The following is a 72,089-nucleotide window of genomic DNA, read 5'->3' as shown; positions in this document are numbered from 1 at the left end:
ATATACTGTAAATAAACTGTCAAAAACTACAGTAATTATATTTAATATACTGTACATAAAATATCAAAAATTACACCAAATGTATATTATATACTGTAAATAAAATATCAAAAAGGATAGTAGATATATATTACACACAGTATGTAAAATATGACAAACTACACCAATTATATATTATATAATTTACATAATATATCAAAAGTACACCAAATATATATTATATAGTGTACATAAAATAACAAAAAGTACAGCAAATATATTTCATGTATTGTACATATAGGATTAACTAAAAGTGCACCAAATACATTTTATATAGTGTAAAAAAAAATCAAAAAGTACACTAAATATATATTACACACTGTACTTAAAATATGAAAAAGTACACCAAATATGTGTTATATATACTGTAAATAAACTGTCAAAAACTACAGTAATTATATTTAATATACTGTAGATAAAATATCAAAAATTACACCAAATGTATATTATATACTGTAAATAAAATATCAAAAAGGATAGTAGATATATATTACACACACTATGTAAAATATGACAAACTACACCAATTATATATTATATAATTTACATAATACATCAAAAGTACACCAAATATATATTATATAGTGTACATAAAATAACAAAAATTACAGCAAATATATTTCATGTATTGTACATATAATATTAACTAAAAGTGCACCAAATACATTTTATATAGTGTAAAAAAAAATCAAAAAGTACACTAAATATATATTACACACTGTACTTAAAATATCAAAAAGTACACCAAATATGTGTTATATATACTGTAAATAAACTATCAAAAACTACAGTAATTATATTTAATATACTGTACATAAAATATCAAAAATTACACCAAATGTATATTATATACTGTAAATAAAATATCAAAAAGGATAGTAGATGTATATTACACACACTATGTAAAATATGGAAAACTACACCAATTATATATTATATAATTTACATAATATATCAAAAGTACACCAAATATATATTATATAGTGTACATAAAATAACAAAATGTACAGCAAATATATTTCATGTATTGTACATATAAGATTAACTAAAAGTGCACCAAATACATTTTATATAGTGTAAAAAAAAATCAAAAAGTACACTAAATATATATTACACACTGTACTTAAAGTATCAAAAAGTACACCAAATATGTGTTATATATACTGTAAATAAACTATCAAAAACTACAGTAATTATATTTCATATACTGTACATAAAATATCAAAAATTACACCAAATGTAAATTATATACTGTAAACAAAATATCAAAAAGGATAGTAGATATATATTACACACACTATGTAAAATATGAAAAACTACACCAATTATATATTACATAATTTACATAATATAGCAAAAGTACACCAAATATATATTATATACTGTACATAAAATAACAAAAAGTACAGCAAATATATTTCATGTATTGTACATATAAGATTAACTAAAAGTGCACCAAATACATTTTATATAGTGTAAAAAAATATCAAAATGTACACTAAATATATATTACACACTGTACTTAAAATATCAAAAAGTACACCAAATATGTGTTATATATACTGTAAATAAACTGTCAAAAACTACAGTAATTATATTTAATATACTGTACATAAAATATCAAAAATTACACCAAATGTATATTATATACTGTAAATAAAATATCAAAAAGGATAGTAGATATGTATTACACACACTATGTAAAATATGACAAACTACACCAATTATATATTATATAATTTACATAATCTATCAAAAGTACACCAAATATATATTATATAGTGTACATAAAATAACAAAAAGTACAGCAAATATATTTCATGTATTGTACATATAAGATTAACTAAAAGTGCACCAAATACATTTTATATAGTGTAAAAAAAATCAAAAAGTACACTAAATATATATTACACACTGTACTTAAAATATGAAAAAGTACACCAAATATGTGTTATATATACTGTAAATAAACTGTCAAAAACTACAGTAATTATATTTAATATACTGTACATAAAATATCAAAAATTACACCAAATGTATATTATATACTGTAAATAAAATATCAAAAAGATAATACATACATATTACACACTCTATGTAAAATATCAAAAACTACACCAATTATATATTATATAATTTACATAATATATCAAAAGTACACCAAATATATATTATATACTGTACAAAAAATGTCAAAAAGTACAGCAAATACATTTCATATATTGTACATATAAGATTAAATAAAAGTGCACCAAATACATTTTATATAGTGTAAAAAAAAATCAAAAAGTACACTAAATATATATTACACACTGTACTTAAAATATCAAAAAGTACACCAAATATGTGTTATATATACTGTAAATAAACTGTCAAAAACTACAGTAATTATATTTAATATACTGTACATAAAATATCAAAAATTACTCCAAATGTATATTATATACTGTAAATAAAATATCAAAAAGGATAGTAGATATATATAACACAAACTATGTAAAATATGACAAACTACACCAATTATATATTATATAATTTACATAATATATCAAAAGTACACCAAATATATATTATATAGTGTACATAAAATAACAAAAAGTACAGCAAATATATTTCATGTATTGTACATATAAGATTAACTAAAAGTGCACCAAATACATTTTATACAGTGTAAAAAAAAATCAAAAAGTACACTAAATATATATTACACACTGTACTTAAAATATCAAAAAGTACACCAAATATGTGTTATATATACTGTAAATAAACTATCAAAAACTACAGTAATTATATTTAATATACTGTACATAAAATATCAAAAATTACACCAAATGTATATTATATACTGTAAATAAAATATCAAAAAGGATAGTAGATATATATTATACACACTATGTAAAATATGAAAAACTACACCAATTATATATTATATAATTTACATAATATAGCAGAAGTACACCAAATATATATTATATACTGTACATAAAATAACAAAAAGTACAGCAAATATATTTCATGTATTGTACATATAATATTAACTAAAAGTGCACCAAATACATTTTATATACTGTAAAAAAAAATCAAAAATACACTAAATATATATTACACACTGTACTTAAAATATCAAAAAGTACACCAAATATGTGTTATATATACTGTAAATAAACTATCAAATACTACAGTAATTATATTTAATATACTGTACATAAAATATCAAAAATTACACCAAATGTATATTATATACTGTAAATAAAATATCAAAAAGGATAGTAGATATATATTATACACACTATGTAAAATATGAAAAACTACACCAATTATATATTATATAATTTACATAATATAGCAGAAGTACACCAAATATATATTATATACTGTACATAAAATAACAAAAAGTACAGCAAATATATTTCATGTATTGTACATATAATATTAACTAAAAGTGCACCAAATACATTTTATATACTGTAAAAAAAAATCAAAAATACACTAAATATATATTACACACTGTACTTAAAATATCAAAAAGTACACCAAATATGTGTTATATATACTGTAAATAAACTATCAAATACTACAGTAATTATATTTAATATACTGTACATAAAATATCAAAAATTACACCAAATGTATATTATATACTGTAAATAAAATATCAAAAAGGATAGTAGATATATATTACACACACTATGTAAAATATGAAAAACTACACCAATTATATATTATATAATTTACATAATATAGCAAAAGTACACCAAATATATATTATATACTGTACATAAAATAACAAAAAGTACAGCAAATATATTTCATGTATTGTACATATAATATTAACTAAAAGTGCACCAAATACATTTTATATACTGTAAAAAAAAATCAAAAAGTACACTAAATATATATTACACACTGTACTTAAAATATCAAAAAGTACACCAAATATGTGTTATATATACTGTAAATAAACTGTCAAAAACTACAGTAATTATATTTAATATACTGTACATAAAATATCAAAAATTACACCAAATGTATATTATATACTGTAAATAAAATATCAAAAAGGATAGTAGATATATATTACACACACTATGTAAAATATGACAAACTACACCAATTATATATTATATAATTTACATAATATATCAAAAGTACACCAAATATATATTATATAGTGTACATAAAATAACAAAAAGTACAGCAAATATATTTCATGTATTGTACATATAAGATTAACTAAAAGTGCACCAAATACATTTTATATAGTGTAAAAAAAATCAAAAAGTACACTAAATATATATTACACACTGTACTTAAAATATCAAAAAGTACACCAAATATGTGTTATATATACTGTAAATAAACTGTCAAAAACTACAGTAATTATATTTAATATACTGTACATAAAATATCAAAAATTACACCAAATGTATATTATATACTGTAAATAAAATATCAAAAAGGATAGTACATACATATTACACACTCTATGTAAAATATCAAAAACTACACCAATTATATATTATATAATTTACATAATATATCGAAAGTACACCAAATATATATTATATACTGTACAAAAAATGTCAAAAAGTACAGCAAATACATTTCATATATTGTACATATAATATTAACTAAAAGTACACCAAATACATTTTATATACTGTAAATAAAATCAAAAAGTACAGTAAATATATATTACACACTGTACTTAAAATATCAAAAAGTACACCAAATATGTGTTATATATACTGTAAATAAACTATCAAAAACTACAGTAATTATATTTAATATACTGTACATAAAATATCAAAAATTACACCAAATGTATATTATATACTGTAAATAAAATATCAAAAAGATAATACATACATATTACACACTCTATGTAAAATATCAAAAACTACACCAATTATATATTATATAATTTACATAATATATCAAAAGTACACCAAATATATATTATATACTGTACAAAAAATGTCAAAAAGTACAGCAAATACATTTCATATATTGTACATATAATATTAACTAAAAGTACACCAAATACAGTTTATATACTGTAAATAAAATCAAAAAGTACAATAAATATATATTACACACTGTACTTAAAATATCAAAAAGTACACCAAATATGTGTTATATATACTGTAAATAAACTGTCAAAAACTACAGTAATTATATTTAATATACTGTACATAAAATATCAAAAATTACACCAAATGTATATTATATATTGTAAATAAAATATCAAAAAGGATAGTAGATATATATTACACACACTATGTAAAATATGACAAACTACACCAATTATATATTATATAATTTACATAATATATCAAAAGTATACCATATATATTATATAGTGTACATAAAATAACAAAAAGTACAGCAAATATATTTCATGTATTGTACATATAAGATTAACTAAAAGTGCACCAAATACATTTTATATAGTGTAAAAAAAAATCAAAAAGTACACTAAATATATATTACACACTGTACTTAAAATATCAAAAAGTACACCAAATATGTGTTATATATACTGTAAATAAACTATCAAAAACTACAGTAATTATATTTAATATACTGTACATAAAATATCAAAAATTACACCAAATGTATATTATATACTGTAAATAAAATATCAAAAAGGATAGTAGATATATATTACACACACTATGTAAAATATGAAAAACTACACCAATTATATATTATATAATTTACATAATATAGCAAAAGTACACCAAATATATATTATATACTGTACATAAAATAACAAAAAGTACAGCAAATATATTTCATGTATTGTACATATAATATTAACTAAAAGTGCACCAAATACATTTTATATACTGTAAAAAAAAATCAAAAAGTACACTAAATATATATTACACACTGTACTTAAAATATCAAAAAGTACACCAAATATGTGTTATATATACTGTAAATAAACTATCAAAAACTACAGTAATTATATTTAATATACTGTACATTAAATATCAAAAATTACACCAAATGTATATTATATACTGTAAATAAAATATCAAAAAGGATAGTAGATATATATTATACACACTATGTAAAATATGAAAAACTACACCAATTATATATTATATAATTTACATAATATGTCAAAAGTACACCAAATATATATTATATAGTGTACATAAAATAACAAAAAGTACAGCAAATATATTTCATGTATTGTACATATAAGATTAACTAAAAGTGCACCAAATACATTTTATATACTGTAAAAAAAAATCATAAGTACAGTAAATATATATTACACACTGTACTTAAAATATCAAAAAGTACACCAAATATGTGTTATATATACTGTAAATAAACTATCAAAAACTACAGTAATTATATTTAATATACTGTACATAAAATATCAAAAATTACACCAAATGTATATTATATACTGTAAATAAAATATCAAAAAGATAGTACATGTATATTACACACTCTATGTAAAATATCAAAAACTACACCAATTATATATTATATAATTTACATAATATATCAAAAGTACACCAAATATATATTATATACTATACATAAGATATCAAAAAGTACAGCAAATATATTTCATATATTGTACATATAATATTTACTAAAAGTACACCAAATACATTTTATATACTGTAAATAAAATCAAAAAGTACAGTAAATATATATTACACACTGTACTTAAAATATCAAAAAGTACACCAAATATGTGTTATATATACTGTAAATAAACTGTCAAAAACTACAGTAATTATATTTAATATACTGTACATAAAATATCAAAAATTACACCAAATGTATATTATATACTGTAAATAAAATATCAAAAAGGATAGTAGATATATATTACACACACTATGTAAAATATGACAAACTGCACCAATTATATATTATATAATTTACATAATATATCAAAAGTACACCAAATATATATTATATACTGTACATAAAATAACAAAAAGTACAGCAAATATATTTCATGTATTGTACATATAAGATTAACTAAAAGTGCACCAAATACATTTTATATAGTGTAAAAAAAATCAAAAAGTACACTAAATATATATTACACACTGTACTTAAAATATCAAAAAGTACACCAAATATGTGTTATATATACTGTAAATAAACTGTCAAAAACTACAGTAATTATATTTAATATACTGTACATAAAATATCAAAAATTACACCAAATGTATATTATATACTGTAAATAAAATATCAAAAAGGATAGTACATACATATTACACACTCTATGTAAAATATCAAAAACTACACCAATTATATATTATATAATTTACATAATATATCGAAAGTACACCAAATATATATTATATACTGTACAAAAAATGTCAAAAAGTACAGCAAATACATTTCATATATTGTACATATAATATTAACTAAAAGTACACCAAATACATTTTATATACTGTAAATAAAATCAAAAAGTACAGTAAATATATATTACACACTGTACTTAAAATATCAAAAAGTACACCAAATATGTGTTATATATACTGTAAATAAACTATCAAAACCTACAGTAATTATATTTAATATACTGTACATAAAATATCAAAAATTACACCAAATGTATATTATATACTGTAAATAAAATATCAAAAAGATAATACATACATATTACACACTCTATGTAAAATATCAAAAACTACACCAATTATATATTATATAATTTACATAATATATCAAAAGTACACCAAATATATATTATATACTGTACAAAAAATGTCAAAAAGTACAGCAAATACATTTCATATATTGTACATATAATATTAACTAAAAGTACACCAAATACAGTTTATATACTGTAAATAAAATCAAAAAGTACAATAAATATATATTACACACTGTACTTAAAATATCAAAAAGTACACCAAATATGTGTTATATATACTGTAAATAAACTGTCAAAAACTACAGTAATTATATTTAATATACTGTACATAAAATATCAAAAATTACACCAAATGTATATTATATATTGTAAATAAAATATCAAAAAGGATAGTAGATATATATTACACACACTATGTAAAATATGACAAACTACACCAATTATATATTATATAATTTACATAATATATCAAAAGTATACCATATATATTATATAGTGTACATAAAATAACAAAAAGTACAGCAAATATATTTCATGTATTGTACATATAAGATTAACTAAAAGTGCACCAAATACATTTTATATAGTGTAAAAAAAAATCAAAAAGTACACTAAATATATATTACACACTGTACTTAAAATATCAAAAAGTACACCAAATATGTGTTATATATACTGTAAATAAACTATCAAAAACTACAGTAATTATATTTAATATACTGTACATAAAATATCAAAAATTACACCAAATGTATATTATATACTGTAAATAAAATATCAAAAAGGATAGTAGATATATATTACACACACTATGTAAAATATGAAAAACTACACCAATTATATATTATATAATTTACATAATATAGCAAAAGTACACCAAATATATATTATATACTGTACATAAAATAACAAAAAGTACAGCAAATATATTTCATGTATTGTACATATAATATTAACTAAAAGTGCACCAAATACATTTTATATACTGTAAAAAAAAATCAAAAAGTACACTAAATATATATTACACACTGTACTTAAAATATCAAAAAGTACACCAAATATGTGTTATATATACTGTAAATAAACTATCAAAAACTACAGTAATTATATTTAATATACTGTACATTAAATATCAAAAATTACACCAAATGTATATTATATACTGTAAATAAAATATCAAAAAGGATAGTAGATATATATTATACACACTATGTAAAATATGAAAAACTACACCAATTATATATTATATAATTTACATAATATGTCAAAAGTACACCAAATATATATTATATAGTGTACATAAAATAACAAAAAGTACAGCAAATATATTTCATGTATTGTACATATAATATTAACTAAAAGTGCACCAAATACATTTTATATACTGTAAAAAAAAATCAAAAAGTACACTAAATATATATTACACACTGTACTTAAAATATCAAAAAGTACACCAAATATGTGTTATATATACTGTAAATAAACTATCAAAAACTACAGTAATTATATTTAATATACTGTACATAAAATATCAAAAATTACACCAAATGTATATTATATACTGTAAATAAAATATCAAAAAGATAGTACATGTATATTACACACTCTATGTAAAATATCAAAAACTACACCAATTATATATTATATAATTTACATAATATATCAAAAGTACACCAAATATATATTATATACTATACATAAGATATCAAAAAGTACAGCAAATATATTTCATATATTGTACATATAATATTTACTAAAAGTACACCAAATACATTTTATATACTGTAAATAAAATCAAAAAGTACAGTAAATATATATTACACACTGTACTTAAAATATCAAAAAGTACACCAAATATGTGTTATATATACTGTAAATAAACTGTCAAAAACTACAGTAATTATATTTAATATACTGTACATAAAATATCAAAAATTACACCAAATGTATATTATATACTGTAAATAAAATATCAAAAAGGATAGTAGATATATATTACACACAGTATGTAAAATATGACAAACTACACCAATTATATATTATATAATTTACATAATATATCAAAAGTACACCAAATATATATTATATAGTGTACATAAAATAACAAAAAGTACAGCAAATATATTTCATGTATTGTACATATAAGATTAACTAAAAGTGCACCAAATACATTTTATATAGTGTAAAAAAAAATCAAAAAGTACACTAAATATATATTACACACTGTACTTAAAATATCAAAAAGTACACCAAATATGTGTTATATATACTGTAAATAAACTGTCAAAAACTACAGTAATTATATTTAATATACTGTAGATAAAATATCAAAAATTACACCAAATGTATATTATATACTGTAAATAAAATATCAAAAAGGATAGTAGATATATATTACACACACTATGTAAAATATGACAAACTACACCAATTATATATTATATAATTTACATAATACATCAAAAGTACACCAAATATATATTATATAGTGTACATAAAATAACAAAAATTACAGCAAATATATTTCATGTATTGTACATATAATATTAACTAAAAGTGCACCAAATACATTTTATATAGTGTAAAAAAAAATCAAAAAGTACACTAAATATATATTACACACTGTACTTAAAATATCAAAAAGTACACCAAATATGTGTTATATATACTGTAAATAAACTATCAAAAACTACAGTAATTATATTTAATATACTGTACATAAAATATCAAAAATTACACCAAATGTATATTATATACTGTAAATAAGATATCAAAAAGGATAGTAGATGTATATTACACACACTATGTAAAATATGGAAAACTACACCAATTATATATTATATAATTTACATAATATATCAAAAGTACACCAAATATATATTATATAGTGTACATAAAATAACAAAATGTACAGCAAATATATTTCATGTATTGTACATATAAGATTAACTAAAAGTGCACCAAATACATTTTATATAGTGTAAAAAAAAATCAAAAATACACTAAATATATATTACACACTGTACTTAAAGTATCAAAAAGTACACCAAATATGTGTTATATATACTGTAAATAAACTATCAAAAACTACAGTAATTATATTTAATATACTGTACATAAAATATCAAAAATTACACCAAATGTAAATTATATACTGTAAACAAAATATCAAAAAGGATAGTAGATATATATTACACACACTATGTAAAATATGAAAAACTACACCAATTATATATTACATAATTTACATAATATAGCAAAAGTACACCAAATATATATTGTATACTGTACATAAAATAACAAAAAGTACAGCAAATATATTTCATGTATTGTACATATAAGATTAACTAAAAGTGCACCAAATACATTTTATATAGTGTAAAAAAATATCAAAATGTACACTAAATATATATTACACACTGTACTTAAATATCAAAAAGTACACCAAATATGTGTTATATATACTGTAAATAAACTGTCAAAAACTACAGTAATTATATTTAATATACTGTACATAAAATATCAAAAATTACACCAAATGTATATTATATACTGTAAATAAAATATCAAAAAGGATAGTAGATATGTATTACACACACTATGTAAAATATGACAAACTACACCAATTATATATTATATAATTTACATAATCTATCAAAAGTACACCAAATATATATTATATAGTGTACATAAAATAACAAAAAGTACAGCAAATATATTTCATGTATTGTACATATAAGATTAACTAAAAGTGCACCAAATACATTTTATATAGTGTAAAAAAAAATCAAAAAGTACACTAAATATATATTACACACTGTACTTAAAATATGAAAAAGTACACCAAATATGTGTTATATATACTGTAAATAAACTGTCAAAAACTACAGTAATTATATTTAATATACTGTACATAAAATATCAAAAATTACACCAAATGTATATTATATACTGTAAATAAAATATCAAAAAGATAATACATACATATTACACACTCTATGTAAAATATCAAAAACTACACCAATTATATATTATATAATTTACATAATATATCAAAAGTACACCAAATATATATTATATACTGTACAAAAAATGTCAAAAAGTACAGCAAATACATTTCATATATTGTACATATAAGATTAAATAAAAGTGCACCAAATACATTTTATATAGTGTAAAAAAAAATCAAAAAGTACACTAAATATATATTACACACTGTACTTAAAATATCAAAAAGTACACCAAATATGTGTTATATATACTGTAAATAAACTGTCAAAAACTACAGTAATTATATTTAATATACTGTACATTAAATATCAAAAATTACACCAAATGTATATTATATACTGTAAATAAAATATCAAAAAGGATAGTAGATATATATTACACACACTATGTAAAATATGAAAAACTACACCAATTATATATTATATAATTTACATAATATAGCAAAAGTACACCAAATATATATTATATACTGTACATAAAATAACAAAAAGTACAGCAAATATATTTCATGTATTGTACATATAATATTAACTAAAAGTGCACCAAATACATTTTATATACTGTAAAAAAAAATCAAAAAGTACACTAAATATATATTACACACTGTACTTAAAATATCAAAAAGTACACCAAATATGTGTTATATATACTGTAAATAAACTATCAAAAACTACAGTAATTATATTTAATATACTGTACATTAAATATCAAAAATTACACCAAATGTATATTATATACTGTAAATAAAATATCAAAAAGGATAGTAGATATATATTATACACACTATGTAAAATATGAAAAACTACACCAATTATATATTATATAATTTACATAATATGTCAAAAGTACACCAAATATATATTATATAGTGTACATAAAATAACAAAAAGTACAGCAAATATATTTCATGTATTGTACATATAATATTAACTAAAAGTGCACCAAATACATTTTATATACTGTAAAAAAAAATCAAAAAGTACACTAAATATATATTACACACTGTACTTAAAATATCAAAAAGTACACCAAATATGTGTTATATATACTGTAAATAAACTATCAAAAACTACAGTAATTATATTTAATATACTGTACATAAAATATCAAAAATTACACCAAATGTATATTATATACTGTAAATAAAATATCAAAAAGATAGTACATGTATATTACACACTCTATGTAAAATATCAAAAACTACACCAATTATATATTATATAATTTACATAATATATCGAAAGCACCCCAAATATATATTATATACTGTACAAAAAATGTCAAAAAGTACAGCAAATACATTTCATATATTGTACATATAATATTAACTAAAAGTACACCAAATACATTTTATATACTGTAAATAAAATCAAAAAGTACAGTAAATATATATTACACACTGTACTTAAAATATCAAAAAGTACACCAAATATGTGTTATATATACTGTAAATAAACTATCAAAAACTACAGTAATTATATTTAATATACTGTACATAAAATATCAAAAATTACACCAAATGTATATTATATACTGTAAATAAAATATCAAAAAGATAATACATACATATTACACACTCTATGTAAAATATCAAAAACTACACCAATTATATATTATATAATTTACATAATATATCAAAAGTACACCAAATATATATTATATACTGTACAAAAAATGTCAAAAAGTACAGCAAATACATTTCATATATTGTACATATAATATTAACTAAAAGTACACCAAATACAGTTTATATACTGTAAATAAAATCAAAAAGTACAATAAATATATATTACACACTGTACTTAAAATATCAAAAAGTACACCAAATATGTGTTATATATACTGTAAATAAACTGTCAAAAACTACAGTAATTATATTTAATATACTGTACATAAAATATCAAAAATTACACCAAATGTATATTATATATTGTAAATAAAATATCAAAAAGGATAGTAGATATATATTACACACACTATGTAAAATATGACAAACTACACCAATTATATATTATATAATTTACATAATATATCAAAAGTATACCATATATATTATATAGTGTACATAAAATAACAAAAAGTACAGCAAATATATTTCATGTATTGTACATATAAGATTAACTAAAAGTGCACCAAATACATTTTATATAGTGTAAAAAAAAATCAAAAAGTACACTAAATATATATTACACACTGTACTTAAAATATCAAAAAGTACACCAAATATGTGTTATATATACTGTAAATAAACTATCAAAAACTACAGTAATTATATTTAATATACTGTACATAAAATATCAAAAATTACACCAAATGTATATTAAATACTGTAAATAAAATATCAAAAAGGATAGTAGATATATATTACACACACTATGTAAAATATGAAAAACTACACAAATTATATATTATATAATTTACATAATATAGCAAAAGTACACCAAATATATATTATATACTGTACATAAAATAACAAAAAGTACAGCAAATATATTTCATGTATTGTACATATAATATTAACTAAAAGTGCACCAAATACATTTTATATACTGTAAAAAAAAATCAAAAAGTACACTAAATATATATTACACACTGTACTTAAAATATCAAAAAGTACACCAAATATGTGTTATATATACTGTAAATAAACTATCAAAAACTACAGTAATTATATTTAATATACTGTACATTAAATATCAAAAATTACACCAAATGTATATTATATACTGTAAATAAAATATCAAAAAGGATAGTAGATATATATTATACACACTATGTAAAATATGAAAAACTACACCAATTATATATTATATAATTTACATAATATGTCAAAAGTACACCAAATATATATTATATAGTGTACATAAAATAACAAAAAGTACAGCAAATATATTTCATGTATTGTACATATAATATTAACTAAAAGTGCACCAAATACATTTTATATACTGTAAAAAAAAATCAAAAAGTACACTAAATATATATTACACACTGTACTTAAAATATCAAAAAGTACACCAAATATGTGTTATATATACTGTAAATAAACTATCAAAAACTACAGTAATTATATTTAATATACTGTACATAAAATATCAAAAATTACACCAAATGTATATTATATACTGTAAATAAAATATCAAAAAGATAGTACATGTATATTACACACTCTATGTAAAATATCAAAAACTACACCAATTATATATTATATAATTTACATAATATATCAAAAGTACACCAAATATATATTATATACTATACATAAGATATCAAAAAGTACAGCAAATATATTTCATATATTGTACATATAATATTTACTAAAAGTACACCAAATACATTTTATATACTGTAAATAAAATCAAAAAGTACAGTAAATATATATTACACACTGTACTTAAAATATCAAAAAGTACACCAAATATGTGTTATATATACTGTAAATAAACTGTCAAAAACTACAGTAATTATATTTAATATACTGTACATAAAATATCAAAAATTACACCAAATGTATATTATATACTGTAAATAAAATATCAAAAAGGATAGTAGATATATATTACACACAGTATGTAAAATATGACAAACTACACCAATTATATATTATATAATTTACATAATATATCAAAAGTACACCAAATATATATTATATAGTGTACATAAAATAACAAAAAGTACAGCAAATATATTTCATGTATTGTACATATAAGATTAACTAAAAGTGCACCAAATACATTTTATATAGTGTAAAAAAAAATCAAAAAGTACACTAAATATATATTACACACTGTACTTAAAATATCAAAAAGTACACCAAATATGTGTTATATATACTGTAAATAAACTGTCAAAAACTACAGGAATTATATTTAATATACTGTACATAAAATATCAAAAATTACACCAAATGTATATTATATACTGTAAATAAAATATCAAAAAGGATAGTAGATATATATTACACACACTATGTAAAATATGACAAACTACACCAATTATATATTATATAATTTACATAATACATCAAAAGTACACCAAATATATATTATATAGTGTACATAAAATAACAAAAATTACAGCAAATATATTTCATGTATTGTACATATAATATTAACTAAAAGTGCACCAAATACATTTTATATAGTGTAAAAAAAAATCAAAAAGTACACTAAATATATATTACACACTGTACTTAAAATATCAAAAAGTACACCAAATATGTGTTATATATACTGTAAATAAACTATCAAAAACTACAGTAATTATATTTAATATACTGTACATAAAATATCAAAAATTACACCAAATGTATATTATATACTGTAAATAAAATATCAAAAAGGATAGTAGATGTATATTACACACACTATGTAAAATATGGAAAACTACACCAATTATATATTATATAATTTACATAATATATCAAAAGTACACCAAATATATATTATATAGTGTACATAAAATAACAAAATGTACAGCAAATATATTTCATGTATTGTACATATAAGATTAACTAAAAGTGCACCAAATACATTTTATATAGTGTAAAAAAAAATCAAAAAGTACACTAAATATATATTACACACTGTACTTAAAGTATCAAAAAGTACACCAAATATGTGTTATATATACTGTAAATAAACTATCAAAAACTACAGTAATTATATTTAATATACTGTACATAAAATATCAAAAATTACACCAAATGTAAATTATATACTGTAAACAAAATATCAAAAAGGATAGTAGATATATATTACACACACTATGTAAAATATGAAAAACTACACAAATTATATATTACATAATTTACATAATATAGCAAAAGTACACCAAATATATATTATATACTGTACATAAAATAACAAAAAGTACAGCAAATATATTTCATGTATTGTACATATAAGATTAACTAAAAGTGAACCAAATACATTTTATATAGTGTAAAAAAATATCAAAATGTACACTAAATATATATTACACACTGTATTTAAATATCAAAAAGTACACCAAATATGTGTTATATATACTGTAAATAAACTGTCAAAAACTACAGTAATTATATTTAATATACTGTACATAAAATATCAAAAATTACACCAAATGTATATTATATACTGTAAATAAAATATCAAAAAGGATAGTAAATATGTATTACACACACTATGTAAAATATGACAAACTACACCAATTATATATTATATAATTTACATAATCTATCAAAAGTACACCAAATATATATTATATAGTGTACATAAAATAACAAAAAGTACAGCAAATATATTTCATGTATTGTACATATAAGATTAACTAAAAGTGCACCAAATACATTTTATATAGTGTAAAAAAAAATCAAAAAGTACACTAAATATATATTACACACTGTACTTAAAATATGAAAAAGTACACCAAATATGTGTTATATATACTGTAAATAAACTGTCAAAAACTACAGTAATTATATTTAATATACTGTACATAAAATATCAAAAATTACACCAAATGTATTTTATATACTGTAAATAAAACATCAAAAAAGACAGTAAATATATATGACACACCCCATGTAAAATATCAAAAACTACACCAAATATATATTATATAATTTACATAAAATATCAAAAGGACACCAAATATATCTTATATACTGTACATAAAATATCAAAAAGTACAGTAAATATATTTCATATATTGTACATATAATATTAACTAAAAGTAGACCAAATACATTTTATATAGTGTAAATAAAATATCAAAAATACAGTAAATATATATTACATACTGTACATAAAATATCAAAAGTACACCAAATATGTGTTATATATACTGTAAATAAACTATCAAAAACTACAGTAATTATATTTAACATACTGTAAACAGAATATCAAAAATTACACCAAATGTATATTATATACTGTAAATAAAATATCAAAAAGGACGGTAAAAATATATGACACACCCCATGTAAAATATCAAAAACTACACGAAATATATATTATATAATTTACATAAAATATTAAAAGGACACCAAATATATCTTATATACTGTACATAAAATATCAAAAAGTACAGTAAATATATTGCATATATTGTACATATAATATTAACTAAAAGTACACCAAATACATTTTATATACTGTAAATTAAATATCAAAAATACAGTAAATATATATTACATACTGTACATAAATATCAAAAGTACGCCAAATATGTGTTATATATAATGTAAACTATCAAAAACAACAGTAATTATATTTAATATACTGTACATAAAATATCAAAAATTACACCACATGTATATTATATACTGTAAATAAAACATCAAAAAGGACGGTAAATATATATGACACACCCCATGTAAAATATCAAAAACTACACCAAATATATATTATATAATTTACATAAAATATCAAAAGGACACCAAATATATCTTATATACTGAACATAAAATATCAAAAAGTACATTAAATATGTTTCATATATTGTACATATAATATTAACTAAAAGTACACCAAATGCATTTTATATACTGTAAATAAAATATCAAAAATACACTAAATATATATTACATACTGTACATAAAATATCAAAAGTACACCAAATATGTGTTATATATACTGTAAATAAACTATCAAAAACTACAGTAATTATATTTAACATACTGTAAACAGAATATCAAAAATTACACCAAATGTATATTATATACTGTAAATAAAATATCAAAAAGGACGGTAAAAATATATGACACACCCCATGTAAAATATCAAAAACTACACGAAATATATATTATATAATTTACATAAAATATTAAAAGGACACCAAATATATCTTATATACTGTACATAAAATATCAAAAAGTACAGTAAATATATTGCATATATTGTACATATAATATTAACTAAAAGTACACCAAATACATTTTATATACTGTAAATTAAATATCAAAAATACAGTAAATATATATTACATACTGTACATAAATATCAAAAGTACGCCAAATATGTGTTATATATAATGTAAACTATCAAAAACAACAGTAATTATATTTAATATACTGTACATAAAATATCAAAAATTACACCACATGTATATTATATACTGTAAATAAAACATCAAAAAGGACGGTAAATATATATGACACACCCCATGTAAAATATCAAAAACTACACCAAATATATATTATATAATTTACATAAAATATCAAAAGGACACCAAATATATCTTATATACTGAACATAAAATATCAAAAAGTACATTAAATATGTTTCATATATTGTACATATAATATTAACTAAAAGTACACCAAATGCATTTTATATACTGTAAATAAAATATCAAAAATACACTAAATATATATTACATACTGTACATAAAATATCAAAAGTACACCAAATATGTGTTATATATACTGTAAATAAACTATCAAAAACTACAGTAATTATATTTAACATACTGTAAACAGAATATCAAAAATTACACCAAATGTATATTATATACTGCTAATAAAATATCAAAAAGGACGGTAAAAATATATGACACACCCCATGTAAAATATCAAAAACTACACCAAATATATATTATATAATTTACATAAAATATCAAAAGGACACCAAATATATCTTATATACTGTACATAAAATATCAAAAAGTACAGTAAATATATTTCATATATTCTACATATAATATTAACTAAAAGTACACCAAATACATTTTATCTACTGTAAATTAAATATCAAAAATACAGTAAATATATATTACATACTGTACATAAAATATCAAATGTACACCCAATGTGTGTTATATATACTGTAAATAAACTATCAAAAACTACAGTAATGATATTTAATATACTGTAAATAGAATATCAAAAATTACACCAAATGTATATTATATACTGTAAATAAAATATCAAAAAGGACAGTAAATATATATGACACACCCCATGTAAAATATCAAAAACTACACAAAATATATATTATATAATTTACATAAAATATCAAAAGGACACCAAATATATCTTATATACTGTACATAAAATATCAAAAAGTACAGTAAATATATTTCATATATTGTACATATAATATTAACTAAAAGTACACCAACTACATTTTATCTACTGTAAATAAAATATCAAAAATACAGTAAATATATATTACATACAGTACGTAAAATATCAAAAAGTACACCAAATATGTGTTATACATACTGTAAATAAAGTATCAAAAACTTCAGTAATTATATTTAATATACTGTACATAAAATATCAAAAATTACACCACATGTATATTATATACTGTAAATAAAACATCAAAAAAGACAGTAAATATATATGACACACCCCATGTAAAATATCAAAAACTACAACAAATATATATTATATAATTTACATAAAATATCAAAAGGACACCAAATATATCTTATATACTGTACATAAAATAGAAAAAGTACAGTAAATATATTTCATATATTGTACATATAATGTTAACTAAAAGTAGACAAATACATTTTATATACTGTAAGTAAAATATCAAAAATACAGTAAATATATATTACATACTGTACATAAAATATCAAAACTACACCAAATATGTGTTATATATACTGTAAATAAACTATCAAAAACAACAGTAATTATATTTAATATACTGTAAATAGAATATCAAAAATTACACCCAATGTATATTATATACTGTAAATATAATATCAAAAAGGACGGTAAATATATATGACACACCCCATGTAAAATATCAAAAACTACAACAAATATATATTATATAATTTACATAAAATATCAAAAGGACACCAAATATATCTTACATACTGTACATAAAATATCAAAAAGTACAGTAAATATATTTCATATATTGTACAAATAATATTAACTAAAGTACACCAAATACATTTTATATACAGTAAATAAAATATCAAAAAGTACAGTAAATATATATTACATACTGTACATAAAATATCAAAAAGTACACCAAATATGTGTTATATATACTGTAAACTCTCAAAACTACAGTAATTATATTTAATACACTGTACATAAATTATCAAAAATTACACCAAATGTATATTATATACTGTAAATAAAATATCAAAAAGGACAGTAAATATATGTGACACACCCCATGTAAAATATCAAAAACTACACCAAACATATATTATATAATTTACATAACATATCAAAAGGACACCAAATATATCTTATATACTGTACATAAAATATCAAAAAGTACAGTAAATATATTTCATATATTGTACATATAATATTAAGTAAAAGTACACCAAATACATTTTATATACTGTAAATAAAATGTCAAAAATACAGTAAATATATATTACATACTGTACATAAAATATCAAAAGTACACCAAATATGTGTTATATATACTGTAAATAAACTATCAAAAACTACAGTAATTATATTTAACATACTGTAAACAGAATATCAAAAATTACACCAAATGTATATTATATACTGTAAATAAAATATCAAAAAGGACGGTAAAAATATATGACACACCCCATGTAAAATATCAAAACTACACCAAATATATATTATATAATTTACATAAAATATCAAAAGGACACCAAATATATCTTATATACTGTACATAAAATATCAAAAAGTACAGTAAAGGTATTTCATATATTGTACATATAATATTAACTAAAAGTACACCAAATACATTTTATCTACTGTAAATTAAATATCAAAAATACAGTAAATATATATTACATACTGTACATAAAATATCAAAAGTACACCAAATATGTGTTATATATACTGTAAATAAACTATCAAAAACTACAGTAATTATATTTAATATACTGTAAATAGAATATCAAAAATTACACCCAATGTATATTATATACTCTAAATAAAATATCAAAAAGGACAGTAAATATATATGACACACCCCATGTAAAATATCAAAAACTACACCAAATATATATTATATAATTTACATAAAATATCAAAAGGACACCAAATATATCTTATGTACTGTACATAAAATATCAAAAAGTACAGTAAATATATTTCATATATTGTACATATAATATTAACTAAAAGTACACCAAATACATTTTATATACTGTAAATAAAATATCAAAAATACAGTAAATATATATTACATACTGTACGTAAAATATCAAAAAGTACACCAAATATGTGTTATATATACTGTAAATAAACTATCAAAAACTACAGTAATTATATTTAATATACTGTAAATAGAATATCAAAAATTACACCAAATGTATATTATATACTGTAAATAAAATATCAAAAAGGACAGTAAATATATATGACACACCCCATGTAAAATATCAAAAACTACACCAAATATATATTATATAATTTACATAAAATATCAAAAGGACACCAAATATATCTTATATACTGTACATAAAATATCAAAAATACAGTAAATATATTTTATATATTGTACATATAATATTAACTAAAAGTACACCAAATACATTTTATATACTGTAAATAAAATATCAAAAATAAAGTAAATATATATTCCATACTGTACATAAAATATCAAAAAGTACACCAAATATGTGTTATATATACTGTAAATAAACTATCAAAAACTACAGTAATTATATTTAATATACTGTACATAAAATATCAAAAATTACACCACATGTATATTATATACTGTAAATAAAACATCAAAAACGACAGTAAATATATATGACAAACCCCATGTAAAATATCAAAAACTACACCAAATACATATTATATAATTTACATAGAATATCAATAGGACACCAGATATATCTTATATACTGTACAAAAAATATCAAAAAGTACAGTAAATATATTTCATATATTGTACATATAATATTAACTAAAAGTACACCAAATACATTTTATATACAGTAAATAAAATATCGAAAAGTATAGTAAATATATATTACATACTGTACATAAAATATCAAAAAGTACACCAAATATGTGTTATATATACTGTAAACTATCAAAATTACAGTAATTGTATTTAATACACTGTACATAAAATATCAAAAATGACACCAAATGTATATTATATACTGTAAATGAAATATCAAAAAGGACAGTAAATATATATGACACAACCCATGTAAAATATCAAAAACTACACCAAATATATATTATATAATTTACATAAAATATCAAAAGGACACCAAATATATCTTATATACTGTACATAAAATATCAAAAAGTACAGTAAATGTATTTCATATATTGTACATATAATATTAACTAAAAGTACACCAAATACATTTTATCTACTGTAAATTAAATATCAAAAGTACAGTAAATATATATTACATACTGTACATAAAATATCAAAAGTACACCAAATATGTGTTATATATACTGTAAATAAACTATCAAAAACTACAGTAATTATATTTAATATACTGTAAATAGAATATCAAAAATTACACCAAATGTATATTATATACTGTAAATAAAATATCAAAAAGGACAGTAAATATATATGACACACCCCATGTAAAATATCAAAAACTACACAAAATATATATTATATAATTTACATAAAATATCAAAAGGACCCCAAATATATCTTATGTACTGGACATAAAATATCAAAAAGTACAGTAATTATATTTCATATATTGTACATATAATATTAACTAAAAGTACAGCAAATACATTTTATATACTGTAAATAAAATATCAAAAATACAGTAAATATATATTACATACTGTACATAAAATATCAAAAGTACACCAAATATGTGTTATATATACTGTAAATAAACTATCAAAAACTACAGTAATTATATTTAACATACTGTAAACAGAATATCAAAAATTACACCAAATGTATATTATATACTGTAAATAAAATATCAAAAAGGACGGTAAAAATATATGACACACCCCATGTAAAATATCAAAAACTACACCAAATATATATTATATAATTTACATAAAATATCAAAAGGACACCAAATATATCTTATATAGTGTACATAAAATATCAAAAGTACAGTAAATATATTTCATATATTGTACATATAATATTAACTAAAAGTACACCAAATACATTTTATATACTGTAAATAAAATATCAAAATACAGTAAATATATATTCCATACTGTACATAAAATATCAAAAAGTACACCAAATATGTGTTATATATACTGTAAATAAACTATCAAAAACTACAGTAATTATATTTCATATACTGTACATAAAATATCAAAAATTACACCACATGTATATTATATACTGTAAATAAAATATCAAAAATACAGTAAATATATATGACACACCCCATGTAAAATATCAAAAACTACACCATATATATATTATATAATTTACATAAAATATCAAAAGGACACCAAATATATCTTATATACTGTACCTAAAATATCAAAAACTACAGTAAATATATTTCATATATTGTACATAAAATATTAACTAAAAGTACACCAAATACATTTTATATACTGTAAATAAAATATCAAAAATACAGTAAATATATATTCCATACTGTACATAAAATATCAAAAGTACACCAAATATGTGTTAAATATACTGTAAATAAACTATCAAAAACTACAGTAATTATATTTAATATACTGTAAATAGAATTTCAAAAATTACACCCATTGTATATTATATACTGTAAATATAATATCAAAAAGGACGGTAAATATATATGACACACCCCATGTGAAATATCAAAAACTACACCAAATATATATTATATAATTTACATAAAATATCAAAAGGACACCAAATATATCTTATATACTCTACATAAAATGTCAAAAAGTACAGTAAATATATTTCATATATTGTACATATAATATTAACTAAAAGTACACCGAATACATTTTATATACTGTAAATAAAATATCAAAAAGTACAGTAAATATATGTTACATACTGTACATAAAATATCAAAAAGTACACCAAATATGTGTTATATATACTGTAAATATACTATCAAAAACTACAGTACTTATATTTAATATACTGCACATAAAATATCAAAAATTACACCAAATGTATATTATATACTGTAAATAAAATATCAAAAAGGACAGTAAATATATATGACACACCCCATGTAAAATATCAAAAACTACAACAAATATATATTATATAATTTACATAAAATATCAAAAGGACACCAAATATATCTTATATACTGTACATAAAATATGAAAAATTACAGTAAATATATTTCATATATTGTACATATAATATTAACTAAAAGTACACCAAATACATTTTATATACTGTAAATAAAATATCAAAAATACAGTAAATATATATTACATACTGTACATAAAATATCAAAAGTACACCAAATATGTGTTATATATACTGTAAATAAACTATCAAAAACTACAGTAATTATATTTAACATACTGTAAACAGAATATCAAAAATTACACCAAATGTATATTATATACTGTAAATAAAATATCAAAAAGGACGGTAAAAATATATGACACACCCCATGTAAAATATCAAAAACTACACCAAATATATATTATATAATTTACATAAAATATCAAAAGGACACCAAATATATCTTATATAGTGTACATAAAATATCAAAAAGTACAGTAAATATATTTCATATATTGTACATATAATATTAACTAAAAGTACACCAAATACATTTTATATACTGTAAATAAAATATCAAAATACAGTAAATATATATTCCATACTGTACATAAAATATCAAAAAGTACACCAAATATGTGTTATATATACTTTAAATAAACTATCAAAAACTACAGTAATTATATTTAACATACTGTAAACAGAATATCAAAAATTACACCAAATGTATATTTTATACTGTAAATAAAATATCAAAAAGGACAGTAAATATATATGACACACCCCATGTAAAATATCAAAAACTGCACCAAATATATATTATATAATTTACATAAAATATCAAAAGGACACCAAATATATCTTATATACTGTACATAAAATATCAAAAAGTACAGTAAATATATTTCATATATTGTACATATAATATTAACTAAAAGTACACCAAGTACATTTTATATACTGTAAATAAAATATCAAAAATACAGTAAATATATATTACATACTGTACATAAAATATCAAAAAGTACACCAAATATGTGTTATATATACTGTAAATAAACTATCAAAAACTACAGTAATTATATTTAATATACCGTACATAAAATATCAAAAATTACACCACATGTATATTATATACTTTAAATAAAACATGAAAAACGACAGTAAATATATATGACACACCCCATGTAAAATATCAAAAACTACACCAAATATATATTATATAATTTACATAAAATATCAAAAGGACACCAAATATATCTTATATACTGTACATAAAATATCAAAAAGTACAATAAATGTATTTCATATATTGTACATATAATATTAACTAAAAGTACACCAAATACATTTTATCTACTGTAAATTAAATATCAAAAATACAGTAAATATATATTACATACTGTACATAAAATATCAAAAGTACACCAAATATGTCTTATATATACTGTAAATAAACTATCAAAAACTACAGTAATTATATTTAATATACTGTAAATAGAATATCAAAAATTACAGCCAATGTATATTATATACTGTAAATATAATATCAAAAATGACGGTAAATATATATGACACACCCCATGTAAAATATCAAAAACTACACCAAATATATATTATATAATTTACATAAAATATCAAAAGGACACCAAATATATCTTATATACTGTACATAAAATATCAAAAAGTATAGTAAATATGTTTCATATATTTTCCATATAAAATTAACTAAAAGTACACCAAATACATTTTATATAGTGTAAATAAAATATCAACACTACAGTAAATATATATTACATACTGTACATAAAATATCAAAATGTCCACCAAATATGTGTGATATATATAGTGTAAATAAACCATCAAAAACTACAGTAATTATATTTAATATACTGTACATAAAATATCAAAAATTACACCAAATGTATATTATATACTGTAAATAAAATATCAAAAAGGACAGTAAATATATATGACACAACCCATGTAAAATATCAAAAACTACAACACATATATATTATATAATTTACATAAAATATCAAAAGGACACCAAATATATCTTATATACTGTACATAAAATATCAAAAGGTACAGTAAATATATTTCATATATTGTACAAATATTAACTAAAGTACACCAAATACATTTTATATACAGTAAATAAAATATCAAAAAGTACAGTAAATATATATTACATACTGTACATTAAATATCAAAAAGTACACCAGGTATGTGTTATATATACTGTAAACTATGAAAACTACAGTAATTATATTTAATATACTGTACATAAAATATCAAAAATTACACCAAATGTATATTATATACTGTAAATAAAATATCAAAAAGGACAGTAAATATATATGACACACCCCATGTAAAATATCAAAAACTGCACCAAATATATATTATATAATTTACATAAAATATCAAAAGGACACCAAATATATCTTATATACTGTACATAAAATATCAAAAAGTACAGTAAATATATTTCATATATTGTATATATAATATTAACTAAAAGTACACCAAGTACATTTTATATACTGTAAATAAAATATCAAAAATACAGTAAATATATATTACATACTGTACATAAAATATCAAAAAGTACACCAAATATGTGTTATATATACTTTAAATAAACTATCAAAAACTACAGTAATTATATTTAATATACTGTACATAAAATATCAAAAATTACACCACATGTATATTATATACTTTAAATAAAACATGAAAAACGACAGTAAATATATATGACACACCCCATGTAAAATATCAAAAACTACACCAAATGTATATTATATAATTTACATAAAATATCAAAAGGACACCAAATATATCTTATATACTGTACATAAAATATCAAAAGTACAATAAATGTATTTCATATATTGTACATATAATATTAACTAAAAGTACACCAAATACATTTTATCTACTGTAAATTAAATATCAAAAATACAGTAAATATATATTACATACTGTACATAAAATATCAAAAGTACACCAAATATGTCTTATATATACTGTAAATAAACTATCAAAAACTACAGTAATTATATTTAACATACTGTAAACAGAATATCAAAAATTACACCAAATGTATATTATATACTGTACATAAAATATCAAAAAGGACGGTAAAAATATATGACACACCCCATGTAAAATATCAAAAACTACACCAAATATATATTATATAATTTACATAAAATATCAAAAGGACACCAAATATATCTTATATACTGTACATAAGATATCAAAAAGTACAGTAAATATATTTCATATATTGTACATATAATATTAACTAAAAGTACACCAAATACATTTTATCTACTGTAAATTAAATACCAAAAATACAGTAAATATATATTACATACTGTACATAAAATATCAAAAGTACACCAAATATGTGTTATATATACTGTAAATAAACTATCAAAAACAACAGTAATTATATTTAATATACTGTAAATAGAATATCAAAAATTACACCCAATGTATATTATATACTGTAAATATAATATCAAAAATGACGGTAAATATATATGACACACCCCATGTAAAATATCAAAAACTACACCAAATATATATTATATAATTTACATAAAATATCAAAAGGACACCAAATATATCTTATATACTGTACATAAAATATCAAAAAGTACAGTAAATATATTTCATATATTGTACAAATAATATTAACTAAAGTACACCAAATACATTTTATATACAGTAAATAAAATATCAAAAAGTACAGTAAATATATATTACATACTGTACATAAAATATCAAAAAGTACACCAAATATGTGTTATATATACTGTAAACTATGAAAATTACAGTAATTGTATTTAATACACTGTACATAAAATATCAAAAATTACACCAAATGTATATTATATACTGTAAATGAAATATCAAAAAGGACAGTAAATATATATAACACACCCCATGTAAAATATCAAAAACTACACCAAATATATATTATATAATTTACATAAAATATCAAAAGGACACCAAATATATCTTATATACTGTACATAAAATATCAAAAAGTACAGTAAATATATTTCATATATTGTACATATAATATTAACTAAAAGTACACCAAATACATTTTATATACTGTAAATAAAATATCAAAAATACAGTAAATATATATTACATACTGTACATAAAATATCAAAAAGTACACCAAATATGTGTTATATATACTGTAAATAAACTATCAAAAACTACAGTAAATATATTTAATATACTGTACATAAAATATCAAAAATTACACCAAATGTATTTTATATACTGTAAATAAAACATCAAAAAAGACAGTAAATATATATGACACACCCCATGTAAAATATCAAAAACTACACCAAATATATATTATATAATTTACATAAAATATCAAAAGGACACCAAATATATCTTATATACTGTACATAAAATATCAAAAAGTACAGTAAATATATTTCATATATTGTACATATAATATTAACTAAAAGTAGACCAAATACATTTTATATAGTGTAAATAAAATATCAAAAATACAGTAAATATATATTACATACTGTACATAAAATATCAAAAGTACACCAAATATGTGTTATATATACTGTAAATAAACTATCAAAAACTACAGTAATTATATTTAACATACTGTAAACAGAATATCAAAAATTACACCAAATGTATATTATATACTGTAAATAAAATATCAAAAAGGACGGTAAAAATATATGACACACCCCATGTAAAATATCAAAAACTACACGAAATATATATTATATAATTTACATAAAATATCAAAAGGACACCAAATATATCTTATATACTGTACATAAAATATCAAAAAGTACAGTAAATATATTGCATATATTGTACATATAATATTAACTAAAAGTACACCAAATACATTTTATATACTGTAAATTAAATATCAAAAATACAGTAAATATATATTACATACTGTACATAAATATCAAAAGTACGCCAAATATGTGTTATATATAATGTAAACTATCAAAACTACAGTAATTATATTTAATATACTGTACATAAAATATCAAAAATTACACCACATGTATATTATATACTGTAAATAAAACATCAAAAAGGACGGTAAATATATATGACACACCCCATGTAAAATATCAAAAACTACACCAAATATATATTATATAATTTACATAAAATATCAAAAGGACACCAAATATATCTTATATACTGAACATAAAATATCAAAAAGTACATTAAATATGTTTCATATATTGTACATATAATATTAACTAAAAGTACACCAAATGCATTTTATATACTGTAAATAAAATATCAAAAATACACTAAATATATATTACATACTGTACATAAAATATCAAAAGTACACCAAATATGTGTTATATATACTGTAAATAAACTATCAAAAACTACAGTAATTATATTTAACATACTGTAAACAGAATATCAAAAATTACACCAAATGTATATTATACACTGCAAATAAAATATCAAAAAGGACGGTAAAAATATATGACACACCCCATGTAAAATATCAAAAACTACACCAAATATATATTATATAATTTACATAAAATATCAAAAGGACACCAAATATATCTTATATACTGTACATAAAATATCAAAAAGTACAGTAAATATATTTCATATATTCTACATATAATATTAACTAAAAGTACACCAAATACATTTTATCTACTGTAAATTAAATATCAAAAATACAGTAAATATATATTACATACTGTACATAAAATATCAAAAGTACACCCAATGTGTGTTATATATACTGTAAATAAACTATCAAAAACTACAGTAATGATATTTAATATACTGTAAATAGAATATCAAAAATTACACCAAATGTATATTATATACTGTAAATAAAATATCAAAAAGGACAGTAAATATATATGACACACCCCATGTAAAATATCAAAAACTACACAAAATATATATTATATAATTTACATAAAATATCAAAAGGACACCAAATATATCTTATATACTGTACATAAAATATCAAAAAGTACAGTAAATATATTTCATATATTGTACATATAATATTAACTAAAAGTACACCAACTACATTTTATCTACTGTAAATAAAATATCAAAAATACAGTAAATATATATTACATACAGTACGTAAAATATCAAAAAGTACACCAAATATGTGTTATACATACTGTAAATAAAGTATCAAAAACTTCAGTAATTATATTTAATATACTGTACATAAAATATCAAAAATTACACCACATGTATATTATATACTGTAAATAAAACATCAAAAAAGACAGTAAATATATATGACACACCCCATGTAAAATATCAAAAACTACAACAAATATATATTATATAATTTACATAAAATATCAAAAGGACACCAAATATATCTTATATACTGTACATAAAATAGAAAAAGTACAGTAAATATATTTCATATATTGTACATATAATGTTAACTAAAAGTAGACAAATACATTTTATATACTGTAAGTAAAATATCAAAAATACAGTAAATATATATTACATACTGTACATAAAATATCAAAACTACACCAAATATGTGTTATATATACTGTAAATAAACTATCAAAAACAACAGTAATTATATTTAATATACTGTAAATAGAATATCAAAAATTACACCCAATGTATATTATATACTGTAAATATAATATCAAAAAGGACGGTAAATATATATGACACACCCCATGTAAAATATCAAAAACTACAACAAATATATATTATATAATTTACATAAAATATCAAAAGGACACCAAATATATCTTACATACTGTACATAAAATATCAAAAAGTACAGTAAATATATTTCATATATTGTACAAATAATATTAACTAAAGTACACCAAATACATTTTATATACAGTAAATAAAATATCAAAAAGTACAGTAAATATATATTACATACTGTACATAAAATATCAAAAAGTACACCAAATATGTGTTATATATACTGTAAACTCTCAAAACTACAGTAATTATATTTAATACACTGTACATAAAATATCAAAAATTACACCAAATGTATATTATATACTGTAAATAAAATATCAAAAAGGACAGTAAATATATGTGACACACCCCATGTAAAATATCAAAAACTACACCAAACATATATTATATAATTTACATAACATATCAAAAGGACACCAAATATATCTTATATACTGTACATAAAATATCAAAAAGAACAGTAAATATATTTCATATATTGTACATATAATATTAACTAAAAGTACACCAAATACATTTTATATACTGTAAATAAAATATCAAAAATACAGTAAATATATATTACATACTGTACATAAAATATCAAAAGTACACCAAATATGTGTTATATATACTGTAAATAAACTATCAAAAACTACAGTAATTATATTTAACATACTGTAAACAGAATATCAAAAATTACACCAAATGTATATTATACACTGTAAATAAAATATCAAAAAGGACGGTAAAAATATATGACACACCCCATGTAAAATATCAAAACTACACCAAATATATATTATATAATTTACATAAAATATCAAAAGGACACCAAATATATCTTATATACTGTACATAAAATATCAAAAAGTACAGTAAAGGTATTTCATATATTGTACATATAATATTAACTAAAAGTACACCAAATACATTTTATCTACTGTAAATTAAATATCAAAAATACAGTAAATATATATTACATACTGTACATAAAATATCAAAAGTACACCAAATATGTGTTATATATACTGTAAATAAACTATCAAAAACTACAGTAATTATATTTAATATACTGTAAATAGAATATCAAAAATTACACCCAATGTATATTATATACTCTAAATAAAATATCAAAAAGGACAGTAAATATATATGACACACCCCATGTAAAATATCAAAAACTACACCAAATATATATTATATAATTTACATAAAATATCAAAAGGACACCAAATATATCTTATATACTGTACATAAAATATCAAAAATACAGTAAATATATTTTATATATTGTACATATAATATTAACTAAAAGTACACCAAATACATTTTATATACTGTAAATAAAATATCAAAAATACAGTAAATATATATTCCATACTGTACATAAAATATCAAAAAGTACACCAAATATGTGTTATATATACTGTAAATAAACTATCAAAAACTACAGTAATTATATTTAATATACTGTACATAAAATATCAAAAATTACACCACATGTATATTATATACTGTAAATAAAACATCAAAAACGACAGTAAATATATATGACAAACCCCATGTAAAATATCAAAAACTACACCAAATACATATTATATAATTTACATAGAATATCAATAGGACACCAGATATATCTTATATACTGTACAAAAAATATCAAAAAGTACAGTAAATATATTTCATATATTGTACATATAATATTAACTAAAAGTACACCAAATACATTTTATATACAGTAAATAAAATATCGAAAAGTATAGTAAATATATATTACATACTGTACATAAAATATCAAAAAGTACACCAAATATGTGTTATATATACTGTAAACTATCAAAATTACAGTAATTGTATTTAATACACTGTACATAAAATATCAAAAATGACACCAAATGTATATTATATACTGTAAATGAAATATCAAAAAGGACAGTAAATATATATGACACAACCCATGTAAAATATCAAAAACTACACCAAATATATATTATATAATTTACATAAAATATCAAAAGGACACCAAATATATCTTATATACTGTACATAAAATATCAAAAAGTACAGTAAATGTATTTCATATATTGTACATATAATATTAACTAAAAGTACACCAAATACATTTTATCTACTGTAAATTAAATATCAAAAGTACAGTAAATATATATTACATACTGTACATAAAATATCAAAAGTACACCAAATATGTGTTATATATACTGTAAATAAACTATCAAAAACTACAGTAATTATATTTAATATACTGTAAATAGAATATCAAAAATTACACCAAATGTATATTATATACTGTAAATAAAATATCAAAAAGGACAGTAAATATATATGACACACCCCATGTAAAATATCAAAAACTACACAAAATATATATTATATAATTTACATAAAATATCAAAAGGACCCCAAATATATCTTATAAACTGAACATAAAATATCAAAAAGTACAGTAAATATATTTCATATATTGTACATATAATATTAACTAAAAGTACAGCAAATACATTTTATATACTGTAAATATCAAAAATACAGGAAATATATATTACATACTGTACATAAAATATCAAAAGTACACCAAATATGTGTTATATATACTGTAAATAAACTATCAAAAACTACAGTAATTATATTTAACATACTGTAAACAGAATATCAAAAATTACACCAAATGTATATTATATACTGTAAATAAAATATCAAAAAGGACGGTAAAAATATATGACACACCCCATGTAAAATATCAAAAACTACACCAAATATATATTATATAATTTACATAAAATATCAAAAGGACACCAAATATATCTTATATAGTGTACATAAAATATCAAAAAGTACAGTAAATATATTTCATATATTGTACATATAATATTAACTAAAAGTACACCAAATACATTTAATATACTGGAAATAAAATATCAAAATACAGTAAATATATATTCCATACTGTACATAAAATATCAAAAAGTACACCAAATAGGTGTTATATATACTGTAAATAAACTATCAAAAACTACAGTAATTATATTTCATATACTGTACATAAAATATCAAAAATTACACCACATGTATATTATATACTGTAAATAAAATATCAAAAATACAGTAAATATATATGACACACCCCATGTAAAATATCAAAAACTACACCAAATATATATTATATAATTTACATAAAATATCAAAAGGACACCAAATATATCTTATATACTGTACCTAAAATATCAAAAACTACAGTAAATATATTTCATATATTGTACATAAAATATTAACTAAAAGTACACCAAATACATTTTATATACTGTAAATAAAATATCAAAAATACAGTAAATATATATTCCATACTGTAAATAAAATATCAAAAGTACACCAAATATGTGTTAAATATACTGTAAATAAACTATCAAAAACTACAGTACTTATATTTAATATACTGCACATAAAATATCAAAAATTACACCAAATGTATATTATATACTGTAAATAAAATATCAAAAAGGACAGTAAATATATATGACACACCCCATGTAAAATATCAAAAACTACAACAAATATATATTATATAATTTACATAAAATATCAAAAGGACACCAAATATATCTTATATACTGTACATAAAATATGAAAAATTACAGTAAATATATTTCATATATTGTACATATAATATTAACTAAAAGTACACCAAATACATTTTATATACTGTAAATAAAATATCAAAAATACAGTAAATATATATTACATACTGTACATAAAATATCAAAAGTACACCAAATATGTGTTATATATACTGTAAATAAACTATCAAAAACTACAGTAATTATATTTAACATACTGTAAACAGAATATCAAAAATTACACCAAATGTATATTATATACTGAAAATAAAATATCAAAAAGGACGGTAAAAATATATGACACACCCCATGTAAAATATCAAAAACTACACCAAATATATATTATATAATTTACATAAAATATCAAAAGGACACCAAATATATCTTATATAGTGTACATAAAATATCAAAAAGTACAGTAAATATATTTCATATATTGTACATATAATATTAACTAAAAGTACACCAAATACATTTTATATACTGTAAATAAGATATCAAAATACAGTAAATATATATTCCATACTGTACATAAAATATCAAAAAGTACACCAAATATGTGTTATATATACTTTAAATAAACTATCAAAAACTACAGTAATTATATTTAACATACTGTAAACAGAATATCAAAAATTACACCAAATGTATATTTTATACTGTAAATAAAATATCAAAAAGGACAGTAAATATATATGACACACCCCATGTAAAATATCAAAAACTGCACCAAATATATATTATATAATTTACATAAAATATCAAAAGGACACCAAATATATCTTATATACTGTACATAAAATATCAAAAAGTACAGTAAATATATTTCATATATTGTACATATAATATTAACTAAAAGTACACCAAGTACATTTTATATACTGTAAATAAAATATCAAAAATACAGTAAATATATATTACATACTGTACATAAAATATCAAAAAGTACACCAAATATGTGTTATATATACTGTAAATAAACTATCAAAAACTACAGTAATTATATTTAATATACCGTACATAAAATATCAAAAATTACACCACATGTATATTATATACTTTAAATAAAACATGAAAAACGACAGTAAATATATATGACACACCCCATGTAAAATATCAAAAACTACACCAAATATATATTATATAATTTACATAAAATATCAAAAGGACACCAAATATATCTTATATACTGTACATAAAATATCAAAAAGTACAATAAATGTATTTCATATATTGTACATATAATATTAACTAAAAGTACACCAAACACATTTTATCTACTGTAAATTAAATATCAAAAATACAGTAAATATATATTACATACTGTACATAAAATATCAAAAGTACACCAAATATGTCTTATATATACTGTAAATAAACTATCAAAAACTACAGTAATTATATTTAATATACTGTAAATAGAATATCAAAAATTACAGCCAATGTATATTATATACTGTAAATATAATATCAAAAATGACGGTAAATATATATGACACACCCCATGTAAAATATCAAAAACTACACCAAATATATATTATATAATTTACATAAAATATCAAAAGGACACCAAATATATCTTATATACTGTACATAAAATATCAAAAAGTATAGTAAATATGTTTCATATATTTTCCATATAAAATTAACTAAAAGTACACCAAATACATTTTATATAGTGTAAATAAAATATCAACACTACAGTAAATATATATTACATACTGTACATAAAATATCAAAATGTCCACCAAATATGTGTGATATATATAGTGTAAATAAACCATCAAAAACTACAGTAATTATATTTAATATACTGTACATAAAATATCAAAAATTACACCAAATGTATATTATATACTGTAAATAAAATATCAAAAAGGACAGTAAATATATATGACACAACCCATGTAAAATATCAAAAACTACAACAAATATATATTATATAATTTACATAAAATATCAAAAGGACACCAAATATATCTTATATACTGTACATAAAATATCAAAAGGTACAGTAAATATATTTCATATATTGTACAAATATTAACTAAAGTACACCAAATACATTTTATATACAGTAAATAAAATATCAAAAAGTACAGTAAATATATATTACATACTGTACATTAAATATCAAAAAGTACACCAGGTATGTGTTATATATACTGTAAACTATGAAAACTACAGTAATTATATTTAATATACTGTACATAAAATATCAAAAATTACACCAAATGTATATTATATACTGTAAATAAAATATCAAAAAGGACAGTAAATATATATGACACACCCCATGTAAAATATCAAAAACTGCACCAAATATATATTATATAATTTACATAAAATATCAAAAGGACACCAAATATATCTTATATACTGTACATAAAATATCAAAAAGTACAGTAAATATATTTCATATATTGTATATATAATATTAACTAAAAGTACACCATGTACATTTTATATACTGTAAATAAAATATCAAAAATACAGTAAATATATATTACATACTGTACATAAAATATCAAAAAGTACACCAAATATGTGTTATATATACTGTAAATAAACTATCAAAAACTACAGTAATTATATTTAATATACTGTACATAAAATATCAAAAATTACACCACATGTATATTATATACTTTAAATAAAACATGAAAAACGACAGTAAATATATATGACACACCCCATGTAAAATATCAAAAACTACACCAAATGTATATTATATAATTTACATAAAATATCAAAAGGACACCAAATATATCTTATATACTGTACATAAAATATCAAAAAGTACAATAAATGTATTTCATATATTGTACATATAATATTAACTAAAAGTACACCAAATACATTTTATCTACTGTAAATTAAATATCAAAAATACAGTAAATATATATTACATACTGTACATAAAATATCAAAAGTACACCAAATATGTCTTATATATACTGTAAATAAACTATCAAAAACTACAGTAATTATATTTAACATACTGTAAACAGAATATCAAAAATTACACCAAATGTATATTATATACTGTACATAAAATATCAAAAAGGACGGTAAAAATATATGACACACCCCATGTAAAATATCAAAAACTACACCAAATATATATTATATAATTTACATAAAATATCAAAAGGACACCAAATATATCTTATATACTGTACATAAGATATCAAAAAGTACAGTAAATATATTTCATATATTGTACATATAATATTAACTAAAAGTACACCAAATACAATTTATCTACTGTAAATTAAATACCAAAAATACAGTAAATATATATTACATACTGTACATAAAATATCAAAAGTACACCAAATATGTGTTATATATACTGTAAATAAACTATCAAAAACAACAATAATTATATTTAATATACTGTAAATAGAATATCAAAAATTACACCCAATGTATATTATATACTGTAAATATAATATCAAAAATTACGGTAAATATATATGACACACCCCATGTAAAATATCAAAAACTACACCAAATATATACTATATAATTTACATAAAATATCAAAAGGACACCAAATATATCTTATATACTGTACATAAAATATCAAAAAGTACAGTAAATATATTTCATATATTGTACAAATAATATTAACTAAAGTACACCAAATACATTTTATATACAGTAAATAAAATATCAAAAAGTACAGTAAATATATATTACATACTGTACATAAAATATCAAAAAATACACCAAATATGTGTTATATATACTGTAAACTATGAAAATTACAGTAATTGTATTTAATACACTGTACATAAAATATCAAAAATTACACCAAATGTATATAATATACTGTAAATGAAATATCAAAAAGGACAGTAAATATATATAACACACCCCATGTAAAATATCAAAAACTACACCAAATATATATTATATAATTTACATAAAATATCAAAAGGACACCAAATATATCTTATATACTGTACATAAAATATCAAAAGGTACAGTAAATATATTTCATATATTGTACATATAATATTAACTAAAAGTACACCAAATACATTTTATATACTGTAAATAAAATATCAAAAATACAGTAAATATATATTACATACTGTACATAAAATATCAAAAAGTACACCAAATATGTGTTATATATACTGTAAATAAACTATCAAAAACTACAGTAAATATATTTAATATACTGTACATAAAATATCAAAAATTACACCAAATGTAATTTTTATACTGTAAATAAAACATCAAAAAAGACAGTAAATATATATGACACACCCCATGTAAAATATCAAAAACTACACCAAATATATATTATATAATTTACATAAAATATCAAAAGGACACCAAATATATCTTATATACTGTATATAAAATATCAAAAATACAGTAAATATATTTCATATATTGTACATATAATATTAACTAAAAGTAGACCAAATACATTTTATATAGTGTAAATAAAATATCAAAAATACAGTAAATATATATTACATACTGTACATAAAATATCAAAAGTACACCAAATATGTGTTATATATACTCTAAATAAACTATAAAAACTACAGAAATTATATTTAATATACTGTAGATAGTATATCAAAAATTACACCCAATGTATATTATATACTGTAAATATAATATCAAAAAGGACGGTAAAAATATATGACACACCCCATGTAAAATATCAAAAACTACACCAAATATATATTATATAATTTACATAAAATATCAAAAGGACACCAAATATATCTTATATACTGTACATAAAATATCAAAAAGTACAGTAAATATATTTCATATATTGTACATATAATATTAACTAAAAGTACACCAAATACATTTTATCTCCTGTAAATTAAATATCAAAAATACAGTAAATATATATTACATACTGTACATAAAATATCAAAAGTACACCAAATATGTGTTATATATATTGTAAATAAACTATCAAAAACAACAGTAACTATATTTAATATACTGTAAATAGAATATCAAAAATTACACCCAATGTATATTATATACTGTAAATATAATATCAAAAATGACGGTAAATATATATGACACACCCCATGTAAAATATCAAAAACTACACCAAATATATATTATATAATTTACATAAAATATCAAAAGGACACCAAATATATCTTATATACTGTACATAAAATATCAAAAAGTATAGTAAATATGTTTCATATATTTTCCATATAAAATTAACTAAAAGTACACCAAATACATTTTATATAGTGTAAATAAAATATCAACACTACAGTAAATATATATTACATACTGTACATAAAATATCAAAATGTCCACCAAATATGTGTGATATATATAGTGTAAATAAACCATCAAAAACTACAGTAATTATATTTAATATACTGTACATAAAATATCAAAAATTACACCAAATGTATATTATATACTGTAAATAAAATATCAAAAAGGACAGTAAATATATATGACACAACCCATGTAAAATATCAAAAACTACAACAAATATATATTATATAATTTACATAAAATATCAAAAGGACACCAAATATATCTTATATACTGTACATAAAATATCAAAAGGTACAGTAAATATATTTCATATATTGTACAAATATTAACTAAAGTACACCAAATACATTTTATATACAGTAAATAAAATATCAAAAAGTACAGTAAATATATATTACATACTGTACATTAAATATCAAAAGTACACCAGGTATGTGTTATATATACTGTAAACTATGAAAACTACAGTAATTATATTTAATATACTGTACATAAAATATCAAAAATTACACCAAATGTATATTATATACTGTAAATAAAATATCAAAAAGGACAGTAAATATATATGACACACCCCATGTAAAATATCAAAAACTGCACCAAATATATATTATATAATTTACATAAAATATCAAAAGGACACCAAATATATCTTATATACTGTACATAAAATATCAAAAAGTACAGTAAATATATTTCATATATTGTACATATAATATTAACTAAAAGTACACCAAGTACATTTTATATACTGTAAATAAAATATCAAAAATACAGTAAATATATATTACATACTGTACATAAAATATCAAAAAGTACACCAAATATGTGTTATATATACTGTAAATAATCTATCAAAAACTACAGTAATTATATTTAATATACTGTACATAAAATATCAAAAATTACACCACATGTATATTATATACTTTAAATAAAACATGAAAAACGACAGTAAATATATATGACACACCCCATGTAAAATATCAAAAACTACACCAAATATATATTATATAATTTGCATAAAATATCAAAAGGACACCAAATATATCTTATATACTGTACATAAAATATCAAAAAGTACAATAAATGTATTTCATATATTGTACATATAATATTAACTAAAAGTACACCAAATACATTTTATCTACTGTAAATAAAATATCAAAAATACAGTAAATATATATTACATACTGTACATAAAATATCAAAAGTACACCAAATATGTCTTATATATACTGTAAATAAACTATCAAAAACTACAGTAATTATATTTAACATACTGTAAACAGAATATCAAAAATTACACCAAATGTATATTATATACTGTACATAAAATATCAAAAAGGACGGTAAAAATATATGACACACCCCATGTAAAATATCAAAAACTACACCAAATATATATTATATAATTTACATAAAATATCAAAAGGACACCAAATATATCTTATATACTGTACATAAGATATCAAAAAGTACAGTAAATATATTTCATATATTGTACATATAATATTAACTAAAAGTACACCAAATACAATTTATCTACTGTAAATTAAATACCAAAAATACAGTAAATATATATTACATACTGTACATAAAATATCAAAAGTACACCAAATATGTGTTATATATACTGTAAATAAACTATCAAAAACAACAATAATTATATTTAATATACTGTAAATAGAATATCAAAAATTACACCCAATGTATATTATATACTGTAAATATAATATCAAAAATTACGGTAAATATATATGACACACCCCATGTAAAATATCAAAAACTACACCAAATATATACTATATAATTTACATAAAATATCAAAAGGACACCAAATATATCTTATATACTGTACATAAAATATCAAAAAGTACAGTAAATATATTTCATATATTGTACAAATAATATTAACTAAAGTACACCAAATACATTTTATATACAGTAAATAAAATATCAAAAAGTACAGTAAATATATATTACATACTGTACATAAAATATCAAAAAATACACCAAATATGTGTTATATATACTGCAAACTATGAAAATTACAGTAATTGTATTTAATACACTGTACATAAAATATCAAAAATTACACCAAATGTATATAATATACTGTAAATGAAATATCAAAAAGGACAGTAAATATATATAACACACCCCATGTAAAATATCAAAAACTACACCAAATATATATTATATAATTTACATAAAATATCAAAAGGACACCAAATATATCTTATATACTGTACATAAAATATCAAAAGGTACAGTAAATATATTTCATATATTGTACATATAATATTAACTAAAAGTACACCAAATACATTTTATATACTGTAAATAAAATATCAAAAATACAGTAAATATATATTACATACTGTACATAAAATATCAAAAAGTACACCAAATATGTGTTATATATACTGTAAATAAACTATCAAAAACTACAGTAAATATATTTAATATACTGTACATAAAATATCAAAAATTACACCAAATGTAATTTTTATACTGTAAATAAAACATCAAAAAAGACAGTAAATATATATGACACACCCCATGTAAAATATCAAAAACTACACCAAATATATATTATATAATTTACATAAAATATCAAAAGGACACCAAATATATCTTATATACTGTATATAAAATATCAAAAAGTACAGTAAATATATTTCATATATTGTACATATAATATTAACTAAAAGTAGACCAAATACATTTTATATAGTGTAAATAAAATATCAAAAATACAGTAAATATATATTACATACTGTACATAAAATATCAAAAGTACACCAAATATGTGTTATATATACTCTAAATAAACTATAAAAACTACAGAAATTATATTTAATATACTGTAGATAGTATATCAAAAATTACACCCAATGTATATTATATACTGTAAATATAATATCAAAAAGGACGGTAAAAATATATGACACACCCCATGTAAAATATCAAAAACTACACCAAATATATATTATATAATTTACATAAAATATCAAAAGGACACCAAATATATCTTATATACTGTACATAAAATATCAAAAAGTACAGTAAATATATTTCATATATTGTACATATAATATTAACTAAAAGTACACCAAATACATTTTATCTCCTGTAAATTAAATATCAAAAATACAGTAAATATATATTACATACTGTACATAAAATATCAAAAGTACACCAAATATGTGTTATATATATTGTAAATAAACTATCAAAAACAACAGTAATTATATTTAATATACTGTAAATAGAATATCAAAAATTACACCCAATGTATATTATATACTGTAAATATAATATCAAAAATGACGGTAAATATATATGACACACCCCATGTAAAATATCAAAAACTACACCAAATATATATTATATAATTTACATAAAATATCAAAAGGACACCAAATATATCTTATATACTGTACATAAAATATCAAAAAGTATAGTAAATATGTTTCATATATTTTCCATATAAAATTAACTAAAAGTACACCAAATACATTTTATATAGTGTAAATAAAATATCAACACTACAGTAAATATATATTACATACTGTACATAAAATATCAAAATGTCCACCAAATATGTGTGATATATATAGTGTAAATAAACCATCAAAAACTACAGTAATTATATTTAATATACTGTACATAAAATATCAAAAATTACACCAAATGTATATTATATACTGTAAATAAAATATCAAAAAGGACAGTAAATATATATGACACAACCCATGTAAAATATCAAAAACTACAACAAATATATATTATATAATTTACATAAAATATCAAAAGGACACCAAATATATCTTATATACTGTACATAAAATATCAAAAGGTACAGTAAATATATTTCATATATTGTACAAATATTAACTAAAGTACACCAAATACATTTTATATACAGTAAATAAAATATCAAAAAGTACAGTAAATATATATTACATACTGTACATTAAATATCAAAAGTACACCAGGTATGTGTTATATATACTGTAAACTATGAAAACTACAGTAATTATATTTAATATACTGTACATAAAATATCAAAAATTACACCAAATGTATATTATATACTGTAAATAAAATATCAAAAAGGACAGTAAATATATATGACACACCCCATGTAAAATATCAAAAACTGCACCAAATATATATTATATAATTTACATAAAATATCAAAAGGACACCAAATATATCTTATATACTGTACATAAAATATCAAAAAGTACAGTAAATATATTTCATATATTGTACATATAATATTAACTAAAAGTACACCAAGTACATTTTATATACTGTAAATAAAATATCAAAAATACAGTAAATATATATTACATACTGTACATAAAATATCAAAAAGTACACCAAATATGTGTTATATATACTGTAAATAATCTATCAAAAACTACAGTAATTATATTTAATATACTGTACATAAAATATCAAAAATTACACCACATGTATATTATATACTTTAAATAAAACATGAAAAACGACAGTAAATATATATGACACACCCCATGTAAAATATCAAAAACTACACCAAATATATATTATATAATTTGCATAAAATATCAAAAGGACACCAAATATATCTTATATACTGTACATAAAATATCAAAAAGTACAATAAATGTATTTCATATATTGTACATATAATATTAACTAAAAGTACACCAAATACATTTTATCTACTGTAAATAAAATATCAAAAATACAGTAAATATATATTACATACTGTACATAAAATATCAAAAGTACACCAAATATGTCTTATATATACTGTAAATAAACTATCAAAAACTACAGTAATTATATTTAACATACTGTAAACAGAATATCAAAAATTACACCAAATGTATATTATATACTGTACATAAAATATCAAAAAGGACGGTAAAAATATATGACACACCCCATGTAAAATATCAAAAACTACACCAAATATATATTATATAATTTACATAAAATATCAAAAGGACACCAAATATATCTTATATACTGTACATAAGATATCAAAAAGTACAGTAAATATATTTCATATATTGTACATATAATATTAACTAAAAGTACACCAAATACATTTTATCTACTGTAAATTAAATATCAAAAATACAGTAAATATATATTACATACTGTACATAAAATATCAAAAGTACACCAAATATGTGTTATATATACTGTAAATAAACTATCAAAAACAACAGTAATTATATTTAATATACTGTAAATAGAATATCAAAAATTACACCCAATGTATATTATATACTGTAAATATAATATCAAAAATGACGGTAAATATATATGACACACCCCATGTAAAATATCAAAAACTACACCAAATATATATTATATAATTTACATAAAATATCAAAAGGACACCAAATATATCATATATACTGTACATAAAATATCAAAAAGTACAGTAAATATATTTCATATATTGTACAAATAATATTAACTAAAGTACACCAAATACATTTTATATACAGTAAATAAAATATCAAAAAGTACAGTAAATATATATTACATACTGTACATAAAATATCAAAAAGTACACCAAATATGTGTTATATATACTGTAAACTATGAAAATTACAGTAATTGTATTTAATACACTGTACATAAAATATCAAAAATTACACCAAATGTATATTATATACTGTAAATGAAATATCAAAAAGGACAGTAAATATATATAACACACCCCATGTAAAATATCAAAAACTACACCAAATATATATTATATAATTTACATAAAATATCAAAAGGACACCAAATATATCTTATATACTGTACATAAAATATGAAAAATTACAGTAAATATATTTCATATATTGTACATATAATATTAACTAAAAGTACAGCAAATACATTTTATATACTGTAAATAAAATATCAAAAATACAGTAAATATATATTACATACTGTACATAAAATATCAAAAGTACACCAAATATGTGTTATATATACTGTAAATAAACTATCAAAAACTACAGTAATTATATTTAACATACTGTAAACAGAATATCAAAAATTACACCAAATGTATATTATATGCTGTAAATAAAATATCAAAAAGGACGGTAAAAATATATGACACACCCCATGTAAAATATCAAAAACTACACCAAATATATATTATATAATTTACATAAAATATCAAAAGGACACCAAATATATCTTATATAGTGTACATAAAATATCAAAAGTACAGTAAATATATTTCATATATTGTACATATAATATTAACTAAAAGTACACCAAATACATTTTATATACTGTAAATAAAATATCAAAATACAGTAAATATATATTCCATACTGTACATAAAATATCAAAAAGTACACCAAATATGTGTTATATATACTGTAAATAAACTATCAAAAACTACAGTAATTATATTTCATATACTGTACATAAAATATCAAAAATTACACCACATGTATATTATATACTGTAAATAAAATATCAAAAATACAGTAAATATATATGACACACCCCATGTAAAATATCAAAAACTACACCATATATATATTATATAATTTACATAAAATATCAAAAGGACACCAAATATATCTTATATACTGTACCTAAAATATCAAAAACTACAGTAAATATATTTCATATATTGTACATAAAATATTAACTAAAAGTACACCAAATACATTTTATATACTGTAAATAAAATATCAAAAATACAGTAAATATATATTCCATACTGTACATAAAATATCAAAAGTACACCAAATATGTGTTAAATATACTGTAAATAAACTATCAAAAACTACAGTAATTATATTTTATATACTGTAAATAGAATATCAAAAATTACACCCATTGTATATTATATACTGTAAATATAATATCAAAAAGGACGGTAAATATATATGACACACCCCATGTGAAATATCAAAAACTACACCAAATATATATTATATAATTTACATAAAATATCAAAAGGACACCAAATATATCTTATATACTCTACATAAAATGTCAAAAAGTACAGTAAATATATTTCATATATTGTACATATAATATTACCTAAAAGTACACCGAATACATTTTATATACTGTAAATAAAATATCAAAAAGTACAGTAAATATATGTTACATACTGTACATAAAATATCAAAAAGTACACCAAATATGTGTTATATATACTGTAAATATACTATCAAAAACTACAGTACTTATATTTAATATACTGCACATAAAATATCAAAAATTACACCAAATGTATATTATATACTGTAAATAAAATATCAAAAAGGACAGTAAATATATATGACACACCCCATGTAAAATATCAAAAACTACAACAAATATATATTATATAATTTACATAAAATATCAAAAGGACACCAAATATATCTTATATACTGTACATAAAATATGAAAAATTACAGTAAATATATTTCATATATTGTACATATAATATTAACTAAAAGTACACCAAATACATTTTATATACTGTAAATAAAATATCAAAAATACAGTAAATATATATTACATACTGTACATAAAATATCAAAAGTACACCAAATATGTGTTATATATACTGTAAATAAACTATCAAAAACTACAGTAATTATATTTAACATACTGTAAACAGAATATCAAAAATTACACCAAATGTATATTATATACTGTAAATAAAATATCAAAAAGACGGTAAAAATATATGACACACCCCATGTAAAATATCAAAAACTACACCAAATATATATTATATAATTTACATAAAATATCAAAAGGACACCAAATATATCTTATATAGTGTACATAAAATATCAAAAAGTACAGTAAATATATTTCATATATTGTACATATAATATTAACTAAAAGTACACCAAATACATTTTATATACTGTAAATAAAATATCAAAATACAGTAAATATATATTCCATACTGTACATAAAATATCAAAAAGTACACCAAATATGTGTTATATATACTCTAAATAAACTATCAAAATCTACAGTAATTATATTTAACATACTGTAAACAGAATATCAAAAATTACACCAAATGTATATTTTATACTGTAAATAAAATATCAAAAAGGACAGTAAATATATATGACACACCCCATGTAAAATATCAAAAACTGCACCAAATATATATTATATAATTTACATAAAATATCAAAAGGACACCAAATATATCTTATATACTGTACATAAAATATCAAAAAGTACAGTAAATATATTTCATATATTGTACATATAATATTAACTAAAAGTACACCAAGTACATTTTATATACTGTAAATAAAATATCAAAAATACAGTAAATATATATTACATACTGTACATAAAATATCAAAAAGTACACCAAATATGTGTTATATATACTGTAAATAAACTATCAAAAACTACAGTAATTATATTTAATATACCGTACATAAAATATCAAAAATTACACCACATGTATATTATATACTTTAAATAAAACATGAAAAACGACAGTAAATATATATGACACACCCCATGTAAAATATCAAAAACTACACCAAATATATATTATATAATTTACATAAAATATCAAAAGGACACCAAATATATCTTATATACTGTACATAAAATATCAAAAAGTACAATAAATGTATTTCATATATTGTACATATAATATTAACTAAAAGTACACCAAATACATTTTATCTACTGTAAATTAAATATCAAAAATACAGTAAATATATATTACATACTGTACATAAAATATCAAAAGTACACCAAATATGTCTTATATATACTGTAAATAAACTATCAAAAACTACAGTAATTATATTTAATATACTGTAAATAGAATATCAAAAATTACAGCCAATGTATATTATATACTGTAAATATAATATCAAAAATGACGGTAAATATATATGACACACCCCATGTAAAATATCAAAAACTACACCAAATATATATTATATAATTTACATAAAATATCAAAAGGACACCAAATATATCTTATATACTGTACATAAAATATCAAAAAGTATAGTAAATATGTTTCATATATTTTCCATATAAAATTAACTAAAAGTACACCAAATACATTTTATATAGTGTAAATAAAATATCAACACTATAGTAAATATATATTACATACTGTACATAAAATATCAAAATGTCCACCAAATATGTGTGATATATATAGTGTAAATAAACCATCAAAAACTACAGTAATTATATTTAATATACTGTACATAAAATATCAAAAATTACACCAAATCTATATTATATACTGTAAATAAAATATCAAAAAGGACAGTAAATATATATGACACAACCCATGTAAAATATCAAAAACTACAACAAATATATATTATATAATTTACATAAAATATCAAAAGGACACCAAATATATCTTATATACTGTACATAAAATATCAAAAGGTACAGTAAATATATTTCATATATTGTACAAATATTAACTAAAGTACACCAAATACATTTTATATACAGTAAATAAAATATCAAAAAGTACAGTAAATATATATTACATACTGTACATTAAATATCAAAAAGTACACCAGGTATGTGTTATATATACTGTAAACTATGAAAACTACAGTAATTATATTTAATATACTGTACATAAAATATCAAAAATTACACCAAATGTATATTATATACTGTAAATAAAATATCAAAAAGGACAGTAAATATATATGACACACCCCATGTAAAATATCAAAAACTGCACCAAATATATATTATATAATTTACATAAAATATCAAAAGGACACCAAATATATCTTATATACTGTACATAAAATATCAAAAAGTACAGTAAATATATTTCATATATTGTATATATAATATTAACTAAAAGTACACCATGTACATTTTATATACTGTAAATAAAATATCAAAAATACAGTAAATATATATTACATACTGTACATAAAATATCAAAAAGTACACCAAATATGTGTTATATATACTGTAAATAAACTATCAAAAACTACAGTAATTATATTTAATATACTGTACATAAAATATCAAAAATTACACCACATGTATATTATATACTTTAAATAAAACATGAAAAACGACAGTAAATATATATGACACACCCCATGTAAAATATCAAAAACTACACCAAATGTATATTATATAATTTACATAAAATATCAAAAGGACACCAAATATATCTTATATACTGTACATAAAATATCAAAAAGTACAATAAATGTATTTCATATATTGTACATATAATATTAACTAAAAGTACACCAAATACATTTTATCTACTGTAAATTAAATATCAAAAATACAGTAAATATATATTACATACTGTACATAAAATATCAAAAGTACACCAAATATGTCTTATATATACTGTAAATAAACTATCAAAAACTACAGTAATTATATTTAACATACTGTAAACAGAATATCAAAAATTACACCAAATGTATATTATATACTGTACATAAAATATCAAAAAGGACGGTAAAAATATATGACACACCCCATGTAAAATATCAAAAACTACACCAAATATATATTATATAATTTACATAAAATATCAAAAGGACACCAAATATATCTTATATACTGTACATAAGATATCAAAAAGTACAGTAAATATATTTCATATATTGTACATATAATATTAACTAAAAGTACACCAAATACAATTTATCTACTGTAAATTAAATACCAAAAATACAGTAAATATATATTACATACTGTACATAAAATATCAAAAGTACACCAAATATGTGTTATATATACTGTAAATAAACTATCAAAAACAACAGTAATTATATTTAATATACTGTAAATAGAATATCAAAAATTACACCCAATGTATATTATATACTGTAAATATAATATCAAAAATGACGGTAAATATATATGACACACCCCATGTAAAATATCAAAAACTACACCAAATATATACTATATAATTTACATAAAATATCAAAAGGACACCAAATATATCTTATATACTGTATATAAAATATCAAAAAGTACAGTAAATATATTTCATATATTGTACAAATAATATTAACTAAAGTACACCAAATACATTTTATATACAGTAAATAAAATATCAAAAAGTACAGTAAATATATATTACATACTGTACATAAAATATCAAAAAATACACCAAATATGTGTTATATATACTGTAAACTATGAAAATTACAGTAATTGTATTTAATACACTGTACATAAAATATCAAAAATTACACCAAATGTATATTATATACTGTAAATGAAATATCAAAAAGGACAGTAAATATATATAACACACCCCATGTAAAATATCAAAAACTACACCAAATATATATTATATAATTTACATAAAATATCAAAAGGACACCAAATATATCTTATATACTGTACATAAAATATCAAAAAGTACAGTAAATATATTTCATATATTGTACATATAATATTAACTAAAAGTACACCAAATACATTTTATATACTGTAAATAAAATATCAAAAATACAGTAAATATATATTACATACTGTACATAAAATATCAAAAAGTACACCAAATATGTGTTATATATACTGTAAATAAACTATCAAAAACTACAGTAAATATATTTAATATACTGTACATAAAATATCAAAAATTACACCAAATGTAATTTATATACTGTAAATAAAACATCAAAAAAGACAGTAAATATATATGACACACCCCATGTAAAATATCAAAAACTACACCAAATATATATTATATAATTTACATAAAATATCAAAAGGACACCAAATATATCTTATATACTGTACATAAAATATCAAAAAGTACAGTAAATATATTTCATATATTGTACATATAATATTAACTAAAAGTAGACCAAATACATTTTATATAGTGTAAATAAAATATCAAAAATACAGTAAATATATATTACATACTGTACATAAAATATCAAAAGTACACCAAATATGTGTTATATATACTCTAAATAAACTATAAAAACTACAGAAATTATATTTAATATACTGTAGATAGTATATCAAAAATTACACCCAATGTATATTATATACTGTAAATATAATATCAAAAAGGACGGTAAATATATATGACACCCCCCATGTAAAATATCAAAAACTACACCAAATATATATTATATAATTTACATAAAATATCAAAAGGACACCAAATATATCTTATATACTGTACATAAAATATCAAAAAGTACAGTAAATATATTTCATATATTGTACATATAATATTAACTAAAATTACACCAAATACATTTTATATACTGTAAATAAAATATCAAAAATACAGTAAATATATATTACATACTGTACATAAAATATCAAAAAGTACACCAAATATGTGTTATATATACTGTAAATAAACTATCAAAAACTACAGTAATTATATTTAATATACTGTACATAAAATATCAAAAATTACTCCACATGTATATTATATACTGTACATAAAACATCAAAAACGACAGTAAATATATATGACACACTCCATGTAAAATATCAAAACTACACCAAATATATATTATATAATTTACATAAAATATCAAAAGGACACCAAATATATCTTATATACTGTACATAAAATATCAAAAAGTACAGTAAATGTATTTCATATATTGTACATATAATATTAACTAAAATTACACCAAATACATTTTATCTACTGTAAATTAAATATCAAAAATACAGTAAATATATATTACATAGTGTACATAAAATATCAAAAGTACACCAAATATGTGTTATACATACTGTAAATAAACTATCAAAAACTACAGTAATTATATTTAATATACTGTAAATTGAATATCAAAAATTACACCAAATGTATATTATACACTGTAAATAAAATATCAAAAAGGACAGTAAATATATATGAAACACCCCATGTAAAATATCAAAAACTACACAAAATATATATTATATAATTTACATAAAATATCAAAAGGACACCAAATATATCTTATATAATGTACATAAAATATCAAAATTACAGTAAATATATTTCATATATTGTATATATTATATTAACTAAATGTACACCAAATACATTTTATATACTCTAAAAAAATATCAAAAATACAGTAAATATATATTACATACTGTACGTAAAATATCAAAAATTACACCAAATATGTGTTATATATACTGTAAAGAAACTATCAAAAACTACAGTAATTATATTTAATATACTGTAAATAGTATATCAAAAATTACACCCAATGTATATTATATACTGTAAATATAATATCAAAAAGGACGGTAAATATATATGACACACCCCATGTACAATATCAAAAACTACACAAAATATATATTATATAATTTACATAAAATATCAAAAGGACACCAAATATATCTTATATACTGTACATAAAATATCAAAAAGTACAGTAAATATATTTCATATATTGTACATATAATATTAACTAAATGTACACCAAATACATTTTATATACTGTAAAAAAAATACCAAAAATACAGTAAATATATATTACATACTGTACATAAAATATCAAAAAGTACACCAAATATGTGTTATATATACTGTAAATAAACTATCAAAAACTACAGTAATTATATTTAATATACTGTACATAAAATATCAAAAATTACACCGCATGTATATTATATACTGTAAATAAAACATCAAAAACGACGGTAAATATATATGACACCCCCCATGTAAAATATCAAAAACTACAGCAAATATATATTATATAATTTACATAAAATATCAAAAGGACGCCAAATATATCTTATATACTGTACATAAAATATCAAAAAGTACAGTAAATATATTTCATATATTGTACATATAATATTAACTAAAAGTACACCAAATACATTTTATATACTGTAAATAAAATATCCAAAATACAGTAAATATATATTACATACTGTACATAAAATATCAAAAAGTACACCAAATATGTGTTATATATACTGTAAATAAACTATCAAAAACTACAGTAATTATATTTAATATACTGTATATAAAATATCAAAAATTACACCACATGTATATTATATACTGTAAATAAAACATCAAAAAAGACAGTAAATATATATGACACACCCCATGTAAAATATCAAAAACTACACCAAATATATATTATATAATTTACATAGAATATCAAAAGGACACCAAATATATCTTATATACTGTACATAAAATATCAAAAAGTACAGTAAATATATTTCATATATAGTACATATATTAACTAAAAGTACACCAAATACATTTTATCTACTGTAAATTAAATATCAAAAATACAGTAAATATATATTACATACTGTACATAAATATCAAAAGTACACCAAATATGTGTTATATATAATGTAAACTATCAAAACTACAATAATTATATTTAATACACTGTACATAAAATATCAAAAATTACAACACATGTATATTATATACGGTAATTAAAACATCAAAAAGGACGGTAAATATATATGACACACCCCATGTAAAATATCAAAAACTACACCAAATATATATTATATAATTTACATAAAATATCAAAAGGACACCAAATATATCTTATATACTGTACATAAAATATCAAAATGTACAGTAAATATATTTCATATATTGTACATATAATATTAACTAAAAGTACACCAAATACATTTTATCTACTGTAAATTAAATATCAAAAATACAGTAAATATATATTACATACTGTACATAAAATATCAAAAGTACACCAAATATGTGGTATATATACTGTAAATAAACTATCAAAAACTACAGTAATTATATTTAACATACTGTAAACAGAATATCAAAAATTACACCAAATGTATATTATATACTGTATATAAAATATCAAAAAGGACGGTAAAAATATATGACACACCCCATCTAAAATATCAAAAACTACACCAAATATATACTATATAATTTACATAAAATATCAAAAGGACACCAAATATATCTTATATACTGTACATAAAATATCAAAAAGTACAGTAAATATATTTCATATATTGTACATATAATATTAACTAAAAGTACACCAAATACATTTTATCTACTGTAAATTAAATATCAAAAATACAGTAAATATATGTTACATACTGTACATAAAATATCAAAAGTACACCAAATATGTGTTATATATACTGTAAATAAACTATCAAAAACAACAGTAATTATATTTAATATACTGTAAATAGAATATCAAAAATTACACCCAATGTATATTATATACTGTAAATATAATATCAAAAATGACGGTAAATATATATGACACACCCCATGTAAAATATCAAAAACTACACCAAATATATATTATATAATTTACATAAAATATCAAAAGGACACCAAATATATCTTATATACTGTACATAAAATATCAAAAAGTACAGTAAATATATTTCATATATTGTACAAATAATATTAACTAAAGTACACCAAATTCATTTTATATACAGTAAATAAAATATCAAAAAGTACAGTAAATATATATTACATACTGTACATAAAATATCAAAAAGTACACCAAATATGTGTTATATATACTGTAAACTATGAAAATTACAGTAATTGTATTTAATACACTGTACATAAAATATCAAAAATTACACCAAATGTATATTATATACTGTAAATGAAATATCAAAAAGGACAGTAAATATATATAACACACCCCATGTAAAATATCAAAAACTACACCAAATATATATTATATAATTTACATAAAATATCAAAAGGACACCAAATATATCTTATATACTGTACATAAAATATCAAAAAGTACAGTAAATATATTTCATATATTGTACATATAATATTAACTAAAAGTACACCAAATACATTTTATATACTGAAAATAAAATATCAAAAATACAGTAAATATATATTACATACTGTACATAAAATATCAAAAAGTACACCAAATATGTGTTATATATACTGTAAATAAACTATCAAAAACTACAGTAAATATATTTAATATACTGTACATAAAATATCAAAAATTACACCAAATGTATTTTATATACTGTAAATAAAACATCAAAAAAGACAGTAAATATATATGACACACCCCATGTAAAATATCAAAAACTACACCAAATATATATTATATAATTTACATAAAATATCAAAAGGACACCAAATATATCTTATATACTGTACATAAAATATCAAAAAGTACAGTAAATATATTTCATATATTGTACATATAATATTAACTAAAAGTAGACCAAATACATTTTATATAGTGTAAATAAAATATCAAAAATACAGTAAATATATATTACATACTGTACATAAAATATCAAAAGTACACCAAATATGTGTTATATATACTCTAAATAAACTATCAAAAACTACAGAAATTATATTTAATATACTGTAGATAGTATATCAAAAATTACACCCAATGTATATTATATACTGTAAATATAATATCAAAAAGGACGGTAAATATATATGACACACCCCATGTAAAATATCAAAAACTACACCAAATATATATTATATAATTTACATTAAATATCAAAAGGACACCAAATATATCTTATATACTGTACATAAAATATCAAAAAGTACAGTAAATATATTTCATATATTGTACATATAATATTAACTAAAATTACACCAAATACATTTTATATACTGTAAATAAAATATCAAAAATACAGTAAATATATATTACATACTGTACATAAAATATCAAAAAGTACACCAAATATGTGTTATATATACTGTAAATAAACTATCAAAAACTACAGTAATTATATTTAATATACTGTACATAAAATATCAAAAATTACTCCACATGTATATTATATACTTTAAATAAAACATGAAAAACGACAGTAAATATATATGACACACCCCATGTAAAATATCAAAAACTACACCAAATATATATTATATAATTTACATAAAATATCAAAAGGACACCAAATATATCTTATATACTGTACATAAAATATCAAAAAGTACAATAAATGTATTTCATATATTGTACATATAATATTAACTAAAAGTACACCAAATACATTTTATCTACTGTAAATTAAATATCAAAAATACAGTAAATATATATTACATACTGTACATAAAATATCAAAAGTACACCAAATATGTCTTATATATACTGTAAATAAACTATCAAAAACTACAGTAATTATATTTAACATACTGTAAACAGAATATCAAAAATTACACCAAATGTATATTATATACTGTAAATAAAATATCAAAAAGGACGGTAAAAATATATGACACACCCCATGTAAAATATCAAAAACTACACCAAATATATATTATATAATTTACATAAAATATCAAAAGGACACCAAATATATCTTATATACTGTACATAAATTATCAAAAAGTACAGTAAATATATTTCATATATTGTACATATAATATTAACTAAAAGTACACCAAATACATTTTATCTACTGTAAATTAAATATCAAAAATACAGTAAATATATATTACATACTGTACATAAAATATCAAAAGTACACCAAATATGTGTTATATATACTGTAAATAAACTATCAAAAACAACAGTAATTATATTTAATATACTGTAAATAGAATATCAAAAATTACACCCAATGTATATTATATACTGTAAATATAATATCAAAAATGACGGTAAATATATATGACACACCCCATGTAAAATATCAAAAACTACACCAAATATATATTATATAATTTACATAAAATATCAAAAGGACACCAAATATATCTTATATACTGTACATAAAATATCAAAAAGTATAGTAAATATGTTTCATATATTTTCCATATAAAATTAACTAAAAGTACACCAAATACATTTTATATAGTGTAAATAAAATGTCAACACTACAGTAAATATATATTACATACTGTACATAAAATATCAAAATGTCCACCAAATATGTGTGATATATATTGTGTAAATAAACCATCAAAAACTACAGTAATTATATTTAATATACTGTACATAAAATATCAAAAATTACACCAAATGTATATAATATACTGTAAATGAAATATCAAAAAGGACAGTAAATATATATGACACAACCCATGTAAAATATCAAAAACTACAACAAATATATATTATATAATTTACATAAAATATCAAAAGGACACCAAATATATCTTATATACTGTACATAAAATATCAAAAAGTACAGTAAATATATTTCATATATTGTACAAATATTAACTAAAGTACACCAAATACATTTTATATACAGTAAATAAAATATCAAAAAGTACAGTAAATATATATTACATACTGTACATTAAATATCAAAAAGTACACCAGGTATGTGTTATATATACTGTAAACTATGAAAACTACAGTAATTATATTTAATATACTGTACATAAAATATCAAAAATTACACCAAATGTATATTATATACTGTAAATAAAATATCAAAAAGGACAGTAAATATATATGACACACCCCATGTAAAATATCAAAAACTGCACCAAATATATATTATATAATTTACATAAAATATCAAAAGGACACCAAATATATCTTATATACTGTACATAAAATATCAAAAAGTACAGTAAATATATTTCATATATTGTACATATAATATTAACTAAAAGTACACCAAGTACATTTTATATACTGTAAATAAAATATCAAAAGTACAGTAAATATATATTACATACTGTACATAAAATATCAAAAAGTACACCAAATATGTGTTATATATACTGTAAATAAACTATCAAAAACTACAGTAATTATATTTAATATACTGTACATAAAATATCAAATATTACACCACATGTATATTATATACTTTAAATAAAACATGAAAAACGACAGTAAATATATATGACACACCCCATGTAAAATATCAAAAACTACACCAAATATATATTATATAATTTACATAAAATATCAAAAGGACACCAAATATATCTTATATACTGTACATAAAATATCAAAAAGTACAATAAATGTATTTCATATATTGTACATATAATATTAACTAAAAGTACACCAAATACATTTTATCTACTGTAAATTAAATATCAAAAATACAGTAAATATATATTACATACTGTACATAAAATATCAAAAGTACACCAAATATGTCTTATATATACTGTAAATAAACTATGAAAAACTACAGTAATTATATTTAACATACTGTAAACAGAATATCAAAAATTACACCAAATGTATATTATATACTGTACATAAAATATCAAAAAGGACGGTAAAAATATATGACACACCCGATGTAAAATATCAAAAACTACACCAAATATATATTATATAATTTACATAAAATATCAAAAGGACACCAAATATATCTTATATACTGTACATAAGATATCAAAAAGTACAGTAAATATATTTCATATATTGTACATATAATATTAACTAAAAGTACACCAAATACATTTTATCTACTGTAAATTAAATATCAAAAATACAGTAAATATATATTACATACTGTACATAAAATATCAAAAAGTACACCAAATATGTGTTATATATACTGTAAATAAACTATCAAAAACAACAGTAATTATATTTAATATACTGTAAATAGAATATCAAAAATTACACCCAATGTATATTATATACTGTAAATATAATATCAAAAATGACGGTAAATATATATGACACACCCCATGTAAAATATCAAAAACTACACCAAATATATATTATATAATTTACATAAAATATCAAAAGGACACCAAATATATCTTATATACTGTACATAAAATATCAAAAAGTACAGTAAATATATTTCATATATTGTACAAATAATATTAACTAAAGTACACCAAATACATTTTATATACAGTAAATAAAATATCAAAAAGTACAGTAAATATATATTACATACTGTACATAAAATATCAAAAAGTACACCAAATATGTGTTATATATACTGTAAACTATGAAAATCACAGTAATTGTATTTAATACACTGTACATAAAATATCAAAAATTACACCAAATGTATATTATATACTGTAAATGAAATATCAAAAAGGACAGTAAATATATATAACACACCCCATGTAAAATATCAAAAACTACACCAAATATATATTATATAATTTACATAAAATATCAAAAGGACACCAAATATATCTTATATACTGTAAATAAAATATCAAAAAGTACAGTAAATATATTTCATATATTGTACATATAATATTAACTAAAAGTACACCAAATACATTTTATATACTGTAAATAAAATATCAAAAATACAGTAAATATATATTACATACTGTACATAAAATATCAAAAAGTACACCAAATATGTGTTATATATACTGTAAATAAACTATCAAAAACTACAGTAAATATATTTAATATACTGTCCATAAAATATCAAAAATTACACCAAATGTATTTTATATACTGTAAATAAAACATCAAAAAAGACAGTAAATATATATGACACACCCCATGTAAAATATCAAAAACTACACCAAATATATATTATATAATTTACATAAAATATCAAAAGGACACCAAATTTATCTTATATACTGTACATAAAATATCAAAAAGTACAGTAAATATATTTCATATATTGTACATATAATATTAACTAAAAGTAGACCAAATACATTTTATATACTGTAAATAAAATATCAAAAATACAGTAAATATATATTACATACTGTACATAAAATATCAAAAGTACACCAAATATGTGTTATATATACTCTAACTAAACTATCAAAAACTACAGAAATTATATTTAATATACTGTAGATAGTATATCAAAAATTACACCCAATGTATATTATATACTGTAAATATAATATCAAAAAGGACGGTAAATATATATGACACACCCCATGTAAAATATCAAAAACTACACCAAATATATATTATATAATTTACATAAAATATCAAAAGGACACCAAATATATCTTATATACTGTACATAAAATATCAAAAAGTACAGTAAATATATTTCATATATTGTACATATAATATTAACTAAAATTACACCAAATACATTTTATATACTGTAAATAAAATATCAAAAATACAGTAAATATATATTACATACTGTACATAAAATATCAAAAAGTACACCAAATATGTGTTATATATACTGTAAATAAACTATCAAAAACTACAGTAATTATATTTAATATACTGTACATAAAATATCAAAAATTACTCCACATGTATATTATATACTGTACATAAAACATCAAAAACGACAGTAAATATATATGACACACCCCATGTAAAATATCAAAACTACACCAAATATATATTATATAATTTACATAAAATATCAAAAGGACACCAAATATATCTTATATACTGTACATAAAATATCAAAAAGTACAGTAAATATATTTCGTATATTGTACATATAATATTAACTAAAAGTACACCGAATACATTTTACATACTGTAAATAAAATATCAAAAAGTACAGTAAATATATGTTACATACTGTACATAAAATATCAAAAAGTACACCAAATATGTGTTATATATACTGCAAATATACTATCAAAAACTACAGTACTTATATTTAATATACTGTACATAAAATATCAAAAATTACACCAAATGTATATTATATACTGTAAATAAAATATCAAAAAGGACAGTAAATATATATGACACACCCCATGTAAAATATCAAAAACTACACAAAATATATATTATATAATTTACATAAAATATCGAAAGGACACCAAATATATCTTATATACTGTACATAAAATATCAAAAAGTACAGTAAATATATTTCATATATTGTACATATATTAACTAAAAGTACACCAAATACATTTTATCTACTGTAAATTAAATATCAAAAATACAGTAAATATATATTACATACTGTACATAAATATCAAAAGTACACCAAATATGTGTTATATATACTGTAAACTATCAAAACTACAGTAATTATATTTAATACACTGTACATAAAATATCAAAAATTACAACACATGTATATTATATACTGTAAATAAAACATCAAAAAGGACGGTAAATATATATGACACACCCCATGTAAAATATCAAAAACTACACCAAATATATATTATATAATTTACATAAAACATCAAAAGGACACCAAATATATCTTATATACTGTACATAAAATATCAAAAAGTACAGTAAATATATTTCATATATTGTACATATAATATTAACTAAAAGTACACCAAATACATTTTATCTACTGTAAATTAAATATCAAAAATACAGTAAATATATATTACATACTGTACATAAAATATCAAAAGTACACCAAATATGTGGTATATATACTGTAAATAAACTATCAAAAACTACAGTAATTATATTTAACATACTGTAAACAGAATATCAAAAATTACACCAAATGTATATTATATACTGTATATAAAATATCAAAAAGGACGGTAAAAATATATGACACACCCCATGTAAAATATCAAAAACTACACCAAATATATATTATATAATTTACATAAAATATCAAAAGGACACCAAATATATCTTATATACTGTACATAAAATATCAAAAAGTACAGTAAATATATTTCATATATTGTACATATAATATTAACTAAAATTACACCAAATACATTTTATCTACTGTAAATTAAATATCAAAAATACAGTAAATATATATTACATACTGTACATAAAATATCAAAAGTACACCAAATATGTGTTATATATACTATAAATAAACTATCAAAAACAACAGTAATTATATTTAATATACTGTAAATAGAATATCAAAAATTACACCCAATGTATATTATATACTGTAAATATAATATCAAAAAGGACGGTAAATACATATGACACACCCCATGTAAAATATCAAAAACTACACCAAATATATATTATATAATTTACATAAAATATCAAAAGGACACCAAATATATCTTATATACTGTACATAAAATATCAAAAAGTACAGTAAATATATTTCATATATTGTACAAATAATATTAACTAAAGTACACCAAATACATTTTATATACAGTAAATAAAATATCGAAAAGTATAGTAAATATATATTACATACTGTACATAAAATATCAAAAAGTACACCAAATATGTGTTATATATACTGTAAACTATCAAAATTACAGTAATTGTATTTAATACACTGTACATAAAATATCAAAAATGACACCAAATGTATATTATATACTGTAAATGAAATATCAAAAAGGACGGTAAATATATATGACACACCCCATGTAAAATATCAAAAACTACACCAAATATATATTATATAATTTACATAAAATATCAAAAGGACACCAAATATATCTTATATACTGTACATAAAATATCAAAAAGTACAGTAAATATATTTCATATATTGTACATATAATATTAACTAAAAGTAGACCAAATACATTTTATATACTGTAAATAAAATATCAAAAATACAGTAAATATATATTACATACTGTACATAAAATATCAAAAGTACACCAAATATGTGTTATATATACTGTAAATAAACTATCAAAAACTACAGTAATTATATTTAACATACTGTAAACAGAATATAAAAAATTACACCAAATGTATATTATATACTGTAAATAAAATATCAAAAAGGACGGTAAAAATATATGACACACCCCATGTAAAATATCAAAAACTACACCAAATATATATTATATAATTTACATAAAATATCAAAAGGACACCAAATATATCTTATATACTGTACATAAAATATCAAAAAGTACAGTAAATATATTTCATATATTGTACAAATAATATTAACTAAAGTACACCAAATACATTTTATATACAGTAAATAAAATATCAAAAAGTACAGTAAATATATATTACATACTGTACATAAAATATCAAAAAGTACACCAAATATGTGTTATATATACTGTAAATAAACTATCAAAAACTACAGTAATTATATTTAATATACTGTATATAAAATATCAAAAATTACACCACATGTATATTATATACTGTAAATAAAACATCAAAAAGGACGGTAAATATATATGACACACCCCATGTAAAATATCAAAAACTACACCAAATATATATTATATAATTTACATAAAATATCAAAAGGACACCAAATATATCTTATATACTGAACATAAAATATCAAAAAGTACATTAAATATATTTCATATATTGTACATATAATATTAACTAAAATTACACCAAATATATTTTATCTACTGTAAATTAAATATCCAAAATACAGTAAATATATATTACATACTGTACATAAAATATCAAAAGTACACCAAATATGTGTTATATATACTGTAAATAAACTATCAAAAACAACAGTAATTATATTTAATATACTGTAAATAGAATATCAAAAATTACACCCAATGTATATTATATACTGTAAATATAATATCAAAAAGGACGGTAAATATATATGACACACCCCATGTAAATTATCAAAAACAACACCAAATATATATTATATAATTTACATAAAATATCAAAAGGACACCAAATATATCTTATATACTGTACATAAAATATCAAAAAGTACAGTAAATATATTACATATATTGTACAAATAATATTAACTAAAGTACACCAAATACATTTTATATACAGTAAATAAAATATCGAAAAGTATAGTAAATATATATTACATAATGTACATAAAATATCAAAAATTACACCAAATATGTGTTATATATACTGTAAACTATCAAAATTACAGTAATTGTATTTAATACACTGTACATAAAATATCAAAAATGACACCAAATGTATATTATATACTGTAAATGAAATATCAAAAAGGACAGTAAATATATATGACACAACCCATGTAAAATATCAAAAACTACACCAAATATATATTATATAATTTACATAAAATATCAAAAGGACACCAAATATATCTTATATACTGTACATAAAATATCAAAAAGTACAGTAAATATATTTCATATATTGTACATATAATAGTGACTAAAAGTACAAAAAATTCATTTTATATACTGTAAATAAAATATCAAAAATTACAGTAAATATATATTATATACTGTATATAAAATATCAAGAAGTACACCAAATATGTGTTATATATACTGTAAATAAACTATCAAAAACTACAGTAATTATATTTAATATACTGTACATAAAATATCAAAAATTACACCAAATGCATATTATATACTGTTAATAAAATATCAAAAAGGACAGTAAGTATATATGAGACACCCCATGTAAAATATCAAAAACTTCACCACATATATATTATATAATTTACATAAAATATCAAAGGGACACCAAATATATCTTATATACTGTACATAAAATATCAAAAAGTACAGTAAATATATATTACATACTGTACATAAAATATCAAAAAGTACACCAAATAAGTGTTATATGTACTGTAAATATACTATGAAAAACTACAGTAATTATATTTAATATACTGTACATAAAATATCAAAAATTACACCGAATGCATATTATATACTGTAAATAAAATATCAAAAAGTACAGTAAATATATATTACACACCCTATGTAAAATATTAAAAACTACACAAAATATATATTATATAATTTACATAAAATATCAAAATGACAGCAAATATATCTTATATAATGTACAGAATATATGAAAAAGTACAGTAAATATGTTTCATATATTGTACATATATTATTAACTAAAAGTACAACAAATACATTTTATATACAGTAAATAAAATATCAAAAAGTACAGTAAATATATTTTACATACTGTACATAAAATATCAAAAGTCCACCAAATATGTGTTATATATACTGTAAATAAACTATCAAAAACTACAGTAATTATATTTATTATACTGTACATAAAATGTCAAAAATTACACCAAATGCATATTATATACTGTAAATGAAATATCAAAAAGGACAGTAAATATATATGACACACCCCATGTAAAATATCAAAAACTCCACCAAATATATATTATATAATTTACATAAAACATCAAAAGGACACCAAATATGTCTTATATAATGTACATAAAATATCAAAAAGAACAGTAAATATATTTCACATATTGTACATATAATATTAACTAAAAGTACACCAAATACATTTTATATACTGTAAATAAAATATCAAAAATACAGTAAATATATATTACATACTGTACATAAAATATCAAAAAGTACACCAAATATGTGTTATATATACTGGAAATAAACTATCAAAAACTACATTAATTATATTTAATATACTGTACATAAAATATCAAAAATTACACCAAATGCATATTATATAGTGTAAATAAAATATCAAAAAGGACAGTACATATATATGACACACCCTATGTAAAATATCAAAAACTCCACCAAATATATACTATATAATTTACATAAAATATCAAAAGGACAGCAAATATATCTTATATACTGTACATAAAATATCCAAAAGGACAGTAAATATATATGACACACCCCATGTAAAATATCAAAAACTACAAGAAATATATATTATATAATTTACATAAAATATCAAAAGGACACCAAATATATCTTATATACTGTACATAAATTATGAAATATTACAGTAAATATATTTCATACATTGTACATACAATATTAACTAAAAGTACACCAAATACATTTTATATACTGTAAATAAAATATCAAAAATACAGTAAATATATATTACATACTGTACATAAAATATCAAAAAGTACACCAAATATGTGTTATATATACTGTAAATAAACTATCAAAAACTACAGTAATTATATTTAATATACTGTACATAAAATATCAAAAATTACACCAAATGTATATTATATACTGTAAATAAAATATCAAAAAGGACGGTAAATATATATGACACACCCCATGTAAAATATCAAAAACTACACAAAATATATATTATATAATTTACATAAAATATCAAAAGGACACCAAATATATCTTATATACTGTACATAAAATATCACAAAGTACAGTAAATATATTTCATATACTGTACAAATAATATTAACTAAGTACACCAAATACATTTTATATACTGTAAATAAAATATCAAAAATACAGTAAATATATATTACATACTGTACAATAAATATCAAAAGTACACCAAATATGTGTTATATATACTGTAAATAAACTAACAAAAACTACTGTAATTATATTTAATATAATGTAAATTGAATATCAAAAATTACACCCAATGTATATTATAAACTGTAAATATAATATCAAAAAGGACGGTAAATATATATGACACACACCATGTAAAATATCAAAAACTACACCAAATATATATTATATAATTTACATAAAATATCAAAAGGACACCAAATATATCTTATATACTGTACAAAAAATATCAAAAAGTACAGTAAATATATTTCATATATTGTACATATAATATTAACTAAAAGTACACCGAATACATTTTATATACTGTAAATAAAATATCAAAAAGTACAGTAAATATATGTTACATACTGTACATAAAATATCAAAAAGTACACCAAATATGTGTTATATATACTGCAAATATACTATCAAAAACTACAGTACTTATATTTAATATACTGTACATAAAATATCAAAAATTACACCAAATGTATATTATATACTGTAAATAAAATATCAAAAAGGACAGTAAATATATATGACACACCCCATGTAAAATATCAAAAACTACAACAAATATATATTATATAATTTACATAACATATCAAAAGGACTCCAAATATATCTTATATACTGTACATAAAATATTAAAAATTACAGTAAATATATTTCATATATTGTACATATAATATTAACTAAAAGTACACCAAATACATTTTATATACTGTAAATAAAATATCAAAATACAGTAAATATATATTACATACTGTACATAAAATATCAAAAAGTACACCAAATATGTGATATATATAGTGTAAATAAACTATCAAAAACTACAGTAATTATATTTCACTGTACATAAAATATCAAAAATTACACCACATGTATATTATATGCTGTAAATAAAATATCAAAAAGGACAGTAAATATATATGACACACCCCATGTAAAATATCAAAAACTACACCAAATATATATTATATAATTTACATAAAATATCAAAAGGACACCAAATATATCTTATATACTGTACCTAAAATATCAAAAACTACAGTAAATATATTTCATATATTGTACATAAAATATTAACTAAAAGTACACCAAATACATTTTATATACTGTAAATAAAATATCAAAAATACAGTAAATATATATTCCATACTGTACATAAAATATCAAAAGTACACCAAATATGTGTTATATATACTGTAAATAAACTATCAAAAACTACAGTAATTTTATTTAATATACTGTAAATAGAATATCAAAAATTACACCCAATGTATATTATATACTGTAAATATAATATCAAAAAGGACGGTAAATATATATGACACACCCCATGTAAAATATCAAAAACTACACCAAATATATATTATATAATTTACATAAAATATCAAAAGGACACCAAATATATCTTATATACTCTACATAAAATATCAAAAAGTAAAGTAAATATATTTCATATATTGTACATATAATATTAACTAGAAGTACACCAAAAACATTTTATATACTGTAAATAAAATATCAAAAATACAGTAAATATATATTACATACTGTACATAAAATATCAAATTACACCAAATATGTGTTATATATACTGTAAATAAACTATCAAAAACTACAGTAATTATATTAATATACTGTCAGTGGAATATCAAAAATTACACCCAATGTATATTATATAATGTAAATAAAATATCAAAAAGACAGTAAATATATATGACACACCCCATTTAAAATATCAAAAAGTACACCAAATATATATTATATAATTTACATAAAATATCAAAAGGACACCAAATATATCTTATATACTGTACATAAAATATCAAAAAGTATAGTAAATATGTTTCATATATTTTCCATATAAAATTAACTAAAACTACAGCAAATATATTTTATATACTGTAAATAAAATATCAACATTACAGTAAATATATATTACATACTGTACATAAAATATCAAAATGTCCACCAAATATGTGTGATATATATAGTGTAAATAAACCATCAAAAACTACAGTAATTATATTTAATATACTGTAAATAAAATATCAAAAAGGACAGTAAATATATATGACACAACCCATGTAAAATATCAAAAACTACAACAAATATATATTATATAATTTACATAAAATATCAAAAGGACACCAAATATATCTTATATACTGTACATAAAATATCAAAAAGTACAGTAAATATATTTCATATATTGTACAAATAATATTAACTAAAGTACACCAAATACATTTTATATACAGTAAATAAAATATCAAAAAGTACAGTAAATATATATTACATACTGTACATTAAATATCAAAAAGTACACCAGGTATGTGTTATATATACTGTAAACTATCAAAACTACAGTAATTATATTTAATATACTGTACATAAAATATCAAAAATTACACCAAATGTATATTATATACTGTAAATAAAATATCAAAAAGGACAGTAAATATATATGACACACACCAAGTAAAATATCAAAAACTACACCAAATATATATTATATAATTTACATAAAATATCAAAAGGACACCAAATATATCTTATATACTGTACATAAAATATCAAAAAGTACAGTAAATATATTTCATATATTGTACATATAATATTAACTAAAAGTACACCAAGTACATTTTATATACTGTAAATAAAATATCAAAAATACAGTAAATATATATTACATACAGTACATAAAATATCAAAAAGTACACCAAATATGTGTTATATATACTGTAAACAAACTATCAAAAACTACAGTAATTATATTTAATATACTGTACATAAAATATCAAAAATTACACCACATGTATATTATATACTTTAAATAAAACATCAAAAACGACAGTAAATATATATGACACACCCCATGTAAAATATCAAAAACTACACCAAATATATATTATATAATTTACATAAAATATCAAAAGGACACCAAATATATCTTATATACTGTACATAAAATATCAAAAAGTACAATAAATGTATTTCATATATTGTACATATAATATTAACTAAAAGTACACCAAATACATTTTATCTACTGTAAATTAAATATCAAAAATACAGTAAATATATAATACATACTGTACATAAAATATCAAAAGTACACCAAATATGTGTTTTATATACTGTAAATAAACTATCAAAAACTACAGTAATTATATTTAATTTACTGTAAATAGAATATCAAAAATTACACCAAATGTATATTATATACCGTAAATAAAATATCAAAAAGACAGTAAATATATATGACACACACCATGTAAAATATCAAAAACTACACAAAATATATATTATATAATTTACATAAAATATCAAAAGGACACCAAATATATCTTATATACTGTACATAAAATATCAAAAAGTACAGTAAATATATTTCATATATTGTACATATAATATTAACTAAAAGTACACCAAATACATTTTATATACAGTAAATAAAATATCAAAAATTCAGTAAATATATATTACATACTGTACATAAAATATCAAATGTACACCAAATATGTGTTATATATACTGTAAATAAACTATCAAAAAAATCAGTAATTATATTTAATATACTGTAAATAGAATACCAAAAATTACACCCAATGTATATTATATACTGTAAATATAATATCAAAAAGGACGGTAAATATATATGACACACCCCATGTAAAATATCAAAAACTACACCAAATATATATTATATAATATACATAAAATATCAAAACGACACGAAATATATCTTATATACTGTACATAAAATATCAAAATGTACAGTAAATATATTTCATATATTGTACAAATAATATTAACTAAATTACACCAAATACATTTTATATACAGTAAATAAAATATCAAAAATTACAGTAAATATATATTACATACTGTACATAAAATATCAAAAAGTACACCAAATATGTGTTATATATACTGTAAACTATCAAAATTACAGTAATTGTATTTAATACACTGTACATAAAATATCAAAAATTACACCAAATGTATATTATATACTGTAAATGAAATATCAAAAAGGACGGTAAATATATATGACACACCCCATGTTAAATATCAAAAACTACACCAAATATATATTGTATAATTTACATAAAATATCAAAAGGACACCAAATATATCTTATATACTGTACATAAAATATCAAAAAGTACAGTAAATATATTTCATATATTGTACATATAATATTAACTAAAAGTACACCAAATACATTTTATATACTGTAAATAAAATATCAAAAATACAGTAAATATATATTACATACTGTACATAAAATATCAAAAGTACACCAAATATGTGTTATATATACTGTAAATAAACTACCAAAAACTACAGTAATTATATTTAACATACTGTAAAGAGAATAGCAAAAATTACACCAAATGTATATTATATATTGTAAATAAAGTATCAAAAAGGACGGTAAAAATATATGACACACCCCATGTAAAATATCA

Source organism: Pan troglodytes, chromosome 15, assembly GCF_028858775.2.
Source record: "Pan troglodytes isolate AG18354 chromosome 15, NHGRI_mPanTro3-v2.0_pri, whole genome shotgun sequence".
Lineage (NCBI taxonomy): Eukaryota > Metazoa > Chordata > Mammalia > Primates > Hominidae > Pan > Pan troglodytes.
The sequence above is the reverse complement of the archived record's forward strand: the minus strand, read 5'-3'. Positions refer to the sequence as shown.